The sequence below is a fragment of the Rutilus rutilus genome (genome assembly GCF_951802725.1).
Source record: "Rutilus rutilus genome assembly, chromosome: 2".
Classification (NCBI taxonomy): Eukaryota; Metazoa; Chordata; class Actinopteri; order Cypriniformes; family Leuciscidae; genus Rutilus; species Rutilus rutilus.
In genome coordinates this window covers 47,401,104-47,462,051 of record NC_140210.1, presented here as the reverse complement: position 1 = coordinate 47,462,051, position 60,948 = coordinate 47,401,104, and the positions used below count along the sequence as shown (strand labels likewise).

Genomic DNA, 60,948 nt, shown 5'->3' with positions numbered 1-60,948 from the left:
TTCGTAATATTCCAATACTTTGGCCCAAGTCCTTCTTTAAACACCTTGATTCGATTGTTCTTCATTTTCTATGGAACTACAAGGGTCACAGAATAAAAAAAATACACCTTTGTAAACCTAAACATGAGGGGGGGTTGGCCCTTCCAGATTTTCGCCTTTATTATTGGGCCACTCACTTACAAGTTTTTGCACTATGGTTGGAACAGTCAGCTAATGCCCCAGAATGGCTTCAGATGGAGCGGGATTATTGCCATCCCTATGATCTTGGAGCAGTGTTGCTTTCTCCAGTGATATTAGACCAAACTGTAGTTAATGGTTTCGTCATAAAAAGTCAGTTACGTATTTGGAGACAGATAAGAGATTACCTTAATATAAAATCACTCTCCCTCTTAATCCCGATCGCAAATAATCCATCATTTCCTCCTTCGAGGTTGGATTCAACCTTTAATCAATGGAAGGAACTGGGTATATGCACAGTCAAGGACCTTTATTTGGATGGGGCGTTAGCTTCCTTTACGCAACTACAACAGAAATACAACCTTCCAAAAAATAATTTTTTCAGATTTTTACAGATAAGGAATTACTTGCGTACACATAATGTCGCCCTGGATGAGGTCCCGCCCTCAATCAGTGATGATTGTCTCACTCAGTTTAGAGGAAATAAAAATCAGTTATCTTTGATTTATGGAAAGTTACAAGCAGCTACTTCTCCCTCTACAAGCCTGATTAGAGAGGAATGGGAGCGAGAGATGGGGATTGGAATCTCTGAAGAGATTTGGCAGAATGGTTTAGAGGATATTGATAAACAATCGGTCAATACAAGATTATGCCTCATTCAATTTAAGGTCTTACATAGATTACATTTCTCAAAAAAGAAATTACATAGGATTTTTCCCAATGTCTCGCCTCTTTGTGACAAGTGCAAGTCAGAAGATGCTGATTTAGCTCATAGTTTTATTTTCTGCCATAAAATACAGGGATTCTGGTGTGAGGTTTTTAAAATGCTTTCAGATGTACTTAATGTAAACTTGGAACCAGACCCAGTGCTCATTATATTAGGACATTCTAACCATATATATTCGTTGAACAGTGCTCAACAGAAATTTCTCACATATTGTCTGATAACAGCCAAGAAACAGTTACTACTGTTTTGGAAAAAGGTTTACCCTCCTGATGCTAAATTATGGCTTGAGGAACTGACGTTTACTCTACACCTGGAACGAACTAGATACCTTTGGAAAGGCAACATCGGACAATTCCACAAGATTTGGGACCCTTTTATCTGCTACCTCAATAGGAATGTTACTCCTTAATGCAATGTATTGTAGGCTGTCTTAAGTGCTGTGTATTAATGTCACGGGATTATATATTAACAGGCGGGGGATGGGGTGTTGGTTATAGTTGTATTTGTTTTTATTATTATTTTTTTTATTATTATTATTATTTTTATATTTTTTTTGCATATAAGAAAATTAATCCTGGAACCTGTAATTATTTCAAGGTCATTTGTTGTTTGAATAAAAAACCCATTTGACAAAAAAAAAAAAGTGACAGTGACAAGTGCTGCGTTTTACCCAATGGCCCTGTACCAAATAACACTTCATATGCGCTTTCGGTCTTGTGGACTTAAAATGGCTGCCGTGTGCGCCTGTCCTTTAAGTCCATGAGACCGTATGGGTGTGACATTTGTCATGTTAGGTTTCAGAAGGGTGCTTCTTTACGGTTGATATGCAACCTTGATGCACACTTTTTCCGAGCCAGAAATGAAGCAAGCTCCACATTAGACTTCTTCCCGACAGTCAAAGCGGCGTAACTGTCGTAAAGAAGAGATAGGATCCAAATGCGAACATAAAGTCAGAGTTTATTGAGAGAGAGCAAAATAATAGTTCTTCAAAACAGGAACACAGGATGCTTGCAGATTATGCAGATGAAAAGTCTTTAGAAAGGTAAACAGAACAGACTCCGTAGAATTATCCTCCAAACGGGTCAGCTACTCTCTCACAACTCTCGCTCGTAGGCAGAAGTGCAGCAGAAAGTGAGGGAGATCGGCCGGTAGACCACAGACCTCTCGTCTCCTCGTACAGAGCGGTGGCAATGCATAGACAACAGCACAGGGCGTTCGTCAACAGCGGGAGAGCTGAACACAGTGTAGAACAGATGATTAGTAGAGAGAGAATTAAATTGGCTGACCTGCACCAGACTGTAGACAGGACTTGGACACGACAAGACAAGACAAGACAGATACAGCAGGGTCTGAGAAATGCCACTTGCATGATACACTCACGAAATAATCTGGCAAATGACAAAGATAACAGAGAACATTAAATAGCTAGCGGGGCTAGAGGAAAGAACAGGTGAAAGGAATCAGCGCGATCACAGCTAATGAAAATCAGCTGAAGAGGGAAGAAGGGAAAAGAGGGAAAGTGACCAGCAGAGGGGGGAAAAGGAAAGGAAAAGCCCGAGAAAAGAACCAGACTCATGACAGTAACGTCACGAAAGTGTGGACTCATGGAAGACCGAGAGTTTTTAGGGTGCCATTTAGGATAGGGCCAAAGTTTAACAGTTTTCAACTGTTACCAAAAAAATAAAATAATGATCGCCAGCGAACTTGTGAAATATTATTATGGCACATAGTGCATTAAAATGCATGTCATTAGTTTGCACAAAGCGTTCAAATGTTTTACGCACCATTTACACATGGTAGGGGAGCAGTTTTTCTAACATTTTGAAAATTCACGACTGCTTTACAAACTATTTACACAAAAATGTGTTCTGCTTGTGTTTCATGAATGAGGCCCTTTGATATTTCTTTACAAGCTTTTCAGACATTGGCAATGAAACAGCAATTACATGAAATAAAAACAAAAATGAAGTTTACTATGGTAATAATGGTTATTATTTTACCATTTTATTGAAAATGAAAGTAACACAACATAAAAGCAGTTTCACAGACACTCAATATCAGAATAATAGGGTAAATCAGAGCAATCTGGGACACTTTAGACTTCTACATTTTACGGTGATTTTCAGCTCAACACTTCAGACTAACAAACGAGATGCATGATAACATCCAGAAGAAGTTCTAATTAACAGCTGCTTATAATGGAGCAAGACATGAACACATCAGATGTAAAGTGTGCAGCATTACATTACACATGAAAGCAGTTAATGCTTGATGAATTCAACTTGCATTGGTTTAAAAGACGGGACTCTTAATAATGAATTATGTGATCACTATTGAATGATTCCATAAGGTAACACAAGTTTAAGCATGAAAAAACAGGATGATCCCTATTTCTCACAAATCCCTTTTTTCTTCTCAGAGCATTTGAGATCATTCCAGTTGTTCATGGTGTGTTTTCCAGGATTCAGTTCAATACAGTCCTCATGTGCAGCATTATAGTTATTCGGCTCACCATCAGCCCAAAACCTGAATAAAATGTGTCCGATTTTTAATTATTCATAACCTCAACTAAACAACAAACAATTTATGAATGTCACACGCAACAAATACATAAATCATAAATATCTCACCACTGCATTTCTAGAGTAAACATAAAGCAGAAGTGAAAGTGCAGAAAAGTAAAAGAGGATTTTTTTAAAGTAGAATTTATTTATAGGGACCGCCTTTTGTGGTTTTGCTGCTTGTGTTTGTGGAAAAGCTGTCATCAGCAATTTTCTGGAGGTTTAGATGTTCTTACTTTTAAAATGGGAATTAAAAAGACTAAAATAAATAAATACACATGAATTTATGTAAGTATTTTTGCACTTACCCTTGTTTCAGTGGTGAATTATCCACCCATTTCATGATCCCCTCGTTCTCAGTATCAGACAAACCAATCCACACACTCTCCTTGATGAATGATGTTATGTGCCTCTTTGTGTGAATAAAGACAGGAATAAGTGTGATTCCTCTCATTCATTAACAGTCACTCACACAATCTCACCTGCTTCTCTTCAGTGTTGATAATGACCAGATCAGCTCCTCTCTCTCTGCAGTACTGCCTGCTGTCAGACCAGCTCATCGGCTTACTGGACATAAACAAGCCATCTGGACCCCACAGAAATCCTGAAAGAAACACAACTTGTTCAAACAGTATACATAAAAGAAAAAAACTGAAAAAAAGAAAGAAATTTATGTACAACTAACCTCGTTTAGAAGAGCACTGAAAGTGCTGCAGTGTGACGGCTGCAATCAGAAGAAGACAAAGGATCCCGAGACACACTGTGATCAACACCAAAGACCTGCTTCCTCCTGACAAAACACAGATATCAATGAATGCACTCCATTGTCAGTTCTGTCATGACACGACAACAGCAAATGAACAAGGCAAGTATTTGAATGTTGAGCAAAAAGCTTATTGGCTACAGATACAGCAGGAACCAATCAGCTGTGCCCTGTAGAGATAATGTCATCGCAAGCAGATTGAGTTATGGACCATATAGAGTTTCATCACAGAACTTTGTGTATAAGGTTTTGTAAGTAAAATATTTTACTACTGTAAATTAAAGAACATATGCTGAAAAAAGTAAGAATATAAAATAATTATTTGTCAATACATTGACTATTGGTCTTGGAAACCAATGATTGAAATCTAACAGTTCTCATTTCATGACCCCAAATTAAACTCTGCTTACTGCACTTTCGGGCTCTTCCTTCATCCTGGCAGTGTCTTTGAGGTCCAGATGTGTCCATAATATTTCTGCGATTAGAATTTTCATAGTAGCCGTCAAATTCCATTATTTGTTCTTGTGTCTTGCAGTGCGTCTAGACAGATGAGCTGTGGCTCTCAGAATGATGTCTACTTTTAATAGTCCACCTTATATAGTGCTAAATTTACACAGGAAGTGATTTCATTTGACATTTGCCTTTAATGTGAATATATGGCCTTCAATGTAAATATAGACTTACTAAAACTCTCCTCAGACCCAAACTCTATGACCATATCATCTTGTACATCCAACCACATGTGGTGAGCAAAATCCCCATCTTGGCTGGTACAAATGCATATTCTTTCCAGATCAGAAAAAGTCACTCATTAGTCGAAACTTCTCATTTGTCAATTGGTAGTCACCGAACCTGTTTTCGTAGAGTTGTCCTCATTTTAATTATCTTCACTCTTCTACACAATGGAAATGGAAATTAGAAAAATGTTGGATCTGTGCCTTTGTAACAGGCTTTTTCTTAAAATGTTTTATACTGCCTCAAGTGACTTTCTGAGAGATAAACAGATTAATTAAGCTAGAATTACAATTCCTGCAAGTCCACAAGTTCTTGAATAGACTGTCCACTGTGTGAGAATGATCTTTAGCCCCCTCTAGTGTATAAACATAAGCACACTTTCTATCATTCAGCTTTAACCGTGTTTCTTTTATGAGACACATGAAGTCCTTTTCATTTCTTAAACTGTTTTATTTTTAGTTGCAATACTGTGGTGCTCAGTGACAGAGAGGATGATGATCAGAAGAACAGAGACGTTGAATGGATGCCTTGTGTATCCAATAGATGAATAGATGTGTACATCTATTCATCTATTACTCTTTAAAAACCTAGATAGCAACATATTATAGTTTCGGCCCAGATCCGGACCACATCTGGGCTGTGTGGAATCCAAGTGTACCAGATGTGGGCCGGATCTGGCCAACACTATGTTGCTGTCTGGGAATAACCTATTATAGAGGTAGAGTGGGGGGAAACGCCTCCCACCTGTTTTTCCCAAAATAACCACTAGAGGGAGTCAAGATGCATTTTTACTGTTGCTATGCACTACGTTGACAACGGGGATATACACATCTCCATGGAGAAGAGCTGACACCAGCAACATATTTGAAGAGAAGAGGATTACATGGTAGTGCTATAATTTTAAGAAATTAGTAAACAAGTGTTTAAGAGAATATTGTTCTACAGGATATCACAGTGATGTATGATAGATGAATATGAAGTCTGTAGTTTGAGAGCATATGTTATTTATAAGGAATATAATTATATTTTAAAAAATAAAATGTATTTTTTTAAAGTCATAGCTTGTGGAGTAAATCGGCCCCTACGCTGAGGGGTAAAACGCCCACCAGGGGGCATAGTTTCTCTCTATCATAATTACTATAATAACATAATTCTCTCTATCAAATCCTTTGTTTTACACTTACTGCAATATAACTAGGTGGTAAAATCAAAATATTTGAACAAAACATGAAAAAATTACCTCAAGTGAGCATTAGCTAGCTAGCACAGTTAGCTCACTGTTTAAAGGTGGTTAGGTGACCCAATGATAAAACATAGTGGCTTTTAATGCATTTATTGAATATATTTCACTACATAAATATACTAATTTATAAGTCTAATATTAGGGTTTTCTGTTTGTCTTGGTGATAGTGGTGAACAAATACATCAATTATCAACCCCATATAGGCCTAGTGTAGAAATCTCATCCTCATATATATTTTTTTCTCTCCTTATAGATGCGGACATATAAAAGAAAAAGTAACCGTGATGCTTATACAGAGCAAGCTCTACAAAATGCCCTCAGAGCTATTGAAGAGGGAACTGCTTTGAAAGCTGCAGCCCATCAAATTGAAGTCCCCACAAAGACCTTGAGGCGGCATAGGGATAAGAACGTTTTGGAGCCTGGATTGTTTAGGCTGCAAAACAGTTTTTACGTCATCTTTCGAGCTCCAGTTAACTGATCACATTCAATCAATGGAGAGAGCATTGTTTGGGCTTTCAACGATGGATGTAAGGAGGCTGGCCTATGACCTGGCAGAGAGGTTAGGCTTGAACCATTGTTTTAATTCAGAGCGCAAGATGGCAGGAAAAGACTGGTTTTATCATTTTCTAAGGAGACAAGGAACCCTGTCTGTCAGGACTCCACAGGTGACGAGTATATCTAGAGAGCTTACTATAATTTGCCTTCCAGTCACTTGAAGTTGGTCATTTAATTTGTATTACAACCTCTATTACTGTTAGGCTACTGTCATTGACATCATCATCATCTTCATCATCTTATTCATCACTAAATTGTGTGTTTGTATGGGTGTGTGTGTGTGTGTGTGTGTGTGTGTGTGTGTGTGTGTGTGTGTGTGTGTGTGTGTGTGTGTTCTTTTGACCCAAAAACATGTGCTATTAAGCTATATGTACTACAAAGCAACATATTATAGTTTCGGCCCAGATCCGGACCACATCTGGGCCGTGTGGAATCCAAGTGTACCAGATGTGGGCCGGATCTGGCCGACACTATGTTGCTGTCTGGGAAACTACAACAAAACAATCAACAGCCCAAAAATTTGCCAAAATAAGAAACAACAAATTACTGACTGACTTAAATTACTGACTTCATAAATGTAGCATTTCCTCTTTAGAATCCAACACATGTACAATTAAACCCATTTATTTCCTACGGAAATATAAATACTGTTCATGCAAGACAAAAATGTATCTCAACAAGACAACTTGAATTATTCTATTTATATTCTACGTAAATTCGAAATCTCCCGCCATATCTTTCAAACTAACACTCAGTGTCACATGCTCATAAATGGTGATTTCCTCAAAGTGAGCATGTACCCTTCACTAACAGTCCTGAGAGAGGCACTTTGTATAACCACTAGAGGGAGTCAAGATGCATTTTTACTGTTGCTATGCACTACGTTGACAACGGGGATATACACATCTCCATGGAGAAGAGCTGACACCAGCAACATATTTGAAGAGAAGAGGATTACATGGTAGTGCTATAATTTTAAGAAATTAGTAAACAAGTGTTTAAGAGAATATTGTTCTACAGGATATCACAGTGATGTATGATAGATGAATATGAAGTCTGTAGTTTGAGAGCATATGTTATTTATAAGGAATATAATTATATTTTAAAAAATAAAATGTATTTTTTTAAAGTCATAGCTTGTGGAGTAAATCGGCCCCTACGCTGAGGGGTAAAACGCCCACCAGGGGGCATAGTTTCTCTCTATCATAATTACTATAATAACATAATTCTCTCTATCAAATCCTTTGTTTTACACTTACTGCAATATAACTAGGTGGTAAAATCAAAATATTTGAACAAAACATGAAAAAATTACCTCAAGTGAGCATTAGCTAGCTAGCACAGTTAGCTCACTGTTTAAAGGTGGTTAGGTGACCCAATGATAAAACATAGTGGCTTTTAATGCATTTATTGAATATATTTCACTACATAAATATACTAATTTATAAGTCTAATATTAGGGTTTTCTGTTTGTCTTGGTGATAGTGGTGAACAAATACATTTGAGAGAGGTACTTTGTGGTTTCGTTGCTCACTTTCAGTTTCGTTTGGAACAAGTGTTATTCAAGTGGCGTCGATCAGGCAGTAAATGTAAGAACGAAATATGAAAAAAATATATAATAATTACCTTTCGTAGTAATGTTATTGACCATTTTATTATATTTACATTATATTGATCATTTAAAGAGAAAACAATTCAAATCAAAAGTTTCAAAGGCATACAACAGCATAATACGGTGAATTATTGCAATCTGGGACACTTCAGACTTCTGTAGTTTATTGCTCATGATAAAAGCTAGAATAAGATCATATTAACAGCAACATAGTGTCGGCCCAGATCTGGTACACGTGTATTCCACACAGATGTGGGCCGGATCTGGGCCGACACTATGTTGCTGTCTGAGAAGACATGAACACAATAGAGGTTTACCCAATCTGATGTTATATGTTTATTAAAGCAATAGAATTTTTTGGACAGTTTTACATTTTTCTTTTATGCATTTCAATTTGTGATTTTTTAAAATATTATAGAAGATTATTAAATTAAATTAAAACCAGTTTGAATAAAATTAAATTAGCAGATTGGTTTAAAAGATAGGAACCTCAATCAGAAATTTTATAATCACAATAAGATTGATTCCGTAAAATAATACAATTAAAAATATGAAAATAGAGGATTAACCCTATTTCTCACAAACCCCTTTCCTCTTCTGAGAGCATGGTTGATCATTCCAGTTCTGGATGGAGTCTGAAGGATTCAGATCAATACAGTCCTCGTCTCCACCATGATAGTTATTCGGCTCACCATCAGCCCAAAACCTGAATAAAATGTGTCCGATTTTTAATTATTCATAACCTCAACTAAACAACAAACAATTTATGAATGTCACACTCAACAAATACATAAATCATAAATATCTCACCACTGCATTTCTAGAGTAAACATAAAGCAGAAGTGAAAGTGCAGAAAAGTAAAAGAGGATTTTTTTTAAGTAGAATTTATTTATAGGGACCGCCTTTTGTGGTTTTGCTGCTTGTGTTTGTGGAAAAGCTGTCATCAGCAATTTTCTGGAGGTTTAGATGTTCTTATTTTTAAAATGGGAATTAAAAAGACTAAAATAAATAAATACACATGAATTTCTGTGAGTATTTTTGCACTTACCCTTGTTTCAGTGGTGAATTATCCACCCATTTCATGACCCCCTCGTTCTCAGTATCAGACAAACCAATCCACACTTTCTCCTTGATGAATGATGTTATGTGCCTCTTTGTGTGAATAAAGACAGGAATAAGTGTGATTCCTCTCATTCATTAACAGTCACTCACACAATCTCACCTGCTTCTCTTCAGTGTTGATAATGACCAGATCAGCTCCTCGATCTCTGCAGTACTGCCTGCTGTCAGACCAGCTCATCGGCTCACTGGACATAAACAAGCCATCTGGACCCCACAGAAATCCTAAAAGAAACACAACTTGTTCAAACAGTACACATAAAAGAAAAAAAACTGGAAAAAAAAGAAAGAAATGTACGTACAACTAACCTCGTTTAGAAGAGCACTGAAAGTGCTGCAGTGTGACGGCTGCAATCAGAAGAAGACAAAGGATCCCGAGACACACTGTGATCAACACCAAAGACCTGCTTCCTCCTGACAAAACACAGATATCAATGAATGCACTCCATTGTCTGTTCTGTCATGACACGACAACAGCAAATGAACAAGGCAAGTATTTGAATGTTGAGCAAAAAGCTTATTGGCTACAGATACAGCAGGAACCAATCAGCTGTGCCCTGTAGAGATAATGTCATCGCAAGCAGATTGAGTTATGGACCATATAGAGTTTCATCACAGAACTTTGTGTATAAGGTTTTGTAAGTAAAATATTTTACTACTGTAAATTAAAGAACATATGCTGAAAAAAGTAAGAATATAAAATAATTATTTGTCAATACATTGACTATTGGTCTTGGAAACCAATGATTGAAATCTAACAGTTCTCATTTCATGACCCCAAATTAAACTCTGCTTACTGCACTTTCGGGCTCTTCCTTCATCCTGGCAGTGTCTTTGAGGTCCAGGTGTGTCCATAATATTTCTGCGATTAGAATTTTCATAGTAGCCGTCAAATTCCATTATTTGTTCTTGTGTCTTGCAGTGCGTCTAGACAGATGAGCTGTGGCTCTCAGAATGATGACTACTTTTAATAGTCCACCTTATATAGTGCTAAATTTACACAGGAAGTGATTTCATTTGACATTTGCCTTTAATGTGAATATATGGCCTTCAATGTAAATATAGACTTACTAAAACTCTCCTCAGACCCAAACTCTATGACCGTATCATCTTGTACATCCAACCACATGTGGTGAGCAAAATCCCCATCAAAATGGATTCTTTCCAGATCAGAAAAAGTCACTCATTAGTCGAAACTTCTCTATTCCTCTCTGTTTTCATAGAGTTGTCCTCATTTTAATTATCTTCACTCTTCTACACAATGGAAATGGAAATTAGAAAAATGTTGGATCTGTGCCTTTGTAACAGGCTTTTTCTTAAAATGTTTTATACTGCCTCGAGTGACTTTCTGAGAGATAAACAGATTAATTAAGCTAGAATTACAATTCCTGCAAGTCCACAAGTTCTTGAATAGACTGTCCACTGTGTGAGAATGATCTTTAGCCCCCTCTAGTGTATAAACATAAGCACATTTCTATCATTCAGCTTTAACCGTGTTTCTTTTTTGTGACACATGAAGTCCTTTTCATTTCTTAAACTGTTTTATTTTTAGTTGCAATACTGTGGTGCTCAGTGACAGAGAGGATGATGATGATCAGAAGAACAGAGACATTGAATGGATGCCTTCATGTGTACATCTATTCATCTATTACTCTTTAAAAACCTAGACAGCAACATATTATAGTTTCGGCCCAGATCCGGACCACATCTGGGCTGTGTGGAATCCAAGTGTACCAGATGTGGGCCGGATCTGGCCAACACTATGTTGCTGTCTGGGAATAACCTATTATAGAGGTAGAGTGGGGGGGAAACGCCTCCCACCTGTTTTTCCCAAAATAACCACTAGAGGGAGTCAAGATGCATTTTTACTGTTGCTATGCACTACGTTGACAACGGGGATATACACATCTCCATGGAGAAGAGCTGACACCAGCAACGTATTTGAAGAGAAGAGGATTACATGGTAAGTGCTTTTCAGATATTAAGTGTTTAAGAGAATATTGTTCTGCAGGATATCACAGTGATGTATGATAGATGAATAGTGAAGTCTGTAGTTTGAGAGCATATGTTATTTATAAGGAATATAATTATATTTAAAAAAATAAAAAACATTTTTTTAAAGTCATAGCTTGTGGAGTAAATCGGCCCCTACGCTGAGAGGTAAAACGCCCACCAGGGGGCATAGTTTCTCTCTATCATAATTACCATAATAACATATTTCTCTCTATCAAATCCTTTGTTTTACACTTACTGCAGTATAACTAGGTGGTAAAATCAAAATATTTGAACAAAACATGGAAAAATTACCTCAAGTGAGCATTAGCTAGCTTGCTTGCTAACACAGTTAGCTCACTGTTTGAAGGTGGTTAGGTGACCCGATGATAAAACATAGTGGCTTTTAATGAATTTATTGAATATATTTCACTACATAAATATACAAATTTATAAGTTTAGTTTATTAGGGTTGTCTTGGTGATAGTGGTGAACAAATACATCAATTATCAACCCCATATAGGCCTAGTGTAGAAATCTCATCCTCATATATATTTTTTCTCTCCTTATAGATGCGGACATATAAAAGAAAAAGTAACTGTGATGCTTATACAGAGCAAGCTCTACAAAATGCCCTCAGAGTTATTGAAGAGGGAACTGCTTTGAAAGCTGCAGCCCATCAATTTGTAGTCCCCCCACACAGCAAAATCCCCAGTGTTAAATTAACACTCCTCAGTGTACATATGTGTCCACACTACAGAGTGTTAAAATTAACACTGAAGCAGTGTTGAAGTTAATGAGATAATTAAGTTAACACTGAAGCAGTGTTGAAGTTAATGAGATAATTAAGTGATTAATTAAGTGATGATTGGTCATTAGTGGTGACACCTGATGATAACAAGCAGACTCACTGAAGGAAAGAGAAACACAAGAACTACTGACTTCGAGCCATTATTGCACTTATTATTTTACCAGTTTGACTTTATTTCTTTCATACATCTACATACGGTCTTATTTAGATTTAACAGAAGTTTAGATGGTAATGTTTTATGGAATGTTTCGTTTCATGTCACCATTATGGTGGTCAGTGTTTGCTTTAGTTGGGCTCTTGACCCTTTACTTTTTAACATTAGTATTTCTCTGGCTGCTCCAACTCTGTGTTTATAAAGCATATGTGTTGTGGCAAGAGAAACTATGACTTTAGCTGTGTTTTCTGAAAGCATCGCAAGCCTAATTTGATTGTATAGACCATTTGTTGCAGTTGGTCTGCGTTCAAGTTAGGTTTAAGATGCTTTTGGAAATGCAGCCCTGGTTATGTTTTGATGATGACATTCCTAGTGACATGATTCAATGATGTTACCCATCATTATAAACTGATTATCCAAATGTTTTATTAATTTTTCACTACAGTAGTTATTTCCAGCAATGTTTTAATGATCTGAAAGTTTTAAAAATCACACACAGACATCAAGAATCTACATATGAATCTCAACAATGGTGACAATCAAACAAATGCTTAATGTTGCAGTGCATGATGGGAGCCACCAATCAGAACGCATCAATGGCTCACATCATGCATTGCAGCATGAATAAATTATGCAGCTGAATTGTCCTGTAATTTTCATTGTTTTTTCTGTTTGCTTTTATTTTGTTATTGTTTTGTTCTGACTTTAGTAGCTTGTTTTGTGATGTTCAGAGTTGATCTGTTTGTTACTAGTTTGTTTATTGACACCATTGTTGAGATTCATATGCTGATTCTTGATGTCTGTGTGTTTAAACACAATAAGTTTTTTGCACAAAGTATTTTCAAAAATGTTCGTATTTCTGTTGGATCTCAGACTGTAGAATCTCAGAGCTACAATCACCAATACTAAAACAAGACATCAAGCATAATAGTCAAAGATTTAGACTCTGAATGACATCAGTGAATCAGGACACTACATGATGATAATGTCTTTATCATCAAAACATATTGTGAGTAGGTCATGTTCTCTTACGAGAGGTTCTCTCGTATTGCGTAAGCTAGCTTACGCTGCGGGAAAGTCTCCTTTCTCGAGATACTGAAGCCAAAAATTATCCTTAATTTTTTAAATCTTGTCAACGCAGTGCGGCAGCCTGCAGACCTAGGGCAGGCGAATCGCGTGCCCATTGGCTGCTCTGTGGCAACTGCAGCAGCCTATGGCTGAGCCTTGCGCGTGACGTCACGTCCAATGAGCGCGCTTGGCGCGCTTGATGCGTCACAGCCCGTCATTAGGGGTGTGGCTTAGCGTATATAGGCAAGGTACAGAGGCTGCTTCGCTGATTTCTGTCTCTTCAGCGAAGCTCTTCGCATCGCTGATCTCCGAGGAAGCCGCCGTCGAATCAAGCGACCAGCACGCCGTTTTTTGTTGCAAATGCCTCGCTCATCCTGTGGCTCGTGCAGAGCCGCGCTCAGCGACGGAGACCGCCACGTGGTGTGCGCTCTCTGCCTGGGCTTCTATGACAGCTGAGCGCTCGCCGGAGCCCCTCCCGCGAGCCTCGCTATTTCCTTCTCCCCACCTCCCGACGCGCAGCGGCCGGTTCGCCCGCACTGCCGTCGCCTCAGGGGATGAAGCAGACAGCGCTGTTTTCTTAGACAGCTGCTTTCTCCCCTCTGTCAAGCCGCGCAAACGGCGCCGCTCACAAGGGATGTCAGAAACGGACGGTCTCGGGCTATAGCTTCCTTTACGTTACAAGAAAGCTACCCCCCGGACGACGCACGCCCCTCCCTGCGCTCTCCCCCTCTGTTCGAGCCGCGCAAACGCGCCGCTCACAAGGGATGTCAGGAGTAGACGGTCACGGGCTGGCTTCCTTTACGTTATAAGAAAGCTACCCCGCGTCTCGGTCGCGCGCGTCACTCTCCGGCCACCTCCGTTTCTCACACATTTCTCAGTCCCCTCCTAAGCTCAGGCGACTAGAAATATCAATATTGCAGTAAACGAGCCTGTTTTATTACACGCACGCCTGCAAACATACGATGTCATAGCACATGATGACATCTTCCCGCTCTCTCTCCCTTGTTCGAGCCGCGCAACTGCGCCGTTCTCAAGGGACATCAGAGCGGACGTCACGAGCACCGGCGATAAGAGGAAGAGAGAGTGTTTTCGTCCTCGTATATTCTCAGTCCCCTCCAAGTTCAGGCGGCTGGAAATACTATACTGCAGTAACGAGCCTGTTTTATTACACGCGCGCGTCTGCAAACAAACGCCGAAACGAAACATCGCTCGGTCATATGCTCGCACTAACTAAAAGTTTATGTGTGCTCCTGTGGCTCAGTGGCAGAGCATTGGACTTCCACACGGGAGTCCTGTGTTCGAATCCTGCTCTGGCGGCAGATAAATATTTTTTTCTGCTGGCTTCTCCGAGCTCGCGGCCAGCTTTCTCACATACAGAAAGCGAACCCGTATCCCGCAGGATGGTGCTTGAGTATTTATGAGCGTCTAAACTTATGAGCCATCAAAGCTTCTCGCTCTATCAGTTTCCTATTACACCGATGGTGTTATACGTGTAGAAAATGTGCCCACTCCCACGTGCTCACTGCTACACACAAACACGGTCTCCTCGGTAACGTCCACAGAGCGCACTCTCTTAAAGCGGTCACACGCCGCTTGAGTACTAAGTGTAGGAAATGTGCCCACAACTCTGTGCTCACACCTACCCGTTGCTCGCTCTGCCACTCAGTTACCCCGGGTTGCAGATCCTCTAAAGCTCACTACATTCCAGCTCTAGCCGAAGATAAGTGTAGAAAATGTGCCCACTCTCATGTGCTCACTGCTTCACACAAACACGGTCCCCATGGTAACGCGCTCAGAGCGCTCTCTCTCTTAAAGCGGACACGCGCCGCTCGAGTATTAAGTGTAGTAAATGTGCCCACAACTCTGTGCTCACACATACCCGCTGCTCGCTCTGCCATTCAGTTACCTCGGGTTACAGACCCTCTAAAGCCCCGAAACACTCCGGCTCCGGCCGAGGGTGTCATAAGTGTAGAAATGTGCCCACTCCCATGTGCTCACTGCTTCGCACAAACACGGTCCCCATGGTTACGCGCTCAGAGCGCTCTCTCATAGGCGGACACTCACCGCTCGAGTATTAAGTGTAGTAAATGTGCCCACAACTCTGTGATCACACCTACCCGCTGCTCGAGTTGCAACGGCTCAGGCCGAGGGGATATTAAGTATAGAAAATGTGCCCACTCCCATGTGTTCACTGCTTCACACAACATGGTTCCCACGGTAATGCGCTCAGAGCGCTCTCATAAAGCGGAAACACGCCGCTCGAGTATTAAGTGTAGTAAATGTGCCCACAACTCTGTGCTCACACCTACTCGCTGCTCGCTCTGCCATACGGTTACCCCGGGTTACAGACCCTCTAAAGCTTCCAAAACACTGGCCGTGTTATAAGTGTAAACCCTGCGCCCGCTCACGAGCACGCGCACTCACTTTCAGACACTATATCCCCCACGCCGCTCTCGCGCCAGGGGTGTTTGACAGCAAAACGCGCTCCATCCTTCAGGACCGAGCTACTGAACGCTGTACAGCCGGCCAATCCCAATGGGCGCGCGCGCCGCCCCATCCTCTCTGATACAGGTTCTCCATCCCGCGCAGCGCGGCGATCTGAACCCAGAGACCATTCGACCCCTAGCTATGCGTGCAAAAGCATGGGAAGCTATTCAGGGCGCGTCAGAATGGGTGTTGAACACTACAAAACACGGCTATTCGCCTCAATTCGCTCGTCGCCCCCCGCGCTTCTAGCGCAGACGGAGACGAAAGTCGGTTTAGAAGCAGCGCATCTGCTTCGAGCAGAAATAGCGAAGCTGCTGCGCAAAGTGGCCATGGAACAGGTTCATCCTTCCTTGAGCGAGTCAGGCTTTTACAGCCGTTACTTCCTCGTTCCCAAGAAGGACGGAGCTTTAAGACCTATTTTAGATCTGAGACATCTGAACACGGCTCTCATGAGACGGCCGTTCAGGATGATTACAACCAGACAGATCCTTGCGCAGATCCGCCCAGGAGACTGGTTTATCTCTCTCGATCTGAAAGACGCGTATTTCCAGATCCAGATAACCCCCCGTCACAGGCCATTCTTGAGATTCGCCTTCGACGGTCGAGCTTATCAATACACAGTCCTGCCGTTCGGCCTGTCTTTAGCACACCGTACATTTACGAAATGCATGGACACGGCTCTCGCGCCCCTGAAAAGTCAGGGAATGCGAATTCTGAACTATCTGGACGACTGGCTTGTTATAGCGCAGTCAGAGACAGAACTTGTGTCTCACAGAACAGCGCTTCTCAGCCATCTGGAAGGTCTGGGTCTAGCGGTCAATTGGACCAAGAGCTCGCTCTCGCCCCGTCAGTCAATTTCCTTTCTCGGAATAGAACTGGACTCGGTGGCGATGACGGCCAGATTGTCGGAGCAGCGCGCGCGCCGCATCCGGCGCCTCGCCGCATCCTTCAAAGAAGGCAATCGGGTTCCTCTGAAAGCATTTCAGCGCATCCTGGGGCATATGGCCTCAGCTGCAGCAGTGCTTCAGTTGGGTTTACTGCGCATGCGCCCGCTTCAACGCTGGCTAAGAGCGCGCGTATCCCATCGAGCCTGGGCGACCGGTGGCTCGCTAATCAGAGTGACTCAGGGCTGTGTCTCAGCCCTGCAGCCCTGGCTAGCAGCTGAATGGTATCACACTGGAGTGATTATGGGAGTGATTTCACACCGGAAAGTTGTCTCAACAGACGCGTCCAACCTAGGTTGGGGAGCGCTCTTCGAAGGCAGACCGGTCTATGGCCGCTGGTCAGACCAGGAGAATCTCCTACACATAAACTGTCTAGAGATGCTCGCGGTCGAGAAAGCGCTCATGCACTTCCTCCTATTCCTCCATGGTCACCATGTTCTAGTCCGCACGGACAACACATCAGTAGTGGCCTATGTGAACCACCAGGGCGGTGTCAGATCAAAAAAAAAAAAAAAAAGCTCTGCGCCCTGACGGAACGCCTCCTCGTATGGGCTCAGCACTCTCGGCGCTCTCTGAGAGCATCGCATGTGCCTGGCCATCTGAACGAGGGCCCCGACAGACTGTCCAGGGACAACGTTCCCCTGGGGAGTGGTCTCTACACCTCCAAACAGTCCAGTCGCTGTGGCGCCGCTTTGGCAGAGCGAAAGTCGACCTCTTTGCGTCAAAAGACAACGCACACTGCCCAGTATTCTTTTCAAGAGCGAGGACGCGCTGGCCCAGACGTGGCCCAGCGGCCCGCTATATGCTTCTCCCCCGGTCTCTCTGCTGCCTCAGGTCATCGAGAGAGCCAGGAAAGCGCGCCACACAGTGCTCTTCATAGTGATTTACCAGAAGGGGTGATGAACACGATCATACAATCTAGAGCTCCCTCCACGAGGCGGCTCTACACGTCTAAATGGTCGGTGTTTAACAAATGGTGCACTGCCAGAGGGCTCGATCCACAGACATGTGGGGTCTCGCAAGTATTGTGCTTCCTTCAAGAGCTACTGGACGCGGGCAGGTCCCCCTCCACGCTCAAAGTCTATGTCACGGCCATTTCAGCGCTCTCTGTCTCAGAGCCGGGCCGCGCATTAGGAAGGAACGAGTTTGTCATCCGCTTCCTTAGAGGAGCGAGAAGGATGAACCCCCCGCGACCCCCTTCGGTTCCTATGTGGGATTTTTCACTGGTCTTAGACGCCCTGAAAGCACATCCCTTTGAACCCCTGGAAACTGTGGATATGAAATACCTCACGCTCAAAACCGTTTTTCTGATAGCACTGTCTTCAGTAAAACGTGTGGGAGACCTTCACGCGTTATCCACTAACGCTGCGTGCCTCGAGTTCGGACCCAATGACTCTAAAGTTATTCTCAGACCGAGGCATGGGTATGTCCCCAAAATTTTGGGCACTCCCTTCAGAGCGCAGGTCATTTCCCTTTCAGCCCTGCCGAATGCTGGCTGCGAGGCAGATAGTAATCTCCTCTGCCCAGTCAGGGCGCTGAGAAGCTATATTTCACGCTCCGCCGCCTTCAGGCGTTCAGAGCAGCTCTTTGTTTCGTTTGGTGGGCGCACCAAGGGTCTCGCCGCCTCGAAACACACCCTATCCAGATGTATAGTTGACGCTATCGCAGCTGCTTACGCATCTAAAAACCTGCAGTGCCCTTTGGGCATTCGGGCGCACTCCACCAGAGGCATGGCCTCATCGTGGGTGTGGTCCAGTGGGATTCCCATTCATGACATTTGTGCAGCGGCAGGCTGGGCCTCCCCTTCCACATTTGTTAGGTTTTACAACCTGGAAGTTCCCGCTTTGCAGGCCAAAGTGTTATCAGCCTAAGTCTCGCGTAGCCAGCCCACTGTCTGTGCGCGGGCTATGTTGCTGATTTAGCTCTACTGGTTGAGCTGCACTATGTGGAAAGTGTCAGTTGGACCGGCTGTGCCGCTCCCTGCCCCATATTATGTGCTTGTGTACTGTGGTATCTTGGCCGCCCAGCTCCACTTCGCGTTCCCTGGGCTCCCCATGGGATTCATTCAGGATGCTGGGCGCGCGCACGGCGTTGACAAGGGTGTTCCCGCAGCGTAAGCTAGCTTACGCAATACGAGAGAACCTCTCGTAAGAGAATGTACTCGGTTACTAACGTAACCTCTGTTCTCTCTAGAGAGGGAACGAGTATTGCGTAACCCGCCGTGCTCTCGCCACGAGCTCATTTCGCTTCATGCGACAGAAACCAGCGAAGCAGCCTCTGTACCTTGCCTATATACGCTAAGCCACACCCCTAATGACGGGCTGTGACGCATCAAGCGCGCCAAGCGCGCTCATTGGACGTGACGTCACGCGCAAGGCTCAGCCATAGGCTGCTGCAGTTGCCGCAGAGCAGCCAATGGGCACGCGATTCGCCTGCCCTAGGTCTGCAGGCTGCCGCACTGCGTTGACAAGATTTAAAAAATTAAGGATAATTTTTGGCTTCAGTATCTCGAGAAAGGAGACTTTCCCGCAGCGTAAGCTAGCTTACGCAATACTCGTTCCCTCTCTAGAGAGAACAGAGGTTATGTTAGTAACCGAGTACGTTTTTTCTTGCAGTAACAAATGTGCTTTATAAACACAATGTTGGAACAATCAGAGAAAAACTAATATTAACAAAATAAAAAGGGTCAAGAGCCCAACTAAAGAAAACACTGACCACCATAATGGTAACTTGAAAAGAAAAATTCCATAAAACATTACCGTCTAAACTTCTGTTGAATCTCAAGAACTTTTGTCGATGTATGACAGAAATAAAGTCAAACTGGTAATAATAAGTGCAACAATGTGTAATGACTCGAAGTCAGTTGTAGTTCTTGTGTTTCTCTTTTTTCTGTTCTTGTTTTTTCTCTTTCCGTCAATGATTCTGCTTATTAACATCAGGTGTCACCACTAATGGCCAATCATCACTTAATTAATCACTTAATTATCTCATTAACTTCAACACTGCTTCAGTGTTTACTTAATTATCTCATTAACTTCAACACTGCTTCAGTGTTAATTTTTAACACCCTGTAGTGTGGACACATATAAACACTGAGGAGTGTTAATTTAACACTGGGGATTTTGCTGTGTAGTGATGACCAAACATTTTCAGTAAAACATCAACATCTAAATCTCTTATTTCTCAATAAGAGCTTCTGTAGACGTCTGACAGATAAAAAGTCAGTCTGGTTAGTAATAAGTGAAGCTGGTAATGCTGTTTGTGGAGTTGTTTAATCCTCCTCTGCTGAGATCTTCAAAGATTTAATGTGCTGCCATGCATGTCACTTTTTTTTTTTTTTTGCGGTGCTTATTCCGACCAAAATTCAACATCTGTCTGACATTGTGTCGGCCCAGATCCGGCCCACATCTGGCACACGTGGAAAGATGATCTGGCCCACATGCAGCGTGGAATTACGGCACTTGGGTGGGCCACTCCTGTTTGCCAAATCTGGGCCACAAGCAGGCCATAGCAATGCCACATGTCAGCCAAGAGCAAAGAAATAAACCAGAACTGGACCTTATCTGAGCCACAAAATCTGTGTATATTAAATATGAAGTCATCTCAGCCTGTTAACAAAAAGAAACACTGAAAGAAAGAAGAGAACAGAAAAAAGAGACGAGCAGAAGCACAAGAACTACAACTGACTTCAGACACAGCCTCAGATGAAATCAACTGAAGAGAAAAGAAGACATTAAATCTGTGAAGATCTCAGCAGAGGAGGATTAAACAACTCCACAAACAGCATTACCAGCTTCACTTATTACTAACCAGACTGACTTTATTTCTGGCAGACGTCTACAGAAGTTTTATTGAGAATTAACAGAGGTTTAACTCTAATGTGTTTCATTTGAAGTCACCATAACAGTGAATAGTGTTTCCATTAGTTGGGCTCTTAACTCTTATTATATATTTTGTCATTTTTGGCCGCTGTGACAGTGTGTTTGTCAAACACATTTGCAGCAGCAAAGAAAGTTAAAGTGAAACGAGATCAGGTGATGATGGTTACCTGTTGATGGTTTTATAATCATCATGAAGTAACCTGTTTCACTGAGGTAATTTGAATCTAACAATTGTGTTGTACCAATAATATATTCTCATTACAAACCCTGTGTTACTGCAGCATGAGTTCCAGCAATATTATAACAATCAGTTAGAAGATTTTAACAAACATGAGCACGAAAAATTACTGTTCGATAACAAACACAGACATCAATAATCAACGTATGAATCTCAACAATGGTGACAATCTAAAGTACCTTGCTGCAATGCCTGCTGGGTACCATCATTGTACAAAACTCCCAGCATGCATTGCAACATGAATAAATTATGCAGCTGAATTGTCCTATTATTTTAATTCTAAATATGTGATTTTATTTTTTGCTGTTGTTTTTTTGTGACATTTAGTAGCTTTTCAGTGATGTTATGAATTAATCTGTTTATCTAAAAAATATATATATATTGTCACCCTTGTTGAGATTCATGTGCTGATTTTTGATATCTCTGTGTGTCACAGTGGATTCATTTTTCATGTTCGTTAAAATCTTCTAACTGATTGTTATAATATTGTTGAACCTCATGCTGCAGTAACACAGGGTTTGTGATGAAAATATATTATTGGTACAACACAATTGTTAGATTCAAATTACCTCAGTGAAGCAGTCTATTTCATGATGATTATAAAACCATCAACAGGTAACCATCATCACCTGATCTCGTTTCACTTTAGCTTTCTTTGCTGCTGCAAATGTGTTTAACAAACACACTGTCACAGCTGCCAAAAAAGACAAATGATATAATACGAGTTAAGAGCCCAACTAATGGAAACACTAATCACTGTTATGGTGACTTCAAATGAAACACATTAGAGTTAAACACCTGTTAATTCTCAATAAAAACTTTTGTAGACGTCTGACAGAAATAAAGTCAGTCTGGTTAGTAATAAGTGAAGCTGGTAATGCTGTTTGTGGAGTTGTTTAATGAAGTTGGAGCCTGACATCAAATGTTTAGACGTCAACCTAATTTTCATTTTCAACTAAAATGTTCAAATCCAATAACATTTATAGCTGGGGTGACCTCATATTGTGGCCATAAAATGAGCACACAGCGAGTGCGCTGTGAGGTTACACTTTTAGCTCACTGTGAACTCACATTGTGGTCATATGGAGAGATCACTGTGAGATCAACGTGTTGACTGGGATGACATCAAAATATCATCAAAATGACATCAGCAGAGGTCAAAATCTTGACATCAAATTGACATCGACACTTTGACGTCAATATGACTTTCATTTTTGACCTATTTCGTGACGTAATTTTGACATCAATGTTGATGTCATATTGATGTTAAATTGACATCAAATGCCCACTGGGGAGTCTCCCGCATGTTGATAGCGGCTCCCTGATGCCCGCAAATTAGTTAAAATCTCCCGGAATCAAGAGCGTGCGCACGGCAGAGAGAGTGAGCGAGAGACCTTGCGTGTGTATGTGTGCTAGTGTGCCTCACGAAGCGCATATAAGGACCCAACTAATCAATTGTCAGTGCGGGCGGGCTTTTATCTATACTCCCGAACCGAATTAATCAGAATTAACTTGAACTGCAAATCCAAAGGCACCTCCTATAAATACAATACTTTTCTGCACTCTCACTTCTGCACCTTTTAGCATATTCTTGAAACTTGCTGTTGTGAAAATGTGATTACTGTTGGCTCTTGCATATACAATGGTGGTCAAAATTGATGGCACCCCTGATAAATATGATAAAAAATAAATCTGCATTGTTTATCCTTTTGATCTTTCCTTCAAAAAATTCGCAAAAATCTAACCTTTCATTGAAGTAAAATAATTGAAATTGGGGGGTAAATCACATTATGAAATAAATGTTTTTCTCCAAAACACGCTGGCCATAATTGTTGGCACCCCTAGAATTTTTTATGAGAAAAATATCTCTGAAGTATATTCCCATTAATATTTACCTTGTTTAGCACACCAGGGGGACTAGGAACATGAAATTGTCCAGCTATGACTTCTTGTTTCACAGGAGTTTAAATATGAGGAAACACAAAGGCCAAATTCCCTTAATCATCCATCACAATGAGTAAAACCAAAGAATATAGTTCTGATGTGCAGCAAAAGATTGTTGAGCATCACAAAATAGAAAGTGGCTGTAAGAAAATATCTAAAGAATTGAAAATCCCCATTTTGACCATCAGGGCAATAATTAAGAAGTTATAATCAACTAAAGATGTTACGAATCTGCCTGGAAGAGGACGTGTGTCTATATTGTCTTAATGGACGGTGAGGAGGAGAGTTTGAGTGGCCAAAGACTCTTCAAGGATCACAGATGGAGAATTGCAGAGATTACTTGAGTCTTGGGGGTCAGAAAGCCTAAAAAAAAAAAAAAATCAAACAACCCCTACATCACCACATGTTGTTTGGGAGGGTTTCAAGAAAAATCCTCCTCGCTCCTCCAAAAATAAACTCCAGCATATTCAGTTGTCAGACACGACTGGATCTTCAAAAGGGACTGGATTCTGTGGTCAGATGAAACAAAAAAAAAAAGGGCTTTTTGGCAGCAAACCCAGCAGATGTGTTTGGTGCAAACAGGGATGAAGAGTCCCCCATGCCTACGGTTAAATACACTGCTGGATCTTATATGTTGTGGGCCTATTTATTTGCTGGAGATCCTGGACATCTTGTTCAGATACATGGTATTATGGATTCTAGCAAATACAAACAGATAAAAAATCAAAACCTGACACACAGCAAAATCCCCAGAGTTAAATTAACTCTGTTCAGAGAACATTTGGTCCCTCTCTAAAGAGAGTTAAAATAACTCTGAAACAGAGTTAAAGTTAATGAGATACTTAAGTGATTAATTAAGTGATGATTGGGCATTGATGATGAACACCTGCTGTCAACAAGTTCTCAGCAGAGGAGGATTAAACAACTCCACAAACAGCATTACCAGCTTCACTTATTACTAACCAGACTGACTTTATTTCTGTCAGACGTCTACAGAAGGTCTTATTGAGAATTAACAGAGGTTTAGATGTTGACGATTTATTGAAAATGTATGATCACCATTATGGTGATGAGTGTTTCCTTCAGTTGGGCAGTTTGACTCTTTTTGAGTGTTTGTGGTTTTTGTAACAGTTTTTACCATAACATGTAATTTGTTGCAAAGAAAGCCAGACGCAAAAATGGTCAGGTGATATAGTTTTCAACAACAAAAAAATAGAAACATGCACCTATCTCATCAGTGGTTATTTGATGATAATAGATTATACTCACCAACAATTCTCTCTTGCCACAGATTGGACATTCAATTTTGTATTTTTAAAATACATAGAGGGGAATTTTTTTTAAAGACACAGATGTCATGAATCAGCATATGAATCTCAACAATGGTGACATTTTTCATGCCGCAATGCATCCTGGGAGCCATGCGTTTTATACTATTGTGGCTCCCAGCATGCATTGCAGCATGAAGCATGTCACCATTGTTGAGATTCATATGCTGATTCATGACGTATGTGTCTTTAAAAAAAAAATCACCTCTATGTATTTTAAAAACCAAAATTCAGAGTCTGATCTGTGGCAAGAGAGAATTGTTAGTGAATATAATCTATTACCATCAAATAACCACTTTTGGACAGTGATGAGATAAGTGCCTTATTATACTTTTTGTTGTTGAAAACTGTATCACCTGCTCATCTTTGTTTCTGGCTTTCTTTGTAACAAATTACATGTTTTGGTAAAAACTGTTACAAAAACCACAGTCTTGTAAAAAAAAAAAGCCAAGAGTCAAACTGCCCAACTAAAGGAAACACTTATCGACATAATGGTGAACAAAGATTTTCAATAAATCGTCAACATCTAAACCTGTTAATTCTCAAAAAAACCTTCTGTAGACGTATGGCACCAATTAAGTCAATCTGGTTAGTAATAAGTGAAGCTGGTAATGCTGTTTGTGGAGTTGTTTAATCCTCCTCTGCTGAGATCTTCACAGATTTAATGTCTTTTGTCTTCATTTGATTTCATCTTGTGTTTCTCTTTTTCTCTGTTCTTATTGAATCTCTTTCATTCAGTGATTCTGCTTGTTGACAGCAGGTGTTCATCATTAATGCCCAATCATCACTTAATTAATCACTTAAGTATCTCATTAACTTTAACTCTGATTCAGAGTTATTTTAACTCTCTTTAGAGAGGGACCAAATGTTCTCTGAGCAGAGTTAATTTTACTCTGGGGATTTTCCTGTGCAGCCTCTGCTAGAAATCTCATAATGGGCCGTGGTTGGATCTTCCATCAGGACAATGGTCCAAAACAAACATCAAAATCAACACAAAAATGTGTAACTGAGCGCAAAATGAAGCTTCTGCCATGACCGTCCCAGTTCCCTGACCTGATGAGTGGAGTGAACTGAAGAGAAGAAGCACCAGCATGAACTTTGGAATCTGAAGGATCTGGAGAGATTCTGTATGGAGGAATGATCTCTGATCTCTTGTTAGGTGTTCTCCAAACTCATCAGGCATTATAGGAGAAGACTCAGATCTGTTATCTTGGCAAAAGGAGGTTGCAAAAATTTAATAACAGGGTGCCAACAATTATGGCCAGCGTGTTTTGGAGAAAAACATTTATTTTATAATGTGATTTACCCCCACTTTCAGTTCTTTTACTTCAATGAAAGGTTAGATTTTTGTGAATTTTTTGAATGAAAGATCAAAAGGATAAACAATGCAGATTTATTTTTTACAGCCATTTTTTATCATATTTATCAGGGGTGCCATCAATTTTGACCACCACTGTATTGCTTGTGTTGTTTCTCATTTTGTACACTCTCAGAAAATAAAGTACATAATTGTACCTTTAGGGGTACAATGGCTTGTCACTGGGGCTGTACCCTCAAGGGTACAATATTGTACCCTTGTGATTTGTACCTTAAGAGACCAATCTTGTACCTGTGGTGACAATTTTGTACCTTTATTTAACAATACAAAAATGGACCCTTCAAAAATGGTACAAAATTGACTTTGACAGGGTACAATCGTTGACAACAATGAGATATATATATATATAGATATGTAATATATATATATATAATATATATATATATATATTACACACACACTGAATTAAAATCAGAATTTATTAAATCCTTTTCATTTTCACATTTTCCAACATTTCATTTTAAACTCAATGTCTAACTGTGACATATAAATTATTATCATCCGAGTAAATGTCATTTGCCTGAAAGTCCATTTCATGTCCTTTCATCTCGACAACGGTTACTTCTATGCCTGCTTCTGATATTTTCTGAAGCACCTTCTCGGTTGAAAGTCCTGTAAGAACCATGAGTCATGAGAATATGACTTCTTCTCCACCGATGGCCAAAAGAAAGAAAGACCGCAAACTGGACATTCTTTTAAATTGAGATTCAAGCAGCCAATCAGGGCTGGCTCTATAGTTGTTTTCTGCCAAATTAATAAATAGAAATATAATTATTATTATTGCTTGGTTGCTGAATAAAACTGTACGGGTCTGTTATTGTCACGTTTGGTTTGGTCACGTATTTTATTTCTGTAACACAATTCCGCTGAAGTCAAGTTGACAGTTATAAGTTAAAAAGGGCGTCCAAATAATTTAAAATTTCATACATAATTATTCAGGTTTTGGCTCAAAGGTGAACCAAATGACCAAAGTGGAATGGAAATGAGGACTGAAAATCCAGTCCTGAACAACGAGAATGATCTGCCATGCTCACATGTGATAAAAGGGATCATGTGAAAAACGGGGCCACTTCCCGTTTAGTGTTAGCATATTTAAAAGAAACCATGACTATCATTCAACCACATCTCATCTGTGAACACTTGCTGTCATAAGAGTGAATAATGGAATTAGAGGACATTTATGAAAATGTTGAAAATGATAATATTAAGGACACAACTGGACCTCAAACACAGGATCACAGCCAGGACGAAGGAAAAGATGGAAAGTGCAGTAAGTAGAAAGTTTCATTTGAAGAAGAAATGATGTTGTTATTTTTTGAGGAAATGAGAAATGTTACTTATAAAGTTAATCTTTTTTAAAGAACAATGTGTTCATGTTTCTGCATTTTACGGTATGTATTAACATGAAGTTATTTTATTTAACTTTTCAACATGTTTTCTTATTTGAATATTTTACTGTAGATATTCCGTTATCATTATCAAAGAATAAACGTTTTTGTTAAAAAGGCCTGTTTATTGTCTAAAGATAAAGGTGGATTTATTTGAGCCTATATTTCTAACAATATGAATTCTAAGTGAATGGTTGTTAACTGATGTGTGTGTGTTTTGTCTCTGTCAGGAGGACGCAGGTGTTTGGTGTTGATGACAGTGTGTCTCGGGCTCATTTGTGTTCTTCTGCTGGTCTTCATCACACTGTACATCACCATCACAACAGAGAGAGACCTGTTAAAGAGTTACAAGAACACAGTTGAAGAGTTCAATCACACTATCATCAGCTTACAGGGCAATTACACTGATCTAATGACTGAAAAAGACCAACTGAAGAACAACTTCAACTCTTTGAGTCAGAAGAAACTGGAGTTAGAGACCAGAGTCAACGATCTCAGCGCTGAGAAAAGCCAGTTACAGAGAAGTATTGATGCTTTGAGTCAGAAGAAACTGGAGTTAGAGACCAGAGTCAATGATCTCAGCGCTGAGAAAAGCCAGTTACAGAGAAGTTTTGATTCTTTGAGTCAGAAACTGGAGTTAGAGACTGAAATAAGGAAGTTATATGAACTAGGTCAGTACAAATGGATTAATATGTATATTTGCACTTTACAACACAATTAATAAATGTAATTGTTTATGTTTATTGAAAGGAAAAGACAGGTTTTTCATATTCGATGAGTTGAAGAGCTGGTCTGAGAGCAGGCAGTTCTGCAGAGATCGAGGAGCTGATCTGGCCATTATCAACACTGAAGAGAAACAGGTGAGTTCAGTGGCAAATATATCTTGTTTACGGTAATTCTGTTGTGAACGAACATACTTAAATATATTTTGTCATACGTACAAACAAACAACAGTAATTTAAAAAGTCACACCAGAGTCTAATGTTTTAACACTGCTTGGAAAATAAATGCTACAATGATATAACAAACATCTTTCATATTTTTTATGTTCTTGCTGTTGAATATTAATTTTGAATGCTGGTAATTGTCTTTGTCTTCTGTCCGACTAGATGAAGATCTAAAATGTAATGTTGATTCTCGCTCTTTAATATATATATATATATATATTTTTTTTTTTCACATACAGAAGTTCATATCTTCATTAGTAAAGGAGAGAGTGTGGATTGGTTTGTCTGACATTGAGACTGAGGGGATCATGAAATGGGTGGATAATTCACCACTGAAACAAGGGTAAGTGATAAAACACTCACATAAATCCACTGTGGATATATTTTAAACATACTGTAAAAAATTGCGCTGTAAAATAACGGTAATCTACTGGCAGCTGTGGTTGCCTTCATTGACTCCTTCATTGCTCCCATCATGCATTGCAGTATGAATAAATTATGATATGAATTGTCTTAGTAATATTCTTTTTGTCACCATTGTTGAGAATCATACACTGAATCTTGATGTCTGTGTGTGCCTTAAAGAAATATTTTGTTTTATTTTTTATATCAGAACAACTTTTAAGAAATCATTTGGATTATATTGAAAAATCTGGACCTTATTCTGTAGAATCACTGTGATGCTGTAATGACCAATATACATTTAAGTCAGTGATTAGGCTCTAAATGAGTTCAGTGATTCAGGTCTAATGATGATTATATTAAAATATAAGCAACACCACCTGTTCACCTTTTCTCTTTGTTCATCTGGTTGTTATAACTCAGTTACAGCAGCCAAACAAAATCTAAAGTTAAATGTTTAAAGGTCAACTGCCCAACTAAATCAAACATTGATCTCCATAATGGTGACTAAATTGTGGTTTTTTTCCTTCAGTGATTCTGCTTGTTAACATCAGGTGTCTTCAATAATGGTCAATCATCACTCAATCAATCACTTAATTAGCTCATTAACTTCAACACTCTTGAGTGTTAATTTTACACTCATATTTGAACACTTTAACACTCTTGAGTCTGGAGCCAAATAAACTCCCAGTTGATTTAACACTGGAGTTTTTGCTGTGCAGCTGATTTCACTAATTAGTTCTCTCTCCTGTCTGAATAAGCAAATCCAGGTGATTGGAACAAAATAGTGAGGAGGACTTTTACTTTCTGAACCTGGACTTTCCACCTCTGTAATGCAGTGGTTAATTAACTGATGATTGAGCATTAGTGATGAACACCTGGGGCCTGTACCATGAAGCCGGTTTAGGTGGCTAGCCAGTTATGTTTCAGTTTATTTTCCACCAACCCTGGGTTTTAGGTACTATGAAAGTAGCTTGGCTTTAATCGGTGTTCGTTGCCATGGTATCTTACGCTGCACGGCTAACCTGCTCCGGGGCAGGTTATGTTCTGGATTCAAGATCTCAGACTGAAGTTTGACCAATCAGCTGAGAGCAAAGAAACATATAGGTGACGTAACTTATTCCAAGTGTCGCTATGACTTCACCTTTTCTTCCAAATCAAGTAAAAATCAAATAAAAAAAGAGTTCTCTTACGAGAGTCCTCTCGTACTGCGTTTTTGTAAAAACGCTACGGGAAAAACTTTTTTCACGAAATACTGAAGCAAAAAATTATCCTTAATTTTCATACATGTAAAGCGCGTTGCAGCAGTACTCAGCTATGGCGAGACGGCTTGCTCGCTCATTGGCTGCTCTGCAGCAACTGCATAAGCCTATCGAGCGAGGCCTGAGGTGATGTCAGGCCAATGAGGGCCCTCCTTGCCATTTCCCGCCGAGACGGGTGTGGCTAACCTCTATATAAGGAGCTTGAAAAGGCTGATTCACTTGATTTTTCATCTCTTCAGCGAAGCTCACGCATCGTTGCATCACGAGAGGAAGCAAGCGTCGTCTGAGTGTAAGCACCTCAGCGGGACGAGCCATCCTGAAGCTGCTGGCCAACGCCGCCTTCCACTGCCGTACCTGCTGCGCTTTCCGGCGCCATATCCTTCTCTATATGCTGTGTTTTAAGTGTATGTACCTTACACTAAAAGAGCCGGGCGTCTTTTTCAAGACGCCCTCCCTTTCCTAGAGGATCTCGCAGCTCTCGCGCTCGCTGGCGGCGACTGCCCCCACTCCGAGCCAATTGCATATGGTGACTCTGAGGACTCACCTGGCATCCTTCTCCGTGGCTGCTCCTCCTGGAAGCGGACGGTCGGGGTTAGTTTTCTTTACGTTACAAGAAAAACTACCCTGCCTCTGCGCGTCATTCACCGGCGAAAGGAGAAAAGTGTGTTCGTTGTGTACTGGCCTCTTTTCTCTTACATTTCCCAGTTCCCTGTCGGCGACTGGAAATGTCATTTGCAGCAAGCGTACGCCTGCTAGCAAACGCTGAAGAATGTTGACGCTCAACGCATCCAAAAACCTGTATCCCCCTGTGGCTCAGTGGTTGAATGATAGGTTTTTCGCATGGTCGACCGGGGTTCGATTCCCGGTCTGGCTGCATATAATTATGCCGCTAATGCTTTGCTCTGTCAGTCCCCTGAGGGCGACTGCAGAGGTGCATTTTTGCAGCCAGCAAGCGCGTGGTACCCGCTTGCCTGCAACCGAATACCGTTTCTACGGTTCCCGTGCGTCACTGGCGAAAAGAGAATGGAGTGCTTTAGCCCCGCTGAGACCGGGCGTTATCCTCTCTTCTCACATTCTGGCACTTTTCAGGCGTCTGAAAATGTCAGTATTGCATGTTGTGCTACACGCATGCCTGCAAATGAACGCTAGTGTGTTTAATACTCGCGATAACTGAAAGCCTATGTGTCTTCCTCTGTGGTCCAGTGGTAGATTCATATCCTTTCGCGCAGTCGACCTGGGTTCGGTTCCCGGGTCTGCCGGCTGAAAAATGTATGCCGTCACATACAATTTGCTCTGTCAGTCCCCTGGAAGGCGACAGCAGATGTGAATTTTTGCAGCCGACGAGCACGTGGTATAACCCGTGCCCGTTTGCCTGCACACAAAAACCGTTCTACTAAATGGCTTCCGCCACTGTTGCTGAGAGGCATCTATGGCTGACGCTCACGGAGATGGCTGATTCCGAGCGCACCGCGTTTCTCGACGCCCCGCTGTCTTCCGCTGGCCTTTTCGGATCTTCTCTCTCCGAGTTCGTGGAGAGATTTACCGAAGCCCAGAAAGCGTCTCAAGCCTTCAAGCACTTCCTCCCGAAGCGCTCCGGTTCTGCAGCGAGTCGTGAAAACAGACTCCGCGGAGCTCTCAGCCTCAGCCCCCGCCTTCGGCCGCATCTTCACAGCAGCGACAGCAGCGCAGCTCGAGGTCCCACTCTCACTCTACCAACCGACGCCCCGCTCAGCGCGGGCCGCGGCCGAGGATTGTGGTAAAGCCGGAAGCCCCGAAGAAGTCCTAGCACGCCTAGGAAAGCGCAGGTGTGTGAGTCCCGTTGCGGCCGGTCTCTCACCCAAGCGCGCCGCTGTTTCAGTCCCAAGACTTGCGATTGTTCCAGCGTTTTCTGCAAGACGCAAGCCCGCACAGTTGCCCGCTTGCCTGCACACAAAAGCCGTTTTCACGGCTACCCAGATATATCCCGAAAAGAGTGTATTTTCTGGTGTCCCGGCCACGGCCGATGGTGCTATAAATGTAGTGTCGATGCCCACTCCTCAGTGCCCATCCCTACACACAAGCACAGCCCTACACTTAGGGCTCGCGCACATAAAATCGACTCAGGTCGATTGCGCTTCCAATATAGTGAAAGTGCCCACTTCCCAGTGCCCACAAACACTATGTCTCACAGACCACAGGCTCTCTGTAAAAACGAGACCTGTGCGCGCTCGCTCTGCTCAGGCAGGCAGCCAAAGCAGTGAATGTGCCCGCTTCCCGCCCACATTTACTCGCAGACATGAGTCCCGCGAGACTCTCTCAGCCCTCACTCACTCAGTTAAGCACTGTAGTAAGGTCGTGGACGAGCGCTCTGCCCGCTGTAATAAGCGCGCCCCCCACCTTGAATGCCACAGGCATAACGCCTATGTTATTGCGCCCCGAAGCACCTCTGCCGCACGGCGAACAGAGCGCGCTTCGCATCCAGCCCTTAGCCAGCCATGCAGAAGCATGGGCAGCGCTTCCAGGGGTTTCGGACTGGGTGCTGGGCATTATAAAGAGAGGCTTCTCGCTATAGTTTTGTCGACGCCCTCCCCGCTTCACAGCGCGCGTCGAAACTACGGTGATTTTAGAAGTAGCACACCTACTTCGCGCCGAAATATCAAAACTGATAAGCAAAGGGGCGATAGAGCATGTACCCCTAGCTCAAAGCGAAGGGGGGCTATACAGCAGATACTTTCTAGTCCCCAAAAAGGACAGTGGTATCAGACCCATACTGGATCTAAGACGGCTGAACAAAGCATTAGTGAAACGCAGTTTCAAAATGCTCACGACCAGGAAAATCCTCGCGCATGTTCGCCGAGGAGACTGGTTCATGTCAATAGATCTGAAGGACGCGTATTTTCAAATACAGATAGCGTCACATCACAGGCGATACTTGAGATTCGCCTTCGAGGGTCAGACATACCAGTATACAGTCCTGCCGTTCGGCTTGTCCCTGGCACCTCGTACATTTACGAAATGCATGGACGCCCCTCTCAGACTCAGAGGCATGCGAGTGCTGAGCTATTTGGATGACTGGCTGATCCTAGCTCAATCACGATCACAGCTTGTGGAGCACAGAACCATTTTACTCGATCACCTCGAGAATCTTGGTATCACGGTCAATTGGACGAAGAGTTCACTGAACCCCAGTCAAACGATTTCGTTTCTGGGTACCATTCTGGACTCACAGTCTATTACAGCGCGGCTGTCGCCACAGCGCGTGCTGCACATTCAGCGCGCGGCGAGATCCTTCTGCTGCGGCGCCACTACCCCACTCAGGACGTTTCAAAGGATGCTAGGTCTCATGGCCTCAGCATCACCAGTTCTTCAGCTGGGCTTGCTCCGCATGCGCCCTCTGCAGTTCTGGTTGAAAGTGCGAGTACCGCGCGGAGCGTGGGTGTCCGGCCGGTTACGTCTCAAGGTCAATCAGAGCTGTGTGACAGCCCTGATACCCTGGGTTGGCGGACGACTGGTACCGATCAGGTGTAAGCCTGGGGACTTCCTCGGGAGTGAGGATGGTGTCGACAGACGCATCCACCTCGGGATGGGGAGCGCTGCTCGAGGGCAGACCGTTCTTCGGCCTGTGGTCGGAACGAGAAAAGCTCCAACACATCAACTGCCTGGAAATGCTGGCAGTGCACAACGCGCTGACGCGTTTTTGTCCCCAAATCAAGGACCAACACGTCGTAGTCCGTTCGGACAACACGGCCGTGGTGTCCTATATATAAATCGCCAGGGCGGTCTGAGATCCACATCCCTGTACAGGCTGGTGAAACGCCTCCTAATATGGGCTCAGCACAATTTGCGCTCGCTGAGAGCAGTGCATGTGCCTGGGCTCCAGAATGTGGGCCCAGACAGACTGTCCAGGAACAACATTCCCCTGGGCGAATGGTCTCTACACCCACAAACAGTCCGGCTGTTGTGGGAGAGATTCGGCAGAGCGGAGGTGGACCTATTCGCGCCCCGCGAAAACGCTCATTGCCCCGTGATCTTTTCCAAGAACGACAGCGCGCTGTCCCAGATGTGGCCGCGCTGCCCGCTATATGCTTTTCCCCCCGTCTCCCTCCTGCCACAGGTGTTAGAGCGGGTCAGGGAAACAGAATGCCCAGTGCTACTTGTAGCACCGTTCTGGAAGAACCAAGCATGGTTTCCAGCCCTGATGCAGCTAGCAGACATCGCTCCATGGCCAGTGCCATTGAGGAGAGATCTCCTCTCGCAGGTGCTGTGGTCCCTTCATGTGTGGGCGCCCATGGATATCCGTTGACCTCGCAGAGGGAGTGATAAATACCATCTCTCAGGCCAGAGCACCGTCGACTCGGCGGCTTTATGCCTCAAAGTGGTCGGTCTTCTCCGGCTGGTGTACAGCTCGGAGCCTATCACCTCTCGATTGTGAGGTGACGGAGGTTCTCTCCTTCCTACAGGAGCTGTTGGATAAGGGGAGATCCCCTTCCACGCTCAAAGTTTATGTGGCGGCTATTACAGCGTTCTCTGGAACAACGCTGGGTCAGTCACTAGGAAGGAACGATTTAGTCATCCGCTTCCTCAGGGGAGCTAGGAGGCTGAATCCACCCAGACCTCCTTCAGTCCCTATGTGGGACCTTTCTACGGTTTTGGCAGCCATGAAAGGTGCCCCTTTCGAGCCTATCCAATCTATTAGCCTCAGACATTTGTCTTTCAAAACAGTGTTTTTGACGGCTCTCGCTTCGGTGAAGCGCATAGGCGACCTGCACGCGCTCTCCGTGAGCCCAGCGTGCTTAGAGTTTGGACCTAATGACTCTAAAGTCATACTCAAACCTAAGCATGCACTGTAAAAAATTCTGCTGTGATTTTACAGTAAATTACTGGCTACTAATTGCATTACTTTCACAGTAATTTACAGTAAGAAATTTAATGTAAATTATAGTAAAATTACACTTGTGTACAGTGATTTCACAGTTAATTATATCACATTATTACTGTAATTTCACAGTGATTTATTGTGTTTCGGCTGTAAAAGTAATGCAATTAGTAGCCAGTAATTAACTGTAAAGTTACAATTAAATACAGCAATGCAATGTGATCACAGAAAAGTAGTAATAAAAAAAACAAGATTAAACAATGCTTTCCTCAATTGTTTTATTTTTTACAATTGATACAATAATATCACAACAAACATGTTGCATTAAGCTGTTAGGACTACATCCCAAACTCTAACTTGACTGACACTATTCTCAGAACACAGATTCTAATTCTAATTCTTCCAAATGCAATGACACAAGAACTGGTAAAGGTGAATGTGTATGTATGTTGAATGCATGTTGGCTTGTGAATGTGTGTTTTACCTTATGAATGTGCACAGGTCAGGTAATGGGTAAGGACCCAAAAAACAAAACTGTTTATTCATTTATACTGGCAGCGACCCCAGAAGGATGAGGCAGATTAAGTGTGAGAGCAGGCAGGAGTAGGCAATGAGATTATCAGTCCAATAAACACAGGGAAAATCCAAAACAATAGCCAGGTAGAAGGTCTCAACCATAAGGGCAGTCCAAAATATTCAGTGGCAATATGGCAGGTGAAAATGAAGAGAGGCAACAATGACTGGAGCAAATGGAAAAAAAGCACAAAATCTGCTTTGCCATCCATTCAAAATCCACAAGTTTTCGCAATAGAGAACAAACTTGCTGATCGATGCCACCCTGCTTCTTTTTGGATTTAGATCCTGTATCAAGGTTGATGCCCAGGAAGCACCTAAGACGACAAGTAAAAAAGTTACATTTCAGAGTCTGATAGATTCCCTATTTATTTTTATAAATTTGAAAAAGCAGTCTAACTTCACAATATATTTTACAGTGATTATTTTTCAATAATCCATTACGTTTTTCCACATTTGCTGATCACAACAGCACATGCAAAATACCTTAGGTAAGAGGTGCTGGTCCTGTTGCTGGGACAGATATCCAGGAACAGGAATGAGCACCCTTTAACATAAGGCATTTTAAAAATAGTCTTAATGTTATGGACAGAAAAACAAGAGTCATGATATAGAGTGAAATAGGATTATTAAACTTCAAAAAGTGATAGTTTAATTAAAGAAATGCAATGCACGCTTGCAAAAGCGTAACGTAATGCGATTACAAGACACGTGACCAGGTGCACATCACAGAGCGATGGAAAAGGTGAGCGTTTGCAGTTAAAAACTACATAATTATCGTTTTGTTTATAAAAATGATCAATCGTTTCAGATCAGAAGACTTTTATTTGTCGACTAGAATCGTGTGGATTATTTTGATGCAGCCTAAATATGCATTTTGGACCAGCTGAATTTTAAGCTGCAGATAAATAGTCACAAATGTTAAAATGTCATTCACAGAAATAAAATGACAGACACAAACTTGTACTCTTTCATTCACATTCCCAGTATACACTCAATTAGGCACTTCCAGCTTCTCAAATCTGCCATTTCAAATTGCCGCGCCTATCTCTCTTACTGCCACTGAGTTTGAAAATGCAAAAGTTAGTTACGCATCTAATATATCGCAAAAAAAGTTGCAAAAGTCAATGTGTGAAGATTTGATATTGCAATGGCAGATTTGAGAAGTGCTTAATTGAGGTTGTGCTGCGAATGTGAATGAAAGAATACAAGTTTGTGTCTGTCATTGTATTTCTGTGAATGACTTTTACATTTGTAACTATCTGCAGCTTAAAATTCAGAATGCATGTTTGTGACTATTTTCTGCAAGTGCTGATCTCAACATTCAACAAGTTTTCACATTGGAGATGTGAGTGTAAATTTTAGTGTACAAGTACAAATATTAATTGTACAAGTTCTCAAATTCACATCTAATCTCGAGTTTTGCTACTCTTTTACCTTCATAAGATCACGCTGGCAATTGGTGGGAGAGGAGTTGAAGCTGGCCGTTGGGTCTGTGTGGAGGACTGGTCTGGTTCTCGTGGATCTGATCCGATGACTGTGCCGATGACTGTTGTGTCAACAAGGTCTTGACAGGCGTTTGTTTCTAGGTCTCGTCTAGTTGTCATGGTCTCTTCTGACATTCAGGGCTCACTGTGTTCATCTTAGGGTGCAGGTCCAGCATCTGATCTGGATACGGACTAGATCCGGCTGACAACAGTAACCTCGGGATAAGAATGAGACAGAGAGACTAACATTAGCAAAAATGCCATTGTTCATTGTTATGAGAAGTGTTTCCGGTTCTGGTTGAGCTAATTTATGCGGCCTAACAATCCTTTTTGAATTATATAGGATTATAGGGATTTTAATGATATAAATGTATTATGTTTATGCTAGGTTAGAGAGGTGTGTTTTTAATATAGATTTAAACTGCCAGAGTGTGTCTGCCTCCTGATCAACACTAGGAAGACTTACCTTGTGTCTGCTCCTCGATCTACTGCCAGTTAGACGGCTGGATCCACCAGTCCATGATCCCTCGACCTCCATTTCAGCAGCATTAGCTGTCAGGGTTTCTCTGAACTGCATCTTTTAAATAAAGGAATACATATTGTGAAGTCATTATTAAATCTTAAGCATTCGTTTTTTATGTGCATAGGTTTGATAAATGTTGTTGTCAGAGTTCACGCAGCAGTATATGCAAAATATCGGTAACAGTTTACAATAAGGTCTCATTTGTTAACATTAATGTGTTAACTAATATTACCAATACATTTGTTACAGTATTTGTTAACATTAGTTAATACAAATACAACTGTTCAATGTTTGTTCTTGTAGTTCACAGTGCTAATGTTAACAAATACTGTTTTATTTTAAATGTCAAAATGAAAATGAACTAAGATTAATACATTTTGAAGTATTACGCATGGTTACTCTGTTAACTAATGTTGAAAACTAATATTAACAAATAAAACCTTATTATAAAGTGTAACCAAGACTGCAAAAACTGTTGGTGTCAGATTCCAAACAGTGCGATCAGATAAACATCAATTAAGTTAGTATGTTCGCTCATAATCATCATATATCCCCACTGCAGTAAAATGTTAAACCATTTTAATCGCAATATACAGTGATATATACTCTTTCATTTTTTCTTTCACTCTAAAGTGCACCTGCTCTAAAGCAAATTACGTTGACGTTAACGTAACATTCAATAACAAAAGTCGAGCAAAAGACAAAGAATTAATAAGCTGCACTTATCTATAACGCTTTCCCGTTTCGGAGCTCCCCACAGAAGTGTTAGCTACAACAAAATAAGTCTTTTTTAATTTCAGATTGTACATATAATGAGTTGTCTCCGCGGGTGTTATGCAGCAGCGTGGTGGTCAGTGTAGTAGTTCGATTCACAAGTAAATGACTCTTTTGAAATGTTAGTGAATCAAATCTATGCACCGAAAGCATAGTCCGACTACATGATTCGATAATCACTCGTTGAAAAAGACGAAATAACTGACTAAATTTTAGCAAACAAAATGGAATATAACTACTAAATATAATTTCATTAGCCAACATTACAGTGCACTGGATCCAGCTCAGCAGTTTTTCTAATAAAACAAATACACAATCATCCTAAAATGAAACCGTAACGTTAGGCCTTTTTATCAACACTCCGTATCTCCGCGACCGAATGGGTATTCTGATGTTACGAAGGCCTAATTACCATCGCAAACCATCTCAATTAAAACATCAAACAATAGAACAATAAATGAATTAAATTACTTACCCGTTTTTTTCAGCTGAATGATTCCTCTCGGAAACGAAATGGTCTGCGACGCGTCTGTTGGATCATCCTCAGGATTTAACCGCCAAAATCTTTTTTTTCAGTTTTTTCGTGGCCCGCTTGTGACAAAACGAACTCGGGTCGAAGGTACACACAGCTACACCGAGTATGGACCTGACACCATTACAACTGATTTCAGCCGAGGCTCAGGCTGGCCCATACAGAAAAAGCCGTTGGCCCAACTGTGCTTGCTATCTGGGTGGGGTCTTCGTTCTCAGCTGAACAGCCTATTTTTTTTACAGTAATTTGCTGTCATATCACAGCAGATAGTAAAAAGTCAGTGAGCGAATCCACATTACTGTGAAATTACAATTGTTTACAGTAAATCAATTAAAACAGTATTTTACTGTAAAAAACACAGTTAAATATTGTGAAAGTCTGGAAATATTTTACAGTGTGGCTATGTGCCAAAGTCCCTCAACACGCCGTTTCGGGCTCAGGTTATCTCCCTGTCTGCCCTGCCGGGATCAAGTGAGGAAGGGGACTCAAGTTTTCTTTGCCCCATTAGGGCTTTAAGAGCTTACGTGTCCCGCTCTGCTGTCTTCAGACAGACTGAGCAGCTCTTTGTCTCGTTCAGCAGGTGAACTATATTAATTAAAGCAGCACTGGCCTTGTACGGCATAATATTTTTTAACTTTTACAATGTAAAGCAAATAATTTCTAAAAAGTTTCTCTTACATAAAAAGGAGACACACAGACATCAATAATCAGCCTGTGAATCTCAACAATGGTGACATTTATAAAGCATGTTGCAGTGCATTCTGGGTTCCACCAATCAAAACTCATTCATGGCTCCCATCATGCATTGCTGCATGAATAAATAATGAGCTTATGTTCAGAGGTGATCTGTTCGTCACCATTGCTGAGATTCATACGCAAAATCTTGATGTGTGTTTGTGCCAAAAAAAAAAAAAAAATATATATATATATATATTTTATTATTGATTTGATCATTTGGATTTCATTGAAAAGGCTAAAAATATTATACTGCTGTAATTAATAAAGTTAACTTAACTCATAAATTGGACTCTATATGAGGTTCAGTGATTCAGGTCAAATTATTGTGAAATAATGATTATGTTAAATCACAACCAACACCATCAGATCACCTTTTATATTTGTTCATCTGGCTGTTATAACTCATGTACAGCAGCCAAACAAAACTTAAAGTAAATGATTTAAGGGTCAAGAGCCCAACTAAAACACACACTGATCTCCACAATGGTGACTTTAATTATGGTTTTCTCCTTCAGTGATTCTGCTTGTTAACACCAGGTGTCTTCAATGTTGGCAATACAAGATATTTTGTAAATTTTACTCATTTTAAATGGTTAACTTTTAAGGAATTAATTTGATTAATTATTACTCAATTCTAATTTGTTAAATTTAATTAATAATATTGCTTGTAATCTGTTGCCTCATTTTTATTAGTTAGATATCAATAAAATCAACGTATTCTTTTTTACAGTGTAGGACTTGTTGTATTATAATATAAGCCATTTAATTTAACAGCATGAAAATAATGTTTTTTAAAATTAATACAGGATTTTAAAAACATTAAATGCATTAAACTCTACATTATTACTTAGCTATCAAGAATCAGTGTATGACTCTCAACAATGGTGACAATCAATGAAATGCTTCATGCCGCAGTGCATGCTGGGTACCACCAATCAAAACTCACCCATATCTCCCAGCATGCATTGCGGCTTTAATAAATTATGCAGCTGGAGTTGATCTGATTATCTGGATATTTTGTTTGATTGTCACCATTGTTGAGATTCATACACTGTTTCTTGATGTCTGTGTGTGTCTAAGTAATGCCATAGATGACAGGGTTTTGTGCACTAAATAGTTTTTAAAAACTAAGTACATTATTTGATAAACAACACTGCTAGATATGCTGTAGAATCTAATTACTTCTATCATGAATAAAACCGCTTTTAAACCACAAGTCCTATTCACCTTATTTTCGAACGCGGAAGTAAATATGGGTCCAGTTTCCGGTTTTTGTGCGGCACTTCCGTTTCCTCGCTTCTCTGGGCTAACTAACGATATCGATTGCGAAGGATTATGCAGAGTTGACAGAAAAATGTTACACATGCCGTAGCAGATGAATACAACAAAGAACTAAAGCCCCGCCTCACCCAGGTCGGGTACTGGACCTGGTTGAAAACACTCATGCATCTAGCTGGCAGATTGCCAAAACTTCGCCGGCGCCTTCAGCACCGCCCTAAACACGGTCGAGCCAACGCTGGACTAAGTTAATATATCTATGGAGGTAGGCTATTTTGTCATGTCAAATGTATTAATAATGTCATCAGAATGCAACCAAAGCACATGATAGCAATAAGTAGATCATAGATGGCTATAAATAATTATAAATCATACAAAATAAATGCCATGATGACTAGATTTTATACAGGGGTTACTATAATGATTTTGTTTCTCCTTGGAGTTTTTATTGAGACTTCATAGCCCAGCCACTTTTCTGGTATCGGGTGGTCTTCTGTAGGTCTTGTGTTCACGAAATGAAAAGAACAAACATACGGTCGTTTCTTCAAATGGGAATCTTCTTCAAATGCGTCTCAGGGAAAATGCGTGCATGCTAGAAATAGAATCGATGCCTATTTTTCACGCGACACGCAAGCGTTTCGGAAGCGTTTCCAGGCAAAATAGAATAGGAAAATATGTTTGTATGTCATTTTGATATGAATACATATTAATGACATTTTGATGTTTGAATTTAGGTTTTGACATAAATGCAGATATAGCCTAAATGTAAAAAAATATATATATATTATTGATTTTCAAATATTGCACCTGTCAATACAGAACGAAATATTCTGTAGCCTATTTTGCCGTCAATACTGCCGACGTTGTGTTTGCTGCTATATATTTATGTTTAACATTAAGTGCCTTCCACAACTCTCTCCCCATATGTCGAATATATCACCAATGAGGCTTATCATGTCACCTAGCAGCAGCAACGCCTCGTCAGAGACGTTTCTGGTGTGCAAAGACATAGAAAACACCACGCAACAGAAACGCCACGCAGCCAGTGTGTCGCCGGTCGTATAGGGCGCCTGATTATTAAAATGTCAATAATTCGATGATTAAAACACTCCTGCTCCAAGTAAATCTTTCTTTTGTGCCAGTTATTATGACAACCTCTAACTGCACAAACAATCCCGGTCTTCCTCGAAGCCATAACGATGAGTTTGTTGTTACGAACAATGCTCGCCAGTGACCGGAAGTGCCTTACCGGAAGTCTCGCACAAAATACCGTCAACTGGCTGCGTCCGTATTTCCGTTAAAAATAAGGTGAATATAATCAGAACATTAGACACTGAATAAGATCAGGGCTTCAGGCAATTACATGATGATATCATCAATAAACAGCCAACATCTCCTGATCTCAGTTTCTCAGGGCTTTTTTAGCTACAACAGTTGTGCTTTATAAACACACAATTATAGCAGCCAGAGAAATTTTTATATTAAAGAGTAAAGGGTCAAGTGCACAACTAAAGCAAACGCTAACCACCATCATGGTGACTTTAAAATACAAAATATGATTTCATTAAACTGGAAATTAAATAAAGTACATCTGGTTAGTTTAAGTGAAGCTGGTAATAAGTGTACGGCCATGCATTTCACCTTTTTGTTTGGCAAAATGACATCAGCAGAGGTCAAAATCTTGACATCAAATTGACATCGACACTTTGACGTCAATTTGACTTTCATTTTTGACCAATTTCTTGACGTAATTTTGACATCAATTTGATGTCATATTGATGTTAAATTGACATCAAATGCCCACTGGGTAGGGAATAGAGCTGGTAAGTCCCGCCCATCCGAAAACCCCCAAGTGGACTACATGTCGCCTATGTGACGTCAGCCCTTAACACATTTTCCCTCCACTTGTCAAATCACGGTGCTAACGCTGCGATAATCTATGGAGACAGATCGAGATGCCTGTGTGTTTTGTACCCAAATGTCACCATTCAAACCAGATGGGGTGTTCTTTCTTCAGATTCCCGTCTGATGTAAAAACTAGCAGCGAAGAGTTGTGCTCTCACACAAAGTCTAACCGTATCAAACTTCTACCTGCTAAATTGTAGCATTCTTGACACGAAAAATTATATAAAAAATTCACAGACAACATATGTTCACATTCATGGCAAAATTCAAACGGGACCAGAAAATAATTATCTTCTCACATTCACTTGCATTGACGATTTTTCAACCTAGAGGTCCAGTGGGGTTAGCGGAAGGGGTGGGACTTACCAGCTCTATAGTGAATGAGGGTATGGGACACAGACTCTGAGAGTCGACTTTGAGCGCTGTTCATTTTAGTTTAGTTTATTTATTTATTCCAACAGGGACAATGTGCAAAAAACATTAATTAAAGATGCTTTGCACCAGATTTAGCTTAAGCTAGTTTCCATCCGCAGTCCCCGAGCAGGTGAATTACAATACAAAATATACAATATAAAATGTAATTAGTCACTCAAATACAACTACTAATTCCTTCATTCAACCATTCCCCATTACAACCATCAGTCCAAGTAAATCATACCAAAATTACTACAATAAAACATCACTAAAAGTCATATTTAAATACACAGTTATCTATGCTGACACGACTGGTTTTCCAATAGCACTTTCACAGTATATTCCTGTAGGCTACTTTCTCGAAAACAGCAAATATCACCCAGTCAACACTTTGATCTCACAGTGATGTCACCATGTGGTCACACCGTCAGCAATCTGAGTTCACAGTGATCTAAAAGTGTAACCTCACAGCGCTCTCACTGTGTGCTCAAACTGTGACCACAATACCCACATAGCAACATTGTGTCGGCCCAGATCCGGCCCACATCTGGCACACGTGGAAAGATGATCTGGCCCACATGCAGCGTGGAATTACGGCACTTGGGTGGGCCACTCCTGTTTGCCAAATCTGGGCCACAAGCAGGCCATAGCAATGCCACATGTCAGCCAAGAGCAAAGAAATAAACCAGAACTGGACCTTATCTGAGCCACAAAATCTGTGTATATTAAATATGAAGTCATCTCAGCCTGTTAACAAAAAGAATCACTGAAAGAAAGAAGAGAACAGAAAAAAGAGACGAGCAGAAGCACAAGAACTACAACTGACTTCAGCCACAGCCTCAGATGAAATCAACTGAAGAGAAAAGACATTAAATCTGTGAAGATCTCAGCAGAGGAGGATTAAAAAACTCCACAAACAGCATTACCAGCTTCACTTATTACTAACCAGACTGACTTTATTTCTGTCAGAAGTCTACAAAAGTTTTTATTGAGAATTAACAGGTTTATTTAACTCTAATGTTTCATTTGAAGTCACCATAACAGTGATTAGTGTTTCCATTAGTTGGGCTCTTAACTCGTATTATATCTTTTATCTTTTTTGGCAGCTGTGACAGTGTGTTTGTCAAACACATTTGCAGCAGCAAAGAAAGCTAAAGTGAAACGAGATCAGGTGATGATGGTTACCTGTTGATGGTTTTATAATCATCATGAAGTAACCTGTTTCACTGAGGTAATTTGAATCTAACAATTGTGTTATACCAACAATCTAACAATTGTGTTGTTACTGCAGCATGAGTTCCAGCAATATTATAACAATCAATTAGAAGATTTTAACAAACATGAGCACGAAAAATTACTGTTCGATAACAAACACAGACATCAATAATCAATGTATGAATCTCAACAATGGTGACAATCTAAAGTACCTTGCTGCAATGCATGCTGGGTACCATCATTGTACAAAACTCCCAGCATGCATTGCAACATGAATAAATTATGCAGTTGAATTGTCCTATTATTTTAATTCTAAATATGTGCTTTTATTTTTCGCTGTTGTTTTTTTTTTTTGTGACATTTAGTAGCTTTTCAGTGATGTTATGAATTAATCTGTTTATCTAAAAAACATATATATATTGTCACCCTTGTTGAGATTCATGTGCTGATTTTTGATATCTCTGTGTGTCACGGTGGATTCATTTTTCATGTTTGTTATAATCTTCTAACTGATTGTTATAATATTGCTGGAACTCACGCTGCAGTAACACAGGGTTTGTAATGAGAATATATTATTGGTACAACACAGTTGTTAGATTCAAATTACCTCAGTGAAGCAGTCTATTTCATGATGATTATAAAACCATCAACAGTTAACCATCATCACCTGATCTCGTTTCACTTTAACTTTCTTTGCTGCTGCAAATGTGTTTGACAAACACACTGTCACAGCTGCCAAAAAATATAATAAGAGTTAAGAGCCCAACTAATGGAAACACTAATCACTGTTATGGTGACTTCAAATGAAACACATTAGAGTTAAACACCTGTTAATTCTCAATAAAAACTTTTGTAGATGTCTGACAGAAATAAAGTCAGTCTGGTTAGTAATAAGTGAAGCTGGTAATGCTGTTTGTGGAGTTGTTTAATGAAGTTGGAGCCTGACATCAAATGTTTAGACGTCAACCTAATTTTCATTTTCAACTAAAATGTTCAAATCCATTAACATTTATAGCTGGGGTGACCTCATATTGTGGCCATAAAATGAGCACACAGCGAGTGCGCTGTGAGGTTACACTTTTAGCTCACTGTGAACTCACATTGTGGTCATATGGAGAGATCACTGTGAGATCAACGTGTTGACTGGGCACCCAGAATGCATTTTTTTTTCTACAATATATTGCTGCTTTAAAGGAACACTGTGTAGCTTTTCAACCTTCATAATATATTTCCAAGACCCTTGTGATGGTACATCGACTTACAATAGGTTGAATGACACGTCTGCCATAGCCTGACGGGGTCTGTATCGCTTTTACTGGCACTATGTAACTTCGGTGTTCGGGTAGTAACCCGAGCACAAAAAGAACTACAAAATTCGACTGCTTTACGGCATACGTCACTCCCCCCACCACTTCCTCAAATTTGGACGTGAGCGTTTACAGTGCGTGCAGAATTATTAGGCACGCTGATTTTCTGATCATATTTTATTTCCAGGAATATTTTAACCAATTCCAAACCATATTAATCTTAATAACTACTATTAATTTTGTACTTAATCATTTATAAGTGATATATAATTGTTCATGAAGGCTGGAAATGAAAAATGTCTTATTTTCAGGTGTGCAGAATTATTAGGCAAGTTTTCTATTACAGATAAAATAAGCCAAAAAAGAGATTTAGCAAAGACTGAAAAGTCAAAAATTATTAAATCCCCATGAGAAGAATGCAATACTAATGCAATATTAGAGATTGCAGTTAAGGCATGACCCTTGGACAGTGAAATGCTCATTGGGTCAGCAGGGTCAGACAAAAACAGGTGGAGAAGAAAAGACACATGTTAACTGCAAAAGAATGAAGAATTAAGGTGAAGAATTAAATGTGAAACCATCAGGAACCCTTTAGTCTTCAGCGCCACCATTTTCCAGAACTGCAGCCTACCTGGAGTCTCCAGAAGAGCAAGGTGTCAGGGTCTCAGAGACTTGGGTTAAGCAAAGAATCCTAAAAAATGACCCCCTCTTAATAAGAATCACAAGCTGAAGTGTTATAATATACATGAAGACTGTTTTTTTATAGGCTTTATAGACAGGCAGATTGAGAGTGACTCTTGAAGGACCAGCACCACATCCTCTTCTACCACTATTTGAAGAATTCATCTTCTAGAATGCGTTTTAATAAGTTTTGGGAGTTTATTTTTAGTCCATCTCCTACCCTGAAGTCCGTTTTGCAGAGACTTGTGAAACGTGTGAGAGCGAGTTATAGGCTATATGTTATTGCCAGATATGACGACGCTACTGGAACATGCATCACCGCAGCTGAGCATCGATTCATCAAGCCAACGTGCAAACTATCGCAAATCAAAGTGAAAGTAAGTCGCAGACGCTTAACACACAATCATCATCATTAAAAGTAAAGAAACGAAGTGATCTTACCAGGGCTGTTGCCGCTCTCTCTTATTGCGGTCTTTGATTTTGAAATTTTAGCTGATGATCAATAAAATGCAGTTCATATCTGTTGCTTTCGGTGACGTGCACTCCATTAAATATGCATATAGCGCGGGAATTGAAGATCGGATTTAAATCCGTTTCGCAAAAACACATTTATGTGACCAGGTGTAAATGGAATCGTTTTGATAAATCAGATAGCTATCCGATCTGAGAAAACGCATGAAGTGGCCAGTAAATAAATCTCTTATTTGTAAACTTGTTTGCATTCTATGTTGTATGTTGTTGCGCTTGCTTGTAGTATGCCATTTTTTTTTACATGCTGTTCATTCATCCATTGCTGATAATTAGACCAGTCCAATAATTTCCACACATGTCTAGCTAGCTTTCGATTATCAGAGCTGTTGACAGACTTACAAACACTCGTTTCTCTTACGTGTTTTTTGCGTTATGTTTTATTGCCTAGCTTGCCTCACTAGTTTGCCAGCTGAACTCAGGTGTTGTGAGGTGTAGGCCTATTTATCATGTAGTCCTGAGGGATATCAGACGACGCTGTTGACGTTGATTCTTGCGATTATCATGAGAACAGTTTTCAATATCTCACATAAATATCAGGACATAAATAAGCCTAACGTAGAGGTTGTAAATAAACGAGCACAATTTGCAAACTATTATGATAAATTGCAATAATCATGTCTTCGGAGTCTATGTGTGCCTGTTCCATGCCCGACGCAGGTACCGGTGTACAGGGTGGGAGGTAGGGGGGGTGGAGGGGTATTTACGACAGTGCAAGTATTCCACAGCTACTCTAGGGGTCGCTGTTTGACAAAAACACAATTTCTCCACAGTGTGCTTTTAATGGAAACATTATGTTACTGTAAAAATGTGGCCATTTTTTTTATAGCAAATGTTTATAGTGTGAGGCTTCCTCAAACACCACAGCCAAAATTGTATTTATATATATATATATAAAAAAACCTTCTCTATTTTACTTTTTTGCACTTTCACTTTTGCTCTAGCTTCTGTAATAAGCTTACACTATTATTCAGGTTTTGGTATGAAGAAGAGCCAAATAATGCAGGTGGAGACGAGGACTGTGTTGAACGGATTCCTTCAGACTCCATCCAGAACTGGAATGATCTCTCATGCTCTCAGAAGAGGAAAGGGTTGTGTGAGAAATAGGGTTCATCCCGTCTTCTCATGTTTTTAATTGTATTATTTTATGGAATCATCACTCTTATTATTAATTTTTGATTACGGTTCCTGTCTTTTAAACAGTCTGCTACTGTAATTTTATTAAGTAACTGCTTTCATGATATCAGTTTCTTTTTATACTATTTTGTAACATGGAAATTTATATAATAGAAAAGTACAACATCAGCGGGGTGAACAGGGTAATCTGGGACTAGTGTGGCACACTTTTCTCCATCACAAGCAGATCTATGCCAACATGACCTTCTTCTGGCTGTTATCATGCGTCTCATTTGCTGTCTGAAGCTCTGAGGTGAAAATCACAGTAAAATATAAACGTTTAAAGTCTCCCAGATTGCCCTGATTCATCAGTTATTCTGATGAGTGTCTGTGAAACTTCTTTTGATGTTGGTTTTGTTTTGAATTTGTTTTATTTCTTTCGCTTTTAATAAAATGGTCAATAACTATTATTATTATAGTAAATGTATTTCTGTATTCTTGTGTTTCTGCTTTATTGCACTATGGCTATATTTTCTCCAGTCCAGCAGGGGCAGCAGAGAGCAGGTTTATCACACTGAAGTGATCAGAGAGGAACAGAAACATCAGATTCAGGCACTTTCTGCTGTTTCCTGCATCATCAATACAAAGGTCCAGTTTGACCTGTTTAAGGGTGTTTGAGTTTATTTGAGTGTTCACAGATTCCTCTTGTTGGCTTTAGAAGCGGATAACATGTGGTTGAATGTACAGTACACAAACACAGTAGTATGAGTCTGCAGGGAGTTTTTAAGTTGGACTGCAAGTCTGTATTCTTGTCGAAGGCCAGTGTGAAATGAAACTACTTCCTGTTCAGGGTTAGCACTACTGTAAAACCACTCATCACTCTAAAGATCACACCTGTTCTGAAACCACTTAACTTGAACTGCAAATCCAAAGGCACCTCCTATAAATACAATACTTTTCTGCACTCTCACTTCTGCACCTTTTAGCGTATTCTTGAAACTGCTGTTGTGATAATGTGATTACTGTTGGCTCTTGCATAATATTGCTTGTGATGTTTCTCATTTTTTTAGTTGCTTTCTGCCAAATTAATAAATAGAAATATAATTATTATTATTGCTTGGTTGCTGAATAAAACTGTACGGTGGGTCAATGACGTGACGCCTAAATTTTCTGTCCGATTGCATTTTTTCAGGCAAAAATGGGTTTAAATGCATAAAAGGATACTGTATATTTATAGTACCTCTCCCATGTATGTACTCACTTTAACTTTTCAAAAACTTTGTTTGTTTTGAAACAAATTAACTATTTGTTATTTTTTTTTTGTTATTTAAAGTGTCAAAACATCATGTGGTGCGACCGTCCGGCCATAACTTCTGTTTTGAAAACGTCTTTGAACTTACTCTGAATTTATTCAAATTTATTTTCTGCACTATTTGGCATGATTTCCAAAATGTTTTGTAATCCTTTAAAAAAATTCAAAGCATTTGTATTTATATTTCCATCATAATATACAAACAAACTTTGTCCGATGATGTCCATTTTATGAAATATCATGTGGTGCGACCATCAAGGAACTACCATTTTGGGACTTATATGTTGAAAACTATTCAAACACAGGAAGTTACATCATAAACCAATTTACCAAGGACCCATGGAAGCAGCAAGCAGGTTTGTAATTCTCTCAAATTGGAAAAAAAATAAACCTTTGTAATGGTTGGTATGTAGTTGCCACATTTGGATGTCATGTGGTATGACCTCAAAAAAAAAATTATATTAAAGTTATTTCTACAAATATATATTTTTATTATAAATTTCATAGTGACCTTTTTTGGCAAGCTAGCTTGTTTTGTTTAGGTGGCCAATTCTGTGCCTGTAAATTATGACTGAATTTGAAAGTGTCATATGTCCTAGATTGGCAGTTTTATGCTTTTATATTCAATTGACGGTTTATATAAAAAAAAATACTTTACTTTAGTATCATTTGGAATAGATTTTTATGCAATTTGGGATCTTTTTTATATATTTCAGACAGTTTGTGTTTACTCTTTGTACAATATGAGAAAAATGCAACAAAAAAAATTAGAGCATGTAATTTCAGTTTAGTAATAATGCATTTATTAGTAGTGTATTTATTATTGCCTATTTATTTATTTAAAACTATTTTAATCTATTTTACCAGATGCCACTGCCAAGCGAAAAAATTCTAACTCTGCAACAAGAGCGGAGTACCTTGATAGGAGAAGAGTGAAATATTATTACAGTTTAAAATATCTGTTTTCTATGTGAATATATAGTAAACTGTAATTTATTCCTATGATCACAGCTGAATTTTCAGCATCGTTACTCCAGTCTTCAGTGTCACATGATCCTTCAGAAATCATTCTAATATGTAACCCTAGACCACAAAACCACTCAATGGGTCAATGTCACATGGGTAAATTTTTTGAAATTGAGATTTATACATCATATGAAAGCTGAATAAATAAGCTTTCCATTGATGTATGATTTGTTAAGATAGAACAATATTTGGCCGATACAGAATCTGAGGGTGCTACAAAATCGAAACATTGAGAAAATCGCCTTTAAAGTTGTCCATTTATGTTTGCAATATTGCTATATTCACTCACAAAAATAAATGTTTATAAATTTATGGTAGGACATTTACAAAATATAAAACATGATCTTTATTTAATATCCTAATGATTTTTTGGAATAAAAGAAAAATCGATCAGCATACAATGTATTGTTGGCTATTGCCACAAATACCCCGTGCGACTTGTGACTGGTTTTGTGATCCAGGGTCACTAATGATTTGCTGCTCAAGAAACATTTCTGATTATTATCAATGTTCATATTTTTTTGGGAAACTGTGATACATTTTGAATTACTGTGATACATTTTTCATACATGTCAGGATTATTTGATGAATATAAAGTTCAAAAGAACAGCATTTATTTGAAATAGAATCTTTCGGAACATTATAGCCTGCGCCTGAATGTGACACTGAATGTGTCCTTGATTAATAAAGAATTAATTACTTTAAAAAAACTATTGACCCCAAATGTTACCTGTATACAATACTTTTATGAAATAATTTATATCTATAACATTATTATTTGTTAGAAAGAAATTCTAAGTCAAGTTAAATTAAATGGTGCACTTGTGTTTGTGAAGTGATTTTTTTTTATATAAAAGTGAGTTTATAAAATGTTTATGTTCAGGAAAATTCTGTGAAATTTGTATAAAATCTGGTTTAAATTAAAAAAAATGTATAAAATGTATTGTTCATTGATCTCTTATTTCTGTGGCTGAAATATGAATCACTGATACAGTATGCTTTAGTAAATTATATTTTTAAAACATTTCTATCAGTTTTATGCGATTTACAGGAAAAATAAGTCTGTTAACTGCATTTTAGAAGGCGACTGAAATTGCAGAACAAAAATATGAGATCATTATATACAAAAACTTAAAAGAAATTCAAATACTCTGTTTTTAAACACTTTAATTACTGAGAACATGTAAAAAAAAAATACATTTATGTTAAGGAAATTCATTAATTTTAAGATAAATCACGGTCGCCCCACATGACATTTTTTAAGCCTATGGACAATTCATCTAGATGAAAAAACACTAAAATCACTTAATTTAAATTTTTTATTTGAATTTTTATGTACACAACATTCTTAATGATTGAACAATTGCAATATATATTGTTAATTTTCGTATTTTAAAATTGGCCTGTTGAAAATCCTTATACGTCAATGACCCACGGGTCTGTTATTGTCACGTTTGGTTTGGTCACGTATTTTATTTCTGTAACACAATTCCGCTGAAGTCAAGTTGACAGTTATAAGTTAAAAAGGGCGTCCAAATAATTTAAAATTTCATACATATTATTCAGGTTTTGGCTCAAAGGTGAACCAAATGACCAAAGTGGAATGGAAATGAGGACTGTATTGATCTGATGCCTGAAAATCCAGTCCTGAACAACGAGAATGATCTGCCATGCTCACATGTGATAAAAGGGATTTGTGAGACTTGAAGTTCCAACCCTAAATATTGTGATATTTGCACATTTGTTCACTTTTATGTACACCCACTTGTGTTTAATAGTTATCTCTGATTTTCCTTCCATCATCCTCTCAGTCCCAGCTTAACAACATTTATTCATTCCCTTTCAGTTTATTGCCATCAATATAATATTGAGGTTAGGTTGGTCCTGTTTAAAGGTGTTTGAGTTTATGCAGAGTTTCAGTTTTGTTGTGGGAATGAAAGTATTTTTCTCTGTGTCTGAACTAATAAAGCCACTTCCCGTTTGGTGTTAGCACTATTTAAAAGAAACCATGACTATCATTCAACATGGAAGTAGGCGTCCTTCAGATCTATCGTGACAAACCAGTCCTCGGACCTGATTTGTGACACGATCTGTTTGAGAGTGAGCATCTTGAACTTGAGCTTCCCTACAGTGCGATTTAAAAGACGCAGATCTAAAATCGGACGCAACCCCCCGTCTTTCTTTGGAACAATGAAGTACCGGCTGTAATAACCTGACTCCCTGCTGGGAGGAGGAACCCGCTCTATAGCTTCTTTTTGCAGAAGAGTCATAACCTCCTGTTCCATCACCAGAGCCTGCTCGGGGCCCACCACAGTGGGAAGGACCCCTCTGAACCGAGGCGGACGAGACCTGAACTGTATAGCGTAACCTCTTTCGATCGTGTGCAGGACCCACTGAGACGCATTGGGAAGATTTTTCCACTCCACTAGAAAATCTACTAAGGGTACCAGCCTCTCAAGGCTGGCCTCTGGTTGAATATTCTGAGTGACAGACACAGCGCCCTGTAACAGCGCACCGGCAGGGAGCGACTGGTCTGAGCACTCCAGAGCCCTCCTCGGAGGGGGCGAGCGTCCCTCGGGAAAGCACTCGCCGGGTCCTTCTATGCCCTGGCACGAGGGCAGGGTTGACAGAACGGACCCCTGAGGGTACCGAGAGAGAAAGGGCACCGTATGATGAGGTGTACTCCGATCTCCCTCGGAGGGGGCCACCCTCAGAGTCCTGACATTTATGGCGTCAGGACTTCTTTTTAGACGCGGCCTTCTTAGCGATAATAACTGTCCTCAGATCAGCCCTATCGCGAGAAGGCCGCGTCTAGTCCCTCCAATTTCTCTGAGGGGGGGCACGAGACGCGACATTCTGCTTTTGTTGCGCTCTTTTCGAGGAGCTACTCGACGGCTGGGGCTGCCCTTTACGTTCAGCAGCCCCGGGAATCTTGACCTTCAGGGGGATACATTTTTAAATGACGGTGCCTTAAATGACGATGCCGATTCGGGAGAGAGATAGCTCGCGAGCGTCTCCTCCACCCTCGGCATCGACACATAACCAAACGATTTCGCTCCCATAATATTAGCGTATGCATTAGATTGGCTGGTATAAATTCTAGATGAAGCTGGTCTAGCCCAGGACCTCGACACCTCAGTGTGAAGGTCCGGGAAGAACGGCAAACACCGGCGTGAAGGCTGAGCGCGAGATGGCAGAAATCTCTCATCTAATTAACTTTTCTGACGAGACTCCTGCCTATCTAATGGCCACTCGATGCTGAGCTTTTCAACAGCACGAGTTAACACATCAAACAGCTCCTCTTCAGCTGGAGAATGAAGTGACGAGTCTTCAGTCTCCTCTGTCTCAACACTTTCAACATCCAGCTCCTCAGAACTGGATAGTCGAAATTCTTGCGCCTCACCCTGGGCAGAAATAACCGCAGAGCGTGCTTCTGCACCAGGGGTAGAGGCGCTAGATCTCGCTGGTGAAGGATGAGATAGGGCGGGGCCCGTCTCAGTCCCCTCGGTGAGATCCATTTGCGAACCCCACGACTGACGTCAAAGAGCGATCGCCGGGAGCGCAGCGTCCGTAGCGGAAGACGCTCGCAATGCTCACAATCAGCCCCCTCGAGAGCTGACTGGGCATGCTGCACTCCTAAACAAGCAACACATAGTTGGTGTGAATCCCCGCCTGTGATGTAACGAGTACAGGGGGGAACACACTTTCTATATTGCTGCTTGCTCGCCATGCTCGTGGTTTTTTTATATAATATATGATATATATATAGTGATAAACTCCTGCCTAGTAACAACTAGAGACAGACAAACACAATCGACAGATTTCACACACACAGAGCGCTGCTGAAGTAACAGAAGCTGTTTCGCTTGTGTTCTCAGGGGTGCTTTATAGTTTCCTGGTCGGTGACGTCAGCCGCCTACTACGTTCCGTCTCGCCATTGACTGATTTCATTCATGCTTTAGACGCACTACGCTGGAGGCGTTCCCACCGCGTTTCAACACAGCGGTAGTTCCCTGAAGGGGAACTAGATTTCATTCTCACTCTGAAACTCTGTATGCTTACACTACTGTATGATTGAACACATATTGAATATTCAACCTCATATAGTCAAAGCATTGTGTGTAGTTTTCCCTGTGATCAAGTTAGCATCTACAACGTCCAGCAAGAGGAATCTGACTCAAACACCCTAAAACAGGCCAAACTGGACCTGTGTGTTGATGACCATAAACTGGAAGTGAATGATGATTTGCATCGCTGTTGTGTTCAGGAACAGAGAGGATGATGGGGAATAGAGATTGTGGGATGAGGACTTCCTGTTATTAAACACAAGTGGGTGACAACAGATGATTCACATTTTCCTTTTCTCAGTAGATGTCACTGTTCTACCATTTTCACTATGATGTTATAAATAAATTAAATAAGTAAATAAATAACCCTTTAACTTTGAGTTTAAATTTGAATGGTAGAAGCTTAGAAGATCCTACTTTTTTCCCCGGAACATTCATCAGGAGTCAAACCTTCTCTGTTACTGGATTTTCACAAAAGTTAAAGTCATTGAATCTGTCCTCCAACTTAAGTTTCTTCCTGAAACATCTGGGGCCTATACCATGAAGCCGGTTTAAGTGGCTAGTCAGCTATGTTTCAGTTTAGTTTCCGCCAACCCTGGGTTTTATGTACTATGAAAGTAGCTTGGCTTTAATCGGTGTTCGTCGCCATGGTATCTTATGCTGCACGGCTAACCTGCTCCGGGGCAGGTTATGTTCTGGATTCAAGACCTCAGACTGAAGTTTGACCAATCAGCTGAGAGCAAAGAAACATATAGGTGACGTAACTTATTCCCAGTGTCTGTTGCAATGACTTCACCTTTTCTTCCAAATCCGGAGGACATCTCAGCGCAAATTGTTTGACGAGCACTTCGTAGAGAAAGAGTTTTTAGCCAGACAAAATCCCCTTGCCTTTCCTGATAGTTACTTGTATGAAAGATACAGATTTTCCGGGGAAGGAATGTCTTATCTTCGCAAACTTCTTGAGCCGCACATAAAGAATTTAACACGTCGAATTCATGCACTTACTGTAACGCAAATGGTATTGCGTTGCGTTTTTTTGCAAGTGGTACATACTTGCACGGTGGGTGACGCACAGAAGCTAGGGGAAAACACGGTTTGTCGAACCATTCGCAAGGTGGTCCTCGCTCTGCAGGAGTACATGAATAGTTTCATTAGTGTTCCCCAGACATTTATCAACCATGTCCATAAAAGAGGGCTTTTATAAAATTGCCGGTAAGATATATTAATAGGGTGACATCACATGAACACGATATTTTTTTTTTTTTTTTTAAAGCAAATTTCACAAATGTACTATACAATATAATACATGTTAAGAATTATTTTAAATCTTTTTTATTATTATTCTGTTAATCTTATGATATGATTCCCTAGAGTCATTGCAACATGTATGCAGTCTATTGCTCCAATCTCCACTGCTCTAGGGGAACATGAGGCAGATTATGTTAATAGGAAGTCCTATCACAGCCTTAATGTTCAGGTAGAGATGATGTGAATATGTGAGATGATTATTTTCTGTGAGATGAATCTTTAAATTAAAAGTAACATTAACAGATATAACAATGATCTACTAAACATTTCATCTGCAGACGACTTGTGGTCATGAACGTATGATCACAAGTTTGGATGCCAAATGGCCTGGCTCCAGTGGTTGTCTCACAAATTTTCCATGAGTCTGTGTCGTGTCAGCGCTTTGAGGAAAGCAAGTTAAATTTGGTACAGTACAAAACACTTAATTTGAACTGAGATAGAAAAACCTACACAATAACCCCCTATCATGACCCTCAGACAGGGCCACAGCACCGCTCAAATGTGGCCCTCAGTAAAACCAGAGTGAAGATCGAGATGACCTTTGGCATCCTAAAGGCACATTTCAACTGTTCAGCCCTTCAGAGTCACCAGAGCGGGCATCACAGATAGTGGCTGCATGTGCCATTCTGCACAATTTAGCCACCATTAGAAAGGAGCGAGAAACACCACAAAACCAGCTTCTCCCCGATGAAACTGACCCGATCACACTTGACCACCCAGCTGGTGCAGATGTAGATGCAATCACCATTCAATATTACACTTAATAAAAGCACATTGAAACTGCAGATAGGTCTCAAACTGTTTTATTGGTTTTGTGGGATGGGAGGGAGAAAGAGAGCAAGAGAAAGTTGCATTAATAAATATTCATACTAAAGTGTTACTTGGTTAAATAAGTTCACATACTGAGATCAGTTTTATCCAGCTGTTTGATCTCCAGGTTTTTTTTTTTTTTTTGGAGCCTCCTCAGATCACAGTCCAGCTCCTTTAGTGTGCAGTCTAGTTCAAATCTCCTTTAGTGTGCAGTCTAGTTCAAGTCTCCTTTAGTGTGCAGTCTAGTTCAAGACTCATTTTGTGCAGGACGCTGACTGAGTCTGTTTCCACCTGAAACATAATTCCACCACAAACATGATCATTACAAGTTTTCTGGAAGCTCATCAAATCACAAAAAGTTCCTTGACTTACAAACACAGGACTGACTGTAATTTATGTCAAGGGTTTTAAATCCTTACACATTTCTTCTGAAGCCCATTGAGGTAGAGGCCTGTTTCTGGGGCAGGTTGTGAAAAATCCTACAATAAAAGAGATGTGTAAGGGCCAGTCCCTTTTTTATGCCACACATTCAAATGTTTGCCATAATAAAAAGCCCAGTGCATTCACCTCAGCAACACAGCAAAATCCCCAGTGTTAAATTAACACTCCTCAGTGTACATATGTGTCCACACTACAGGGTGTTAAAATTAACACTGAAGCAGTGTTGAAGTTAATGAGATAATTAAGTGATTAATTAAGTGATGATTGAGCATTATTGAAGATACCTGATGTTAATAAGCAGAATCATTGTCGGAAAGAGAAAAAACAATAACAGAAAAAAGAGAAACACAAGAACTACAACTGACTTCGAGTCATTACACATTGTTACACTTATTATTACCAGTTTGACTTTATTTCTGTCATACATCGACAAAAGTTCTTGAGATTCAACAGAAGTTTAGATGGTAATGTTTTATGGATTTTTTCTTTTCAAGTTACCATTATGGTGGTCAGTGTTTGCTTTAGTTGGGCTCTTGACCCTTTTCATTTTTTAATATTAGTTTTTCTCTGACTATTCTAACATTGTGTTTATGAAGCACATTTGTTACTGCAAGAGAAAACATGACCTGCTCACACTATGTTTTGATGACAATGACATTATCAGCATGATTCTTTGACTATATGCTTGATGTCTTATTTTATTGTTGGTGATTGTATCTCTGAGATTCTACAGTTTGAGATCCAACAGCAATATAAAAAAAATTGAAAATACTTTGTGCACAGAAGTTATTGCGTTTAAACACACAGACATCAAGAATCAGCATATGAATTTCAACAATGGTGACAATAGACAAACTAATGTGCTTTATAAACACAGAGTTGGAGCAGCCAGAGAAAAACTAATGCTAAAAAGTAAAGGGTCAAGAGCCCAACTAAAGCAAACACTGGTCACCATAATGGTGACATGAAACGAAACATTCCATAAAACATTACCATCTAAACTTCTGTTAAATCTGAATAAGACCGTGTGTAGATGTATGACAGAAATAAAGTCAAACTGGTAAAATAATAAGTGCAATAATGGTTCAAAGTCAGTAGTTCTTGTGTTTCTCTTTTTTTCTGTTCTTGTTTCTCTTTCCTTCAGTGAGTCTGCTTGTTATCATCAGGTGTCACCACTAATGGCCAATCATCACTTAATTAATCACTTAATTATCTCATTAACTTCAACACTGCTTCAGTGTTAACTTAATTATCTCATTAACTTCAACACTGCTTCAGTGTTAATTTTAACACCCTGTAGTATGGACACATATGTACACTGAGGAGTGTTAATTTAACACTGGGGATTTTGCTGTGAACTGTCTGAGAACACATAGACAGAGTGTCTTCATCATTTCCTCCACCCTAATAAATAAAAATAGGCCAATGTAAAGCATAACTGTTCTAAAGCAGGTTATGTTTGGTGTTCTGTCTGCTGCATACTGACCTCTGTGTGGGAGACTGTGTGCTGGCTTCAACAGGGACACTGTATTTCCCTTTACTGCAGACCCACATAGCAACATTGTGTCGGCCCAGATCCGGCACACATCTGGCACACGTGGAAAGATGATCTGGCCCACATGCAGCGTGGACTTACAGCACTTGGGTGGGCCACTCCTGTTTGCCAGATCTGGGCCACAAGCAGGCCATAGCAATGCCACATGTCAGCCAAGAGCAAAGAAATAAACAAGAACTGGACCTTATCTGAGCCACAAAATCTGTGTATATTAAATATGAAGTCATCTCAGCCTGTTAACAAAAAGAATCACTGAAAGAAAGAAGAGAACAGACAAAAGAGACGAGCAGAAGCACAAGAACTACAACTGACTTCAGCCACAGCCTCAGATGAAATCAACTGAAGAGAAAAGAAGACATTAAATCTGTGAAGATCTCAGCAGAGGAGGATTAAACAACTCCACAAACAGCATTACCAGCTTCACTTATTACTAACCAGACTGACTTTATTTCTGTCAGACGTCTACAGAAGTTTTTATTGAGAATTAACAGGTGTTTAACTCTAATGTGTTTCATTTGAAGTCACCATAACAGTGATTAGTGTTTCCATTAGTTGGGCTCTTAACTCTTATTATATATTTTGTCTTTTTTGGCCGCTGTGACAGTGTGTTTGTCAAACACATTTGCAGCAGCAAAGAAAGCTAAAGTGAAACGAGATCAGGTGATGATGGTTTCCTGTTGATGGTTTTATAATCATCATGAAATCGACTGCTTCACTGAGGTAATTTGAATCTAACAACTGTGTTGTACCAATAATATATTCTCATCACAAACCCTGTGTTACTGCAGCGTGATGTCCAGCAATATTATAACAATCAGTTAGAAGATTTTAACGAACATGAAAATTGAATCCACCGTGACACACAGAGATATCAAAAATCAGCACATGAATCTCAACAAGGGTGACAATATATATATATTTTTTTAGATAAACAGATTAATTTATAACATCACTGAAAAGCTACTAAATGTCACAAAAAAAAAAACAACAGCAAAAAATAAAAGCACATATTTAGAATTAAAATAATAGGACAATTCAGCTGCATAATTTATTCATGTTGCAATGCATGCTGGGAGTTTTGTACAATGATGGTACCCAGCATGCATTGCAGCAAGGTACTTTAGATTGTCACCATTGTTGAGATTCATACGTTGATTATTGATGTCTGTGTTTGTTATCGAACAGTAATTTTTCGTGCTCATGTTTGTTAAAATCTTCTAATTGATTGTTATAATATTGCTGGAACTCATGCTGCAGTAACACAGGGTTTGTGATGAGAATATATTAATGGTACAACACAATTGTTAGATTCAAATGACCTCAGTGAATCAGGTTATTTCATGATGATTATAAAACCATCATCACCTGATCTCGTTTCACTCTAGCTTTCTTTGCTGCTGCAAATGTGTTTGACAAACACACTATCACAGCTGCCAAAAAAGATATAATTCGAGTTAAGAGCCCAACTAATGGAAACACTATTCACTGTTATGGTGACTTCAAATGAAACACATTAGAGTTAAACCTCTGTTAATTCTCAATAAAAACTTCTGTAGACGTCTGACAGAAATAAAGTCAGTCTGGTTAGTAATAAGTGAAGCTGGTAATGCTGTTTGTGGAGTTGTTTAATCCTCCTCTGCTGAGATCTTCACAGATTTAATGTCTTCTTTTCTCTTCAGTTGATTTCATCTGAGGCTGTGGCTGAAGTCAGTTGTAGTTCTTGTGCTTCTGCTCGTCTCTTTTTTCTGTTCTCTTCTTTCTTTCAGTGATTCTTTTTGTTAACAGGCTGAGATGACTTCATTTTTAATATACACAGATTTTGTGGCTCAGATAAGGTCCAGTTCTGGTTTATTTCTTTGCTCTTGGCTGACATGTGGCATTGCTATGGCCTGCTTGTGGCCCAGATTTGGCAAACAGGAGTGGCCCACCCAAGTGCCGTAATTCCACGCTGCATGTGGGCCAGATCATCTTTCCACGTGTGCAATTTAACTCTTTATTTCTGTTTGCTGCAAACAAGTGTTTGTGATAAAATGTTCACAAAAGTAATAAAAGGTTGTGGTAAATACTCACCACTTTGAATTGTATTTTTATATTTTGTCTTTATCTGCTGCCAAGAACATTTGGAGTTGGGGTTGCATCTAAAAATCTAAAAATCAATGAATATTAATCTTTCTTAGTACATACATGCACATTTTTATATTATAAAAATAGGCTATAGGCTATATTACACATATAGGCTACACATACATATATACATACATAGTTTTACATAAATATAGAACGTATTTGTTTAACTTACACATTAACAATCAGCAATCTTTCTCCAACAGTCTTCTCTTGCTTTGGCAGCAGAGACCGTATTATTTCGAGCTTGAAATACATATTTAAATTCATTGTAATTCTGAATGATTATCTCTTGCTCCTCCGCGGAAAAATATATCTCTCTCGCTCTACCCGCGATTGGTTGTTCAGTGTCGACGTCACTCTTTTATGTGCACGCGCGCGTAGAGTAATCATAGCTTGAGGATCAAAGCCTGAGTTGACAGAGAAAGTTGATGAGCTGCATCATGGTACCAATAAAGCCTGATTGCATCAGTTTGGTTTTGTCAACTCAAAACCAATCCTGTAACCCCGAGTTTGTTCAGCTACCTTCATGGTACAGGCCCCTGATGACTTTTAGTGGAATAAACTTGCTTTCTGCTGCATTCTGCTGGGCTGGAGGAAATCTCAACAAAACAGATGAAATGTAAAATAAAAATGGCAAGTTTATGGTAAAGATGGTAATT

The 60,948-nt window shown here is 40.1% G+C and overlaps 2 protein-coding genes and 1 long non-coding RNA gene across 4 annotated transcripts; 1 reads left to right on the top strand and 2 right to left on the bottom strand.

Moving 5' to 3' along the window:
* Positions 1-2,902: 2,902 nt before the first annotated feature.
* Positions 2,903-10,535, bottom strand: LOC311285827 (CD209 antigen-like protein 2). 2 transcript variants are annotated; one of them, XM_084401633.1, is made up of 6 exons: positions 10,291-10,535; positions 9,803-9,907; positions 9,597-9,718; positions 9,423-9,526; positions 8,959-9,079; positions 4,101-4,255 (listed from the first exon to the last, which is right to left on the bottom strand). In XM_084401633.1, exons 1-6 carry the CDS (start codon positions 10,391-10,393, stop codon positions 4,232-4,234), a joined length of 579 nt encoding a protein of 192 aa, XP_084257759.1. In that variant the 5' UTR covers positions 10,394-10,535; the 3' UTR covers positions 4,101-4,231. The 2 variants fall into 2 exon arrangements, with proteins under 2 accessions (XP_084257760.1, XP_084257759.1); XM_084401634.1 differs by lacking the exons at positions 8,959-9,079; positions 9,423-9,526; positions 9,597-9,718; positions 9,803-9,907; positions 10,291-10,535 and adding exons at positions 2,903-3,430; positions 3,774-3,877; positions 3,948-4,069; positions 4,639-4,890 and having other exon boundaries at positions 4,151-4,255.
* Positions 10,536-26,836: 16,301 nt separating this feature from the next.
* LOC311285817 (uncharacterized protein) lies at positions 26,837-48,111 on the top strand. The gene is made up of 5 exons (XM_084401620.1): positions 26,837-26,988; positions 27,337-27,777; positions 27,857-27,966; positions 28,293-28,396; positions 47,502-48,111. Exons 1-5 carry the CDS (start codon positions 26,880-26,882, stop codon positions 47,632-47,634), a joined length of 897 nt encoding a protein of 298 aa, XP_084257746.1. The 5' UTR covers positions 26,837-26,879; the 3' UTR covers positions 47,635-48,111.
* Positions 34,835-38,544, bottom strand: LOC311285831. Its single transcript, XR_014626440.1, has 5 exons — positions 38,405-38,544; positions 37,099-37,209; positions 36,583-36,848; positions 35,632-35,692; positions 34,835-35,462 (listed from the first exon to the last, which is right to left on the bottom strand). It is a non-coding gene; the product is annotated as an uncharacterized lncRNA (long non-coding RNA).
* Positions 48,112-60,948: the final 12,837 nt, after the last annotated feature.

Bases quoted from the DNA above. Each gene is read 5' to 3' on its own strand.
- LOC311285817 (XM_084401620.1), top strand. From the start codon at position 26,880: ATGGAATTAGAGGACATTTATGAAAATGTTGAAAATGATAATATTAAG. The intron at 26,989-27,336 runs GTAAGTAGAAAG...TGTCTCTGTCAG, and splicing joins AGGAAAAGATGGAAAGTGCA to GAGGACGCAGGTGTTTGGTG. The intron at 27,967-28,292 runs GTGAGTTCAGTG...TTTCACATACAG, and splicing joins TCAACACTGAAGAGAAACAG to AAGTTCATATCTTCATTAGT.
- LOC311285827 (XM_084401633.1), bottom strand. From the start codon at position 10,393: ATGGAATTTGACGGCTACTATGAAAATTCTAATCGCAGAAATATTATG. The intron at 9,908-10,290 runs GTAAGCAGAGTT...GTGTTTTGTCAG, and splicing joins AGGAAGAGCCCGAAAGTGCA to GAGGAAGCAGGTCTTTGGTG. The intron at 9,719-9,802 runs GTTAGTTGTACG...TGTTTCTTTTAG, and splicing joins TCAGTGCTCTTCTAAACGAG to GATTTCTGTGGGGTCCAGAT.